We start from the raw sequence: 72,089 nt of genomic DNA on the forward strand, positions 1-72,089 counted from the left end.
TGGGAGCGGCCGTCTCTACGGCCAGGGCTTGGCGCCCTGCCGGAGTCAGCTGCCCCTCGGCAGGCTCAGTACCCACGGCATTATCTTTGCCGGCGGCCCCAGGGGGCTCGGCGGGAAAGTACTTGCCGGGGCCTGATTGCCTCCGCTTGTTCCGCTCCGTTGATGGTTCGACGGATGGTTGAGTTAGCCGAAGCACAAAGTACCTGGTTCCACGGGTAGTTTGAAGGCAGCGCGCTTTGACAGGTAATCAGCGTTGTCGTTCTCCGCTCAGGGAAAGTGCTCTGCTGTATACCGTCAAAGCGCTCTTCCAGCTTCCTCACCTCATCTACGTAGGCCTCCATCAACGGGCTCTGATAATCCTTGTTGACTTGCCTGACAACAAGCTGTGAATCACCCCTGACGATGAGCTTCTTAACCCCGAGGTCTGCTGCGATCCTGAGACCGGCAAGCAACCCCTCGTATTCGGTAGTGTTGTTTGTGGACACCTTGCTACCTCTTGAGCATTGCGTTGGTTTTCCCTTGAAGAGGAAAGGGTGATGCAGTAAAGTAGCGTAAGTATTTCCCTCAGTTTTTGAGAACCAAGTATCAATCCAGTAGGAGGCCACGCACGAGTCCCTCGCACCTACACAAACAAATAAATCCTCGCAACCAACGCAATAAAGGGGTTGTCAATCCCTTCACGGTCACGTACGAGAGCGAGAACTGATAGATATGATAAGATAATATTTTTGGTATTTTTATGATAAAGATGCAAAGTAAAATAAAAGCAAAATAAAAGGCAATGGAAATATCTTGTTGTTGGAAGATTAATATGATGGAAAATAGACCCGGGGGCCATAGGTTTCACTAGTGGCTTCTCTCATGAGCATAAGTATTACGGTGGGTGAACAAATTACTGTTGAGCAATTGACAGAATTGAGCATAGTTATGAGAATATCTAGGTATGATCATGTATATAGGCATCACGTCCGAGACAAGTAGACCGACTCCTGCCTGCATCTACTACTATTACTCCACACATCGACCGCTATCCAGCATGCATCTACAGTATTAAGTTCATAAGAACAGAGTAACGCTTTAAGCAAGATGACATGAGGTAGAGGGATAAACTCATGCAATATAATATAAACCCCATCTTGTTATCCTCGATGGCAACAATACAATACGTGCCTTGCTGCCCCTACTGTCACTGGGAAAGGACACCGCAAGATTGAACCCAAAGCTAAGCACTTCTCCCATTGCAAGAAAGATCAATCTAGTAGGCCAAACCAAACTGGTAATTCGAAGAGACTTGCAAAGATAACCAATCATACATAAAAGAATTCAGAGGAGATTCAAATATTGTTCATAGATAAACTTGATCAAAACCCACAATTCATCGGTCTCAACAAACACACCGCAAAAGAATATTACATCGAATAGATCTCCACAAGAGAGGGGGAGAACATTGTATTGAGATCCAAAAAGAGAGAAGAAGCCATCTAGCTAATAACTATGGACCCGAAGGTCTGAGGTAAACTACTCACACATCATCGGAGAGGCTAAGGTGTTTATGTACAAGCCCTCCGTGATCGATGCCCCCTCCGGCGGAGCTCCGGAAAAGGCCCCAAGATGGGATCTCACGGGTACAGAAGGTTGCGGCGGTGGAATTAGGTTTTTGGCTCCGTATCTGGTAGTTTGGGGGTACATAGGTATATATAGGAGGAACAAGTACGTCGGTGGAGCAACGTGGGGCCCACGAGGGTGGAGGGCGCGCCCCCTATCTCGTGCCCTCCTGGTTGATGTCTTGACATAGGGTCCAAGTCCTCTGGATCACGTTCGTTCCGAAAATCACGTTCCCGAACGTTTCATTCCGTTTGGACTCCGTTTGATATTCTTTTTCTGCGAAACTCTGAAATAGGCAAAAAACAGCAATTCTGGGTTGGGCCTCCGGTTAATAGGTTAGTCCCAAAAATAATATAAAAGTGTATAATAAAGCCCATTAATGTCCAAAACAGAATATAATATAGCATGGAACAATCAAAAATTATAGATACGTTGGAGATGTATCAAGCATCCCCAACCTTAATTCCTGCTCGTCCTCGAGTAGGTAAATGATAAAAACAGAATTTTTGATGTGGAATGCTACTTGGCATAATGTCAATATAATTCTTCTTAATTGTGGTATGAATATTCAGATCCGAAAGATTCAAGGTAAAAGTTCATATTGACATAAAAATAATAATACTTCAAGCATACTAATTAAGCAATTATGTCCTCTCAAAATAACATGGCCAAAGAAAGTTCATCCCTACAAAATCATATAATTTAGTCATGCTCCATTTTCGTCACACAAGAATGCTCTCATCATGCACAACCCCGATGACAAGCCAAGCAATTGTTTCATACTTTAGTAATCTCAAACTTTTTCAACCTTCACGCAATACATGAGCGTGAGCCATGGATATAGCACTATGGGTGGAATAGAATATAATGATGGGGGTTATGTGGAGAAGACAAGAAAGGAGAAAGTCTCACATCAACGAGGCTAATCAATGAGCTATGGAGATGCCCATCGATTGATGTTAATGCAAGGAGTAGGGATTGCCATGCAACGGATGCACTAGAGCTATAAATGCATGAAAGCTCAACAAAAGAAACTAAGTGGGTGTGCATCCAACTTGCTTGCTCACGAAGACCTAGAGCATTTGAGGAAGTCCATCATTGGAATATACAAGCCAAGTTCTATAATGAAAATTCCCACTAGTATATGAAAGTGACAAAACAAGAGAGACTCTCTATCATAAAGATTATGGTGCTACTTTGAAGCACAAGTGTGGAAAAAGGATAGTAACATTGTCCCTTGTCTCTTTTTCTCTTATTTTTTTGGGCCTTGTTCTCTTTTTTATGGCCTTTCTCTTCTTCTTTTTTTATTTTTTTCCTCACTTGGGACAATGCTCTAAAAATGATGATCATCACACTTCTATCTATTTACAACTCAATGATTACAACTCGATACTAGAACAAAGTATGACTCTATATGAATGCCTCCGGCGGTGTACCGGGATATGCAATGAATCAAGAGTGACATGTATGAAAAAGTATGAATGGTGGCTTTGCCACAAATACGATGTCAACTACATGATCTTGCAAAGCAATATGACAATGATGAGCGTGTCATGATAAACGGAATGGCGGAAAGTTGCATGGCAATATATCTCGGAATGGCTATGGAAATGCCATAATAGGTAGGTATGGTGGCTGTTTTGAGGAAGATATAAGGAGGTTTATGTGTGAAAGAGCGTATCATATCACGGGGTTTGGATGCACCGGCGAAGTTTGCACCAACTCTCAATGTGAGAAAGGGCAATGCACGGTACCGAAGAGGCTAGAAATGATGGAAGGGTAAGAGTGTGTATAATCCATGGACTCAACATTAGTCATAAAGAACTCACATACTTATTGCAAAAATCTACAAGTCATCAAAAACCAAGCACTACGCGCATGCTCCTAGGGGGATAGATTGGTAGGAAAATACCATCGCTCGTCCCCGACCGCCACTCATAAGGAGGACAATCAAAGAACACCTCATGTTTCAAATTTGTTACATAACGTTTACCATACGTGCATGCTACGGGACTTGCAAACTTCAAGACAAGTACTTCTCAAATTCACAACTACTCAACTAGCACAACTTTAATATCACTACCTCCATATCTCAAAACAATCATCAAGCATCAAACTTCTCTTAGTATTCAACACACTCATAAGAAAGTTTTACTAGTCTGGAATACCTAGCATATTAGGATTAAGTAAATTACCATGCTGTTTAAGACTCTCAAAATCATATAAGTGAAGCATGAGAGAACAATAGTTTCTATAAAACAAATCCACCATCGTGCTCTAAAAGATATAAGTGAAGCACTAGAGCAAAAACTATATAGCTCAAAAGATATAAGTGAAGCACATGGAGTATTATAATCAATTCCGAATCATGTGTGTCTCTCATCAAAAGGTGTGTCCAGCAAAGATGATTGTGGCAAACTAAAAAGCAAAGACTCAAATAATACAAGACGCTCCAAGCAAAACACATATCATGTGGTGAATAAAAATATAGCTCCAAGTAAGTTACCGATGGAAGTAGACGAAAGAGGGGATGCCTTCCGGGGCATCCCCAAGCTTTGGCTTTTTGGTGTCCTTAGATTATCTTGGGGGTGCCATGGGCATCCCCAAGCTTAGGCTCTTGCCACTCCTTGTTCCATAATCCATCAAATCTTTTACCCAAAACTTGAAAACTTCACAACACAAAACTTAACAGAAAATCTCGTGAGCTCCGTTAGCGAAAGAAAACAAAACACCACTTAAAGGTACTATAATGAACTCATTCTTTATTTATATTGGTGTTAAACCTACTGTATTCCAACTTCTCTATGGTTTATAAACTATTTTATTAGCCATAGATTCATCAAAATAAGCAAACAACACAAGAAAAACAGAATCTGTCAAAAACAGAACAGTCTGTAGTAATCTGTAACTAATGCAAACCTCTGGAACTCCAAAAATTCAGCCAAAATAGGACGACGTAGACAATTTGTTTATTGATCATCAGAAATTGGATTCAATATTTTATCACGTTCTGGTGATTTTTAACAATTATTTTTGTGAACAGAAAGTTTCTGGAATTTTCTGCAAGATCAAATAACTATCATCCAAGAAGATTCTATAGGTTTAACTTGGCACAAACACTAATTCAAACATAAAAACACATCTAACCAGAGGATAGAGCAAATATTTATTCCTAAACAGAAGCAAAAAGCAAAAAAAAACTAAAAATAAAATTGGGTTGCCTCCCAACAAACGCTATCGTTTAACGCCCCTAGCTAGGCATAAAAGCAAGGATAGATCTAGGTATTGCCATCTTTGGCTTTCAATTCTTTAGCGGAATCATGCTCGAATCTGGGAGGTTCTTTACGTTTCCCTTCATATTCGGAAATTTTTAGATCTAAAGAATCCAACCGCTTATTGCAATGGGTAATCAACATATTCATGCGGTGAAGATTTCCACTAACACCCTTAAGAGGTTCAAGAGATTTTTGTAAAATTTTCGTTACTTCGCAAATTTTCTCAAAAACTTGCATTTCTTCCTGGGTATGATGAGGCCCCTTTTGTTGAGGTAGTGTTCCCACTATACCTTCTATAACTTCATGCGCAATACTGGGATCAATTTCAATAAAATTGCCTTTGGCAACGCAATCCAAGAGTTGTCTATGAGACATATTCAGTCCAACATAAAAATTGCGAAGCAGAATTCTAAGGTTTACTTCAAAGGTACAATTGCGATAAGACTCCATCATTCTAAACCAAGCATCTTTTAAGTTTTCTCCTTGTCTTTGTTTGAAGTGAAAAACTTCAAACTCAGGAGACAGCGGAGTAGAAAGAGGACTAGCCATAACGACCAAGCGAGCGGTAAAGAGGCGAATGAAAAAGAGAGGGTGAATAAAATGGCAAGGGTGAAGTGGGGGAGAGGAAAACGAGAGGCAAATGGCAAATAATGTAATGCGGGAGATAAGGGTTTGTGATGGGTACTTGGTATGTTGACTTTTGCGTAGACTCCCCGGCAACGGCGCCCGAAATGGCTCATTGTCGGGAGTCCAAATCTTGACTTGACCTTGCGTAAGCCTCCCCGGCAACGGCGCCAGAAATCCTTCTTGCTACCTCTTGAGCACTGCGTTGGTTTTCCCTTGAAGAGGAAAGGGTGATGCAGTAAAGTAGCGTAAGAATTTCCCTCAGTTTTTGAGAACCAAGGTATCAATCCAGTAGGAGGCCACGCACGAGTCCCTCGCACCTACACAAACAAATAAATCCTCGCAACCAACGCAATAAAGGGGTTGTCAATCCCTTCAGTGAGATCTGATAGATATGATAAGATAATATTTTTGGTATTTTTTATGATAAAGATGCAAAGTAAAATAAAAGAAAAATAAAAGGCAATGGAAATAGCTTGTTGTTGGAAGATTAATATGATGGAAAATAGACCCGGGGCCATAGGTTTCACTAGTGGCTTCTCTCATGAGCATAAGTATTACGGTGGGTGAACAAATTACTGTTGAGCAATTGACAGAATTGAGCATAGTTATGAGAATATCTAGGTATGATCATGTATATAGGCATCACGTCCGAAACAAGTAGACCGACTCCTGCCTGCATCTACTACTATTACTCCACACATCGACCGCTATCCAGCATGCATCTAGAGTATTAAGTTCATAAGAACAGAGTAACGCTTTAAGCAAGATGACATGATGTAGAGGGATAAACTCATGCAATATGATATAAACCCCATCTTGTTATCCTCGATGGCAACAATACAATACGTGCCTTGATGCCCCTACTTTCACTGGGAAAGGACACTGCAAGATTGAACCCAAAGCTAAGCACTTCTCCCATTGCAAGAAAGATCAATCTGGTAGGCCAAACCAAACTGATAATTCGAAGAGACTTGCAAAGATAACCAATCATACATAAAAGAATTCAAAGGAGATTCAAATATTGTTCATAGATAAACTTGATCATAAACCCACAATTCATCGGTCTCAACAAACACACCGCAAAAGAAGATTACATCGAATAGATCTCCACAAGAGAGGGAGAGAACATTGTATTAACACCAAAAAGAGAGAAGAAACCATCTAGCTAATATCTATGGACCCGAAGGTCTGAGGTAAACTACTCACACATCATCGGAGAGGATATGGTGTTGATGTAGAAGCCCTCCGTGATCGATGCCCCCTCCGGCGGAGCTCCGGAAAAGGCCCCAAGATGGGATCTCACGGGTACAGAAGGTTGCGGCGGTGGAATTAGGTTTTTGGCTCCGTATCTGGTAGTTTGGGGGTACGTAGGTATATGTAGGAGGAAGAAGTACGTCGGTGGAACAACATGGGGCCCACGAGGGTGGAGGGCGCGCCCGGGGGGGTAGGCGCGCCCCCCTACCTCGTGCCCTCCTGGTTGATGTCTTGACGTAGGGTCCAAGTCCTCTGGATCACGTTCGTTCCGAAAATCACGTTCCCGAAGGTTTCATTCCGTTTGGACTCCGTTTGATATTCTTTTTCTGCGAAACTCTGAAATAGGCAAAAAACAGCAATTCTGGGCTGGGCCTCCGGTTAATAGGTTAGTCCCAAAAATAATGTAAAAGTGTATAATAAAGCCCATTAATGTCCAAAACAGAATATAATATAGCATGGAACAATCAAAAATTATAGATACGTTGGAGACGTATCACACCTCCCTGGGAAAGTGCATCTGGATCACATACTTGAGGTGCTCTCCGGTGGGTGCGACGAGCAGCACACCAGCACCGGCGCCTTGCAGCGAGAAAGCCCCGTCAAATTACATGATCCAGTTGCGACTTGCTTCCTTGCCGGGGAGAGTGGTCTCCTGGATCTCTTCGTCGGGCGTTGAAGTCCATTCCGCAACGAACTCCGCCAGGACTCTGCTCTGGATTGTCGAAGTACTTTCAAACTTCAAACCAAAGCTCGACATCTCCAAGGCTCACTCCACAATCCTCCCGGCTGCGTCTGGGTTACGCAATATCCGTTGCAACGGGAGGCGGGTGACGACAGTGATCTCGTGGGCTTGGAAGTAACGACGCAGCTTCCTCGAGGCCATAAGGAGGCCGAAGAGCAATTTCTGCACACCGGAGTACCTTGACCTAGCCCCCTGCTAGAGGGAGCTGACAAAGTAAACCGGGTGCTGCATCATCTTCTTCTTCTGCACCACTTCATTTGGCTGCGCGGGCCCTGTCCCGATGGCGTCAGACTCTGCCGGGGGCCTTGCCTTGCCGGTACCAGGCCCTGCCGGGGGAATCTCTGACTCGCCATCCGCCGGTCCTGCCATTGCCACTGCCTCTTCGTCGACCTCCCTCTACGCCACCAGCGCCGCACTGACCACTTGATTCGTTGCCGCCAGATACAGCAGCAACGGCTCTTGTGGTTTAGGCGCCACCAGTACTGGTGTAGAGGAGAGGTATTTCTTCAGATCCTACAGCATTGCTTCGGCCTCCGGGGTCCACTCCATTGGGCCCGCCTTTTTCAAGATCTTGGAAAAGGGAAGGGCGCGCTCGGCAGACTTGGAGATGAATCGGCTCATGGCGGCAGCACAGCCAGTGAGCCGACGCACATCCTTGATTCGCTTGGGCGCCTCAATCTGCTCGATAGCCTTGATCTTGTCTGGGTTCGCCTCGATCCCGCGCTGTGACACAAAGAACCCGAGAAGTTTGCCGGACGGAACTCCAAAGACACACTTCTCAGGGTTCAACTTGAGGTTGATCTTGTGTTAATTTGCAAACGTTTCCTCCAGATCTTGCACAAGTGTTGCCCTATCCTTTGTTTTGACCACTATGTCATCCATATATGCTTCCATATTTCTATGTAGCTGGGGCTCAAAACCAATTTGGATTGCTCTTGCAAATGTTGATCCAGCACTCTTCAACCCGAAAGGCATCCGTAAAAAGCAATACGTACCACATGGGGTGATGAATGCTGTCTTCTCTTCATCCTCTCTGGTCATGAAGATTTGGTGGTATCCTGAGTAGGCGTCAAGGAACGATAACAGATCACACCCGGCCGTGGAGTCAACAATCTGATCGATGCGCGGCAACGGGAAAGGGTCCTTGGGACAAGCCTTATTGATATTTGTGTAGTCAATACACAGCCTCCACTTCCCATTTGCCTTGCGCACCAGCACCGGATTGGCCAACCATGTCGGATGGAGTACTCCTCTCACCAAGCCTGCCGCTTCCAACTTCCTGCTTTCCTCTGTGATGAACTCTTGCCTTTCCAAAGCCTGCTTCCTGACCTTCTGCTTGACGGGCAGCGCATGAGGACAGACAACAAGGTGGTGCTCAATCACCTCCCTGGGAACGCCGGGGATGTCGGATGCTTGCCATGAAAACACATCGACATTCACCCGCTGGAAGGTGATGAGCGCGCCTTCCTATTTGCTGTCGAGGGTGGAGCTTATGGTGAAAGCCCCTCCCGTGCCATCCACCTTAACGGACACCTTCTTGGTCTCTGGCGGTGCAGCCCTGGATTTCTTGCTCTTGCCGGTGGAGCTCTCTGGCACGTCCTCGATGGTAGCGCAACATTCCGAAGAGGTGCGCTTGCCGGAGTGGGTGCGGGAGGTCCTGCCGGTCTTCTTCTTCTTCCCTCCTGGGGCTTCAGCGGCAGGAGCAAGTGCCTTGGCGGCAGCTGCTGCAACTGCTTCCCGGTAGAGTAGGTCGGCGCAGATCAGCGCGTCCTTTTTGTCACAGGGGACGGTGGTGATGGTCATCGGCCCAGGCATCTTCAGCGTGTTGTAGGCGTAGTGCGCCGCCGCCATGAACTTGGCAGTGCCGGGCGGCCGAGGATCCCATTGTAGGGCAAGGGGATCTCGGCTACCTCGAAGACAATCCTCTCCGTCCTGTAGTTCAACTCGCCTCCAAACGTCACAGGCAACATGACCTTCCCCTTCGGCTGGCTCCTTCCCGGGTTGACCCCTTGAAACGTGCCTGTCGGTGTCAAAACCGGCGGATCTCGGGTAGGGGGTCCCGAACTGTGCGTCTAAGGCGGATGGTAACAGGAGGCGGGGGACACGATGTTTACCCAGGTTCGGGCCCTCTCGATGGACGTAATACCCTACTTCCTGCTTGATTGATCTTGATGATATGAGTATTACAAGAGTTGATCTACCACGAGATCGTAGAGGCTAAACCCTAGAAGCTAGCCTATGGTATGATTGTTGTTGTCCTACGGACTAAACCCTCCGGTTTATATAGACACTGGAGGGGGCTAGGGTTACACGGAGTCGGTTACAAGGGAGGAGATCTACATATCCGTACTGCCAAGCTTGCCTTCCACGCCAAGGAGAGTCCCATCCGGACACGGGACGGAGTCTTCAATCTTGTGTCTTCATAGTCCAACAGTCCGGCTAAAGTATATAGTCCGGCTGTCCGAGGACCCCCTAATCCAGGACTCCCTCAGTAGCCCCTGAACTAGGCTTCAATGACGACGAGTCCAGCGCGCAGATCGTCTTCGGCATTGCAAGGCGGGTTCCTCCTCTGAATATTCCATAGAAGATTTTGAACACAAGGATAGTGTCCGGCTCTGCAAAACAAATTCCACATACCACCGTAGAGAGAATAATATTTCCACAAATCTAATCTGCTGACAGCTTTTCTTAACGTGACGTTCTGCCGTGATCTGGTCATGAAGAACCGTTTTTTCTGAGCCTGCCACTGCACGTGTTGCGAGGCGGCTTTGTTGGCACGTCTTGTCGAAGCAGAGATCGTGTCCCTCTTTTCATGGGATTCTCATCAATACGAGTGTGGGTAACCCAATCGCGCCCGCTGGTAAGACTCCTCGATTTTAGGCAAGTTCCAGATGATCGTGCGGAGGGCGCTTGATATTCACCCTCTTTATAAAGGGGTCAAGGCCTGTCCTTTTCTTCTTGCGCTCGATCTTTCCTTTCTCCCACCTCGAATCCCAGCACCCAAGGCGGAGGCCAAGCGCTTCGGACCTTCAATCATGTCCGGATCCAACCTTCAAGGCCGGTGGGTGGCCTCCTCCCTCACAGAGGAGGACATCAAGAAGCTAAGAGAAGCCAGGTATCTGACCGCCGAAATCTCACACAGGCTGCCTGCTCAAGGGCAGGTCATCCCCACACCCGAACCCAACGAGAGCGTCGTATTTGTTTCCCACTTCCTCCGAGGGCTAGGCTTTAGTCTTGATCCCTTTGTTAGAGGGCTTATGTTCTATTACGGGCTCGATTTCCATGATCTGGCTCCGGATTCCATCCTTCACATCTCGTCGTTTATCGTCGTGTGTGAGGCCTTCCTCCGCTTCGCCCCACACTTTGGCTTATGGCTCAAGACCTTCAATGTGAAGCCGAAGTTGATCGATGGGCAACACGCAGAGTGCGGAGGCGCCATAATAAGCAAAGGTGTCGATGCTCCATGGCCAAAGGGATCCTTCCCCGAGATGTCCAACTTATGGCAGCGGGAGTGGTTTTACATCACGGCTCCCCGAAGTACTAAGTGGGTAGATGCCCCTGCCTTCCATTCGGCCCCCCCGCCACAACTGGTGCCATGGGTCAACAAGGGGCTGGACTGGGGGCCGGCTAATGACGTGCCGACATTGCAGAGTCGCATCCGGGATTTCCTCAAGAGAGATGTCAGCCTTGTCAAAGTAATGCAAGTCATGCTAGTTCGTCGGGTCCTGCCATGCCAACGTCGATCTCTCCGTATGTGGGATTTCAACCGGGAAGGACCGCGAACCATTCAGCAATTCTTCGGCGTGACGCTCGAAGAGATGTACAGATTGTTCTTCGGATCACGAATAAAGTGTCCGGACACCACCGAGGATGCGGGCCTAAACTGCAATCGTCTAGACACCCAAGTAAGTAATTCTTCGGACGAACATACTGTCTCTTTATTTATCACAACATCATTCTGAAAAGTCGGTCTTTGTCCAGGACTGGATAAAAAAGGCGAAGATGATCAGGTGTTCGGCCCCCCTTCCCGAAGGCTCACCGGGTCCTGTTCTAGCCGGGATGCTTGAGCTTGCGCCTTATCAAGCGCCATTAGGGGAAGATAAAGGGAGGAACAAAGAAGCCGAAAGCGAGCCTCACTCATTATTCATCCAAACCGGGGGAATTAGTGCCTCCGCGAAGGAGCATAACCGGGGAGAAGAATCTAAAATTCCCTCTCCCCAAGGAAGGAAGAGGGCCGCCTCTGAAGACTTGGAAACAATGGTTTCCAAACGAGGGAAGAAACCTTTGTCAGGGGGCCCTACCCTAGAGGGCATCCTTACCGCACAGTGCCCGCAAGGGGACCAGCTCTCCACCGAGCTGTAAGTAAACAAAAGCACTTTATAGTAAATATATCTTACTTTATTTCCGAGGACAATAACCGAGACGTATGTCTTGTAGTTCGGATCATAGCCCTTCTCGACAGAGTTCGTCTTCAGGGGATCTTCTTCCGGAGATGATGGAGAGCGAAACGCCTCCCCATGCCTCCCCGCCTTATGAGGCGGACGACCCAGAGGTGTCGTCACGAAGGATTTCTCCTGATCCACCAAGGCCAGAAGGTAACCCTTCGGCCTCCCGAAGTCCGAAGTATTTGGCTCCTAAGGGGAGCAACAGAAAGAGTCCGGAACTGTCCGGTGCACGACCAGACGCACTGATGAATCTTCTGGAGCAAGCGATCTCAGAAGCACATCGTACGCTAATGGGTATGGTGGTTGAGAGGATTTCATCCGCCGAAAGCGGGCTGCATGAAGCTTTTATGAGCCTGCTGAGAGGCTTTGAGGTATGCAAAGTAATATGTATATTTTTTATGGTACCGCACACACTAGGTGTTCCCTATGCAGATAGTAGCCCCTGAGACTCTAGTTGCTGTCAAAAAAGGCGGCAAACAGAGGATCATAGTCCTAGGTAATAACCGTGCTGCTTTCATGTGCAGGCGGCTGAGGGTCCGGTGGCTAGCCGGACTGGTGATTTTGCCGAACTGAAGCGGCAACTTGATGCGGCGGATGCCGACATCGTGCTTGTAAACAGGCGGCTTGACGAGGCACAGGGTATGTATTCTCCGGTGGTCAATATATATTAAGAGGAGCATGATTGTAGTATCTATAATATGCTGTGACTGCAGATGGAGCTGCCGCCGTGGAGACCCTTCGGGCGGAACTTGCCCAAGCCAAGGAACAAGCCAGGAGGAGTGATGCGGCTGCCCTAAAGGCGGTTGAAGAGTTAAGAGCCAAACAAGCTGCGCATTGCCAGAGCAAAGAGAAAATGGCCAAGATGGCTATTGAGTTGAAAGATGCCACCGACCGTTATGAGCTTCTTGAAAGGGAAAGTCAAACAAAGACGGCGGACCTGGAAAAGGCCACGGTACCAGTCAAGGAAACCCGCTCTAAAATCAGTGCGGCGAAGGAGGAGCTACGTCAAGCCGGATATATCACGGCTGGGAAGCCCTTTTTGTTGCGGACGAAGTTCCGAGATCCTAAGTATGCCCTTCTGGATCAATTATGGAGTTCTGCGGACGCGTACTTGGATTTGGCAGCGATTGCTGCTGATGCGACCAAGTTTTTCGAAGATCAAAAGGATCACGAAGTGGAAAAGTTGTTCTGGTCGCGTTCAATGCTCCAGCGCGTCCGCTGCTGTTAAATGAGCAAATGGCCGAGTGGGCCGAGCTCCATAGGTTGTCCGGACTTAACATGAGGTCTGTCGTGGATCGTCTTTGGCCGGAAGGACCAAGGCCGAATAGTTATTTTGGTCTAGTGCAACGATTCCTTGGTGCTGTGCCGCATATCGACGCTATAAAGAGGTCGGTGTGCATAGAGGGTGCGCGGATGGCTCTTGCCTGTGTCAAGACATACTGGGCAAAGATGGAGGCCACCGCTATTGCAACCCAGAATCCGGCCGTAGGCCAGGTTTTGCCCGAGCATTATTTTGAAGAAGTCCTAGAAGGTGCTCGTTTAATAGAGGCTCAGTGCTCGAAGAGTGTCATGTTCGAGTGACATGTATCCCGATTGTAAGAACACTGCTATTTGAATTATAGAGGCTGTGTTTATACTTTTTCCTGAAAGTATTATTATGCCTCCTGTGTGGTCGTTTATGTATGTATGTATATATATATATAACCTGAAAGTTTGCAGTCGTCGGCTTCAGCCCCCACGCATATAATGCGGGGGTGTTTTATACGTCTCCAACGTATCTATAATTTTTGATTGCTCCATGCTATATTATCTACTGTTTTGGACATTATTGGGCTTTATTATTCACTTTTATATTATTTTTGGGACTAACCTATTAACCGAAAGCCCAGCCAAAAATTGCTGTTTTTTACCTATTTCAGGGTTTCGCAGAAAAGGAATATCAAACGGAGTCCAAACGGAATGAAACCTTCGGGAACGTGATTTTTAGGAAGAATATGATCCGGGAGACTTGGACCCTATGTCAAGAAACAAAGGAGGAGGCCACGAGGTAGGGGCGCGCCTACCCCCCAGGGCGCGCCCTCCACCCTCGTGGGCCCCCTGTTGCTCCACCGACGTACTCCTTCCTCCTATATATACCCGCGTACCCCCAAACGATCAGATACGGAGCCAAAAACCTAATTCCACCACCGCAACCTTCTGTACCCACGAGATCCCATCTTGGGGCCTGCTCCGGAGCTCCGCCGAAAGGGGCATCGATCACGGAGGGCTTCTACATCATCACCATAGCCCCTCCGATGAAGTGTGAGTAGTTTACCTCAGACCTTCGGGTCCATAGTTAGTAGCTAGATGGCTTCTTCTCTCTTTTTGGATCTCAATACAATGTTCTCCCCCTCTCTCGTGGAGATCTATTCGATGTAATCTTCTTTTGCGGTGTGTTTGTTGAGACCGATGAATTGTGGGTTTATGATCAAGATTATCTATGAACAATATTTGAATCTTCTCTGAATTCTTTTATGTATGATTGGTTATCTTTGCAAGTCTCTTCGAATTATCAGTTTTGTTTGGCCTACTAGATTGATCTTTCTTGCAATGGGAGAAGTGCTTAGCTTTGGGTTCAATCTTGCGGTGTCCTTTCCCAGTGACAGTAGGGGCAGCAAGGCACGTATTGTATTGTTGCCATCGAGGATAACAAGATGGGGTTTTTATCATATTGCATGAATTTATCCCTCTACATCATGTCATCTTATTAAGGCGTTACTCTGTTCTTATGAACTTAATACTCTAGATGCATGCTGGATAGCGGTCGATGTGTGGAGTAAGACTAGTAGATGCAGGCAGGAGTCGGTCTACTTGTCTCGGACGTGATGCCTATATACATGATCATACCTAGATATTCTCATAACTATGCTCAATTCTGTCAATTGCTCAACAATAATTTGTTCACCCACCATAAAATACTTATGCTCTCGAGAGAAGCCACTAGTGAAACCTATGCCCCCGGGGTCTATCTTCATCATATTAATCTTCCAACACTTAGTTATTTCCTTTGCCTTTTACTTTGCTTTTATTTTACTTTGCATCTTTATCAAAAAAATACCAAAAATATTATCCTATCATATCTATCAGATCTCACTCTTGTAAGTGACCGTGTAGGGATTGACAACCCCTTATCGCGTTGGTTGCGAGGATTTATTTGTTTTGTGTAGGTGCGAGGGACTCGCGCGTAGCCTCCTACTGGATTGATACCTTGGTTCTCAAAAACTGAGGGAAATACTTACGCTACTTTGTTGCATCACCCTTTCCTCTTCAAGGGAAAACCAACGCAGTGCTCAAGAGGTAGCAAGAAGGATTTCTGGCGCCGTTGCCGGGGAGGTCTACGCAAAAGTCAACATACCAAGTACCCATCACAAACCCTTATCTCCCGCATTACATTATTGCCATTTGCCTCTCGTTTTCCTCTCCCCCACTTCACCCTTGTCGTTTTATTCGCCCTCTCTTTTTCGTTTGCCTCTTTTTACCCGTCTCTTGTTTGCTCGTGTGTTGGATTGCTTGCTTGTCCCGATGGCTCAAGATAATACCAAATTATGTGACTTTACCAATACCAACAATAATGATTTCCTTAGCACTCCGATTGCTCCTCTTACCAATACTGAATCTTGTGAAATCAATGCTGCTTTGTTGAATCTTGTCATGAAAGATCAATTCGCCGGCCTTCCTAGTGAAGATGCCGCTACTCATCTAAATAGCTTCGTTGATTTGTGTGATATGCAAAATAAGAAAGATGTGTACAATGATATTGTTAAATTGAAGCTATTTCCTTTTTCGCTTAGAGATCGTGCTAAAGCTTGGTTTTCGTCTTTGCCTAAAAATAGTATTGATTCTTGGAACAAGTGCAAAGATGCTTTTATCTCTAAGTATTTTCCTCCCGCTAAGATCATCTCTCTTAGAAACGATATTATGAATTTTAAGCAACTTGATCATGAACATGTTGGACAAGCTTAGGAGAGGATGAAATTAATGATACGTAATTGCCCTACTCATGGTTTGAATTTGTGGATGATTATACAAAACTTTTATGCCGGCTTGAATTTTGCTTCTAGAAATCTTTTAGATTTGGCCGCGGGAGGCACTTTTATGGAAATAACTTTAGGAGAAGCTACTAAACTCCTAGATAATATTATGGTTAATTATTCTCAATGGCACACTGAAAGATCTACTAATAAAAAAGTGCATACGATAGAAGAAATTAATGTGTTGAGTGGAAAGATGGATGAACTTATGAAATTATTTGCTACTAAGAGTGTTTCTTCTGATCCTAATGATATGCCTTTGTCTACTTTGATTGAGAATAATAATGAATCTATGGATGTGAATCTTGTTGGTAGGAATAATTTTGGCAACAACGCGTATAGAGGAAACTTTAATCCTAGGCCTTATCCTAGCAATTCCTCTAATAATTATGGTAATTCCTACAACAATTCTTATGGAAATTTTAATAAGATGCCCTCTGAATTTGAGACTAGTGTTAAAGAGTTTATGAATTCACAAAAGAATTTCAATGCTTTGCTTGAAGAGAAATTGCTTAAAGTTGATGAATTGGCTAGGAACATTGATAGAATTTCTATTGATGTTGATTCTTTAAAACTTAGATCTATTCCTCCCAAGCATGATATCAATGAGTCTCTCAAAGCCATGAGAATTTCCATTGATGAGTACAAAGAAAGAACCGCTAGGATGCGTGCTAAGAAAGATTGCTTTATAAAAGCGTGTTCTTCAAATTTCTATGAAAATAAAGATGAAGATCTAAAAGTTATTGATGTGTCTCCTATTAAATCCTTGTTTTGAAATATGAATCTTGATAATGATGAGACTGAATATGATCCACCTCTACCTCGAAGGCGTTCCAAAAATTCGAAGTTTTTAGATCTTGATGCTAAAATTGATAAAAGTGGGATTGAAGAAATCAAAACCCTAGATGTTAATAAACCTACTATTTTGGATTTCAAGCAATTTAATTATGATAATTGCTCTTTGATAGATTGTATTTCCTTGTTGCAATCCATGCTAAATTCTCCTCATGCTTATAGTCAAAATAAAGCTTTTACCAAACATATCGTTGATGCCTTGATGCAATCTTATGAAGAAAAACTTGAGTTGGAAGTTTCTATCCCTAGAAAACTTTGTGATGAGTGGGAAACTACTATTAAAATTAAGATTAAGGATCATGAGTTCTATGCTTTATGTGATTTGGGTGCTAGTGTTTCCACTATTCCCAAAACTTTGTGCGATTTGCTAGATTTCCGTGATTTTGATGATTGCTCTCTAAACTTGCACCTTGCGGATTCCACTATTAAGAAACCTATGGGAAGAATTAATGATGTTCTTATTGTTGCAAATAGGAACTATGTGCCCATAGATTTTATTGTTCTTGATATAGATTGCAATCCTTCATGTCCTATTATTCTTGGTAGACCTTTCCTTAGAACGATTGGTGCAATTATTGATATGAAGGAAGGGAATATTAGATTCCAATTTCCATTAAAGAAAGGCATGGAACACTTACCTAGGAAGAAAATAAAATTATCATATGAATCTATCATGAGAGCCACTTATGGATTGCCTACCAAAGATGGCAATACCTAGATCTATCCTTGCTATTATGCCTAGCTAGGGGCGTTAAACGATAGCGCTTGTTGGGAGGCAACCCAATTTTATTTTTAGTTTTTTTTTGCTTTTTGCTTATGTTTAGGAATAAATATTTGGTCTAGCCTCTGGTTAGATGTGTTTTTATGTTTTAATTAGTGTTTGTGCCAAGTTAAACCTATAGGATATTCTTGGATGATAGTTATTTGATCTTGCTGTAATTTCCAGAAACTTTCTGTTCATGAAAAAAATTGTTAAAAATCACCAGAACGTGATAAAATACTGATTCCAATTGCTCCTGATGAATAAACAAATTTCCTAGGTCGTCCTATTTTGGCTGATTTTTTGGAGTTCCAGAAGTGTGCGTTAGTTACAGATTACTACACACTGTTCTGTTTTTGACAGATTCTGTTTTTCGTGTGTTGTTTGCTTATTTTGATGAATCTATGGCTAGTAAAATAGTTTATAAACCATAGAGAAGTTGTAATACAGTAGGTTTAACACCAATATAAATAAAGAATGAGTTCATTACAGTACCTTGAAGTGGTCTTTTGTTTTCTTTCGCTAACGGAGCTCACGAGATTTTCTGTTAAGTTTTGTGTTGTGAAGTTTTCAAGTTTTGGGTGAAAGATTAGATGGATTATGGAACAAGGAGTGGCAAGAGCCTAAGCTTGGGGATTCCCATGGAACCCCCAAGATAATCTAAGGACACCATAAATCCAAAGCTTGGGGATGCCCCGGAAGGCATCCCCTCTTTCGTCTACTTCCATCGGTAACTTATTTGGAGCTATATTTTTATTCACCACATGATACGTGTTTTGCTTGGAGCGTCTTGTATGATATGAGTCTTTGATTTTTAGTTTACCACAATCATCATTTCTGTACACACCTTTTGAGAGAGCCATACATGATTTGGAATTTGTTAGAATACTCTATGTGCTTCACTTGTATCTTTTGAGCTATATAGTTTTGCTCTAGTGCTTCACTTATATCTTTTAGAGCACGGTGGTGGATTTGTTTTATAGAAACTATTGATCTCTCATGCTTCACTTAGATTATTTTGAGAGTCTTAAATAGCATGGTAATTTTCTTAAATAATCCTAATATGCTAGGTATTCAAGATTAGTAAAAAATTTCTTATGAGTGTGTTGAATACTATGAGAAGTTTGATGCTTGATAATTGTTTTGAGATATGAAGATGGTGATATTAGAGTCATGCTAGTTGAGTAGTTGTGAATTTAAGAGATACTTATGTTAAAGTTTGTGATTCCCGTAGCATGCACGTATGGTGAACCGTTATGTGATGAAGTCGGAGCATAATTTGTTTATTGATTGTCTTCCTTATGAGTGGCGGTCGGGGACGAGCGATGGTGTTTTCCTACCAATCTATCCCCCTAGGAGTATGCGCGTAATACTTTGCTTTGATAACTTGTAGATTTTTGCAAGAAGTATATGAGTTCTTTATGACTAATGTTGAGTCCATGGATTATACGCACTCTTCTTCCTTCCACCATTGCTAGCCTCTCTAATACCGCGCACTTTTCGCCGGTATCATACACCCACCATAAACCTTCCTCAAAACAGCCACCATACCTACCTATCATGGCATTCCCATAGCCATTCCGAGATATATTGCCATGCAACTTTCCACCGTTCCGTTTATTATGACATGCTCCATCATTGTCATATTGCTTTGCATGATCATGTAGTTGACATCATATTTGTGGCAAAGCCACCGTTCATAATTCTTTCATACATGTCACTCTTGATTTTTTGCATATCCCGGTACACCGCCGGAGGCATTCATATAGAGTCATATTTTGTTCTAAGTATCGAGTTGTAATTGTTGAGTTGTAAGAAAATAAAAGTGTGATGATCATCATTTTTAGAGCATTGTCCCAAGTGAGGAAAAGGATGATGGAGACTATGATTCCCCCACAAGTCGGGATGAGACTCCGGACGAAAAAAAAGAAGCCATAAAAAAAGGCCCAAATAAAAAAAATGAGAGAAAAAGATAGAAGGGACAATGTTACTATCCTTTTACCACACTTGTGCTTCAAATTAGCACCATGATCTTCATGATAGAGAGTCTCTCATTTTGTCACTTTCATATACTAGTGGGAATTTTTCATTATAGAACTTGGCTTGTATATTCCAATGATGGGCTTCCTCAAAATGCCCTAGGTCTTCGTGAGCAAGCGAGTTGGATGCACACCCACTTAGTTTCTTTTGTTGAGCTTTCATATACTTATAGCTCTAGTGCATCCGTTGCATGGCAATCCCTACTCACTCACATTGATATCTATTGATGGGCATCTCCATAGCCCGTTTATATGCCTAGTTGATGTGAGACTATCTTCTCCCTTTTTGTCTTCTCCACAACCACCATTCTATTCCACATATAGTGCTATGTCCATGGCTCACGCTCATGTATTGCGTGAAGATTGAAAAAGTTTGAGAATGTCAAAAGTATGAAACAATTGCTTGGCTTGTCATCGGGGTTGTGCATGATTTAAATACTTTGTGTGGTGAAGATAGAGCATAGCCAGACTATATGATTTTGTAGGGATAACATTCTTTGGTCATGTTATTTTGAGAAGACATAATTGCTTAGTTAGTATGCTTGAAGTATTATTATTTTTATGTCAATATTAAACTTTTGTCTTGAATCTTTCGGATCTGAATATTCATACCACAATTAAGAAGAATTACATTGAAATTATGCCAAGTAGCACTCCGCATCAAAAATTCTGTTTTTATCATTTACCTACCCGAGGACGAGCAGGAATTAAGCTTGGGGATGCTTGATACGTCTCCAACGTATCTATAATTTTTGATTGCTCCATGCTATATTATCTACTGTTTTGGACATTATTGGGCTTTTTTATTCACTTTTATATTATTTTTGGGACTAACCTATTAACCGGAGGCCTAGCCCAAAATTGCTGTTTTTTTGCCTATTTCAGAGTTTCGTAGAAAAGGAATATCAAACGGAGTCCAAACGGAATGAAACCTTCGGGAACGTGATTTTTAGCAAGAATATGATCCGGGAGACTTGGACCCTACGTCAAGAAACAAAGGAGGAGGCCACGAGGTAGGGGGCACGCCTACCCCCAGGGCGCGCCCTCCACCCTCGTGGGCCCCCTGTTGCTCCACCGACGTACTCCTTCCTCCTATATATACCTACGTACCCCCAAACGATCAGATACGGAGCCAAAAACCTAATTCCACCGCCGCAACCTTCTGTACCCACGAGATCCCATCTTGGGGCCTGTTCCGGAGCTCCGCCGGAAGGGGCATCGATCATGGAGGGCTTCTACATCATCACCATAGCCCCTCCGATGAAGTGTGAGTAGTTTACCTCAGACCTTCGGGTCCATAGTTAGTAGCTAGATGGCTTCTTCTCTCTTTTTGGATCTCAATACAATGTTCTCCCCCTCTCTCGTGGAGATCTATTCGATGTAATCTTCTTTTGCGGTGTGTTTGTTGAGACCGATGAATTGTGGGTTTATGATCAAGATTATCTATGAACAATATTTGAATCTTCTCTGAATTCTTTTATGTATGATTGGTTATCTTTGCAAGTCTCTTCGAATTATCAGTTTGGTTTGGCCTACTAGATTGATCTTTCTTGCAATGGGAGAAGTGCTTAGCTTTGGGTTCAATCTTGCGGTGTCCTTTCCCAGTGACAGTAGGGGCAGCAAGGCATGTATTGTATTGTTGCCATCGAGGATAACAAGATGGGTTTTTTTTATCATATTGCATGAATTTATCCCTCTACATCATGTCATCTTATTAAGGCGTTACTCTGTTCTTATGAACTTAATACTCTAGATGCATGCTGGATAGCGGTCGATGTGTGGAGTAAGACTAGTAGATGCAGGCAGGAGTCGGTCTACTTGTCTCGGACGTGATGCCTATATACATGATCATACCTAGATATTCTCATAACTATGCTCAATTCTGTCAATTGCTCAACAATAATTTGTTCACCCACCATAAAATACTTATGCTCTCGAGAGAAGCCACTAGTGAAACCTATGCCCCTCGGGTCTATCTTCATCATATTAATCTTCCAACACTTAGTTATTTCCTTTGCCTTTTACTTTGCTTTTATTTTACTTTGCATCTTTATCAAAAAAATACCAAAAATATTATCCTATCATATCTATCAGATCTCACTCTCGTAAGTGACCGTATAGGGATTGACAACCCCTTATCGCGTTGGTTGCGAGGATTTATTTGTTTTGTGTAGGTGCGAGGGACTCGCGCGTAGCCTCCTACTGGATTGATACCTTGGTTCTAAAAAACCGAGGGAAATACTTAGGCTACTTTGCTGCATCACCCTTTCCTCTTCAAGGGAAAACCAACGCAGTGCTCAAGAGGTAGCAGTGTTCGCAAAAGCGCGTGTTCACACTTGATCCAACGTCTTGGTCCATTAAGGAGGTGGTAGCACGGCGAACGAGGCAATTAGACTATATTGCTTTAACACTTTCACTTAACCATAAGAGTTTAACAGTGGGGCTACTATATAGCCCCTGGTACTTCCGCGCTCATCCGAGTACGCGGCGCGTACGTACATGACCGGGAAAACCGGCCCTTTGTTAATGCGGAGGAATCCCGAAGATTCCGCTAATTCATCGAGTGGTTGACCAGTCTCGCGCTTTATCATGACAGTCAGTTTTCGGCTTTCTCTACTGAGGTGCTCATCCAGATGAACCAGGGCACAATCGCAGTAGTTCTCCCGGTGCCACCTTAGCCGATAGAGCGGAACGTAAGGTAGCAAAACGCGGGAGCCGGGCAAACCCAACATTTGACCAAAGACATGATTCGGAGCTGGTGCATATAAGGCCAAACTCGCGACGCCGAACACTCCCTAAGGTGTTCGGTCTTTACAACATGTACCGGGCTGAGTAACGCCCTTGATAATGGACCCTAAATTTCTAGGTACGTGCATTAGTCTGTCGTGGCGAAATGCCAACAACGCCAGCATCCCTCACGGTTGTGTTAGGTATCCGGGGGGTGTCAAGCAACAAGAGACAGTAAGAAAGGTTTACACAGGGTCTTAATATAAAAAGAAACCTTTGAGCGGGGCCCTGCTGCACGTCTGTGCCTGTGTCTCCGTTGTGCCGTATCCTGGAAGGGTGTAGCACGATTGTCATTTGTAAAAGAGAAAAATTTAGATGAAAGTCTTGGTGCGAAAAACTGATTATTCTCATTAAAATTCAATCTAAATGAGGTAAAACCGAACTGTAGTCCTTTTTACATGCGGGAAGCCCGTGGTACCGCATATGGGGGTATATCCATCAAACCAATATCAGGTTTATCTAAGCTGTTACAGCTAGTGGTGCACCGGACTCGTCTAGCCGTGTCCGCGGTCTTGACGACCGACCATTTATTCTGGTTGGAAAGGCCATTTAGTGTTCGGCTGCTAAAGCCGCCACACGTTCTTCCGCGCGTAAGGAACGCTCACTGTTTCCGCTAACTATGATGATGCCACGTGGACCGGGCATCTTAAGCTTAAGAGAAGCGTAATGCGGTACTGCATTAAAACGAGAGAAGGCCGTTCTTCCGAGTAGTGCTTGATAGCCGCTGCGGAATGGAGCGATGTCGAAGGTTAACTTTTCACTTCGGAAGTTGTCGGGAGAACCAAATACAACCTCTAGTACTAGAGAGCCCGTACAGCGGGCCTCTGGGCCTGGTATTACTCCTTTAAAGATAGTATTGCTTTGGCTGATTCTTGTCGGGTCTATCCCCATTTTGCGGACTGTGTCCTGATATATCAGATTAAGACTACTGCCGTCGTCCATGAGGACTTGGGTGAGATGGTATCCGTCGATTATTGGGTCTAGCACCAAGGCAGCCAATCCTCCGTGCCGGATACTAGTCGGGTGATCCCTACGATCAAAAGTGATCGGGCAGGCCGACCAAGGGTTGAACTTAGGGGTGACGGGCCCTACGGCGCATATGTCTCGGAGTGCATGTTTGCTCCTTCTTTTTGTTATGTGAATCATGTTCACTGTTTTGACCTCTGGTGGGAATTCTTTCTGTCCCCCAGTGTTTTGCTGGCGAGGCTCATCCTCGTCTTCACTTGGTGTCTCCCTCCCCTTGTGTTCGGCGTTTAGCTTGTCGGCCTGCTTGAAGACCCAGCATTCTCTCTGGGTGTGATTTGCAGGTTTATCGGAGGTGCCATAAATCTGACATAATTTGTCTAGAATCTTGTTTAGGCTGGACGGTCCATCTCTGCTGCCTTTGAAAGGCTTTTTCCGTTGACCGGGTCGAGAGCCCCTAAATCCGGCGTTTACCGCCGTGTTGTCGGGGCTGTCTTCATTATTTCGACGCTTGCTTTTACTGCGTCGTGGTTTTCCGTTACCATCCCTGACTTCAGATGTGCCTGGGTCGCTGGTGCTACTACAGGCCAGCCAGTTATCTTCGCCCGCGCAAAAGCGGGTCATAAGGCTTGTTAGGGCTGCCATTGTCCTCGGTTTTTCATGGCTGAGGTGTCTGGCGAGCCATTCGTCTCGGACGCTGTGTCTGAAAGCTGCTAAGGCTTCGGCGTCCGGGCAGTCAACGATTTGGTTCTTCTTAGTGAGAAATCTGTTCCAAAGCTTTCGGGCTGACTCTCCGGGCTGTTGAATTATATGACTTAAATCGTCTGCATCCGGAGGTCGGACATAGGTCCCTTGAAAGTTAGCCCTAAAAGCATCCTCAAGCTCCTCCCAACTTCCAATTGAATTTTCGGAGAGGCTCTTCAGCCAGTGCCGAGCTGGTCCTTTCAGCTTGAGGGGCAAGTATTTGATGGCGTGGAGATCGTCTCCGCGAGCCATATGGATATGGAGGATGAAGTCCTCAATCCAGACCCCAGGGTCTGTCGTTCCATCGTACGCCTCTATGTTCACGGGTTTGAATCCCTCTGGAAATTCGTGATCCAGCACCTCATCGGTGAAACATAGGGGGTGCGCGGCACCCCTGTATTTGGATGTGTCATGGCGTTCTGACGGTTGTAGTGTTTGGTTTTGATTCTGCGCTGGAGCGCGCTTCCTAGATCCGTAGATGGATCTAGTCACGCCGGCTTTTTGATGCAAGTCCTTGCGTGAATCGTGTGCTGACTTATGTGTGGCCTCGTTAGCCGCCCTATCGCAGCCACGAGGTGGTCGATCTGACCGGTCACCCGTTTTATTTTTCGGCTGTGTAGGCTCTAAGGCCTCATCATCGAATTCGGGCAAAAACTTGCGCTTTGGATAGCTCTTTGTGTGGTGACTGCCACCGTACTTTTCTTCAGTGTCGAGCACTTTGTTCCATCTACTGTTGAGCATATTCTGCGCGGCCTTAAGCCTTTCCTTCTGCTTCTTCAGACTCCTCGCGGTGGCAATAAGCCTTCTATGGAGGTTCTCTTGTTCCAAGTGCCTTTCCGGGATGATGTGTGCATCGTCGTCCGGACTGTTTTCCTCTCCGGAGAGAGGTTGATGAGCTTTATCCTCGGCGTCGCCGTGATCGGACAGCGGCTCCGTACTATGTTCGCCGTCCGCGGGTTCATCCTGCTCTGTCGCTGGGTCCGTGTGGTCGTTGTTTCCTTTGGGGTCGACCGGGGTATTATTTTTTCTTGCGCTGTTATCGCTGTTTTTGCCGAGGCGGGATTTGGGGCGGCGCCTACGCCGTCGCTTTGGTTGCTTCTCGAGGGAACTATCCCTCGCTGCATCCTTCCGTTCCTCGTCATTGTTTTCTTTGGGTGTATCCACCATATATATATTGTGTGATGAAGTGGCTGTCCAGCGCCCTGTGGGCGGTGGTTCCTGTTCTTCTCCTGCATCGTCGTCCATACCGTCGATGTCTTCGGAGCCGAAATCGAGCATGTCGGTTAAGTCATCGACAGTGTCTATTAAGTGGGTGGTGGGTGGGGAACGAATTTCTTCGTTGTCTGCCTCCCATTCGAGCCGGACATAGTTCGGCCAAGGGCCTCCTGACAAGGAGAGAGACCTTAATGAATTTAGCACATCGCCAGAAGGCAAGTGCTGAAAGATATCCGCGGAGGTAAACTCCATGATCGGCGCCCCATCATATTCGATAGGCATGGACGCAGGCGGTTCGGGGCCTGTGGCCGGGGACGAATCCGAGGATCCGGCGACACAGGTCTCATAGGAGGTGAAGTCAGTATTCGGCTCTATCGCCACTGAGTGTGTGGGCTCCGAGGCGGGGTCCATCCACCCATCCTCAGACGGCGCAATCGACTCCGGATCTAGGGCCGGAGTAGCCATAGGTGTGATCTCCCGAACACCGTCCGGCGGCAGAGCTAAGTCGTGCTCGTCGTGACTGTGCGGCGCACCTGACATGGGCTCGAATCCGTCAAAGATCAAGTCTCCGCGGATGTCGGCAGTGTAGTTTAAATTTCCAAACCTGACCTGACGGTCAGGGGCGTAGCTCTCGATCTGCTCCAGATGGCCAAGCGAGTTGGCCCGCAGTACGAAGCCGCCGGATACGAAGATCTGTCCGGGGAGGAAAACCTCACCCTGGATCGCATCGTTGGTGATGATCGAAGGAGCCATCAAGCCTTTATCGCGACGGCACAGTGGAACTCTCAATGAAAGCACCAATGTCGGTGTCAAAACCGGCGGATCTCGGGTAGGGGGTCCCGAACTACGCGTCTAAGGCGGATGGTAACAGGAGGCGGGGGACACGATGTTTACCCAGGTTCGGGCCCTCTCGATGGAGGTAATACCCTACTTCCTGCTTGATTGATCTTGATGATATGAGTATTACAAGAGTTGATCTACCACGAGATCGTAGAGGCTAAACCCTAGAAGCTAGCCTATGGTATGATTGTTGTTGTCCTACGGACTAAACCCTCCGGTTTATATAGACACCGGAGGGGGCTAGGGTTACACAGAGTCGGTTACAAGGGAGGAGATCTACATATCCGTATTGCCAAGCTTGCCTTCCACGCCAAGGAGAGTCCCATCCGGACACGGGACGAAGTCTTCAATCTTGTGTCTTCATAGTCCAACAGTCCGGCTAAAGTATATAGTCCGGCTGTCCGAGGACCCCCTAATCCAGGACTCCCTCAGTGCCCATCTCCTCGAGGTCTCAGTCAGGAATTTGCAGCCTTTTGATCACAACGGGTGAGATCAGGTTCAGACCGGCCCCGCCGTCAACCAGCATCTTGTTCACCTTGAGGTTGTGTATCGTTGGTGAAACCAACAACGGCAAACACCTGACCGCAGTTGTGCGATCAGGGTGATCCTCGGCGTCAAAGATGATGGGCGTGCTGGACCACTTCAGCGGCTTCTGAGCATCGAACAATGGCTCCGCTGCTGTGATCTCACGCGCCCACTGCTTGAGCTGGCAGTGAGAAGTGTGCAGCGAGGCGCCACCATCGACGCACATGGCCTCCGTAGCCTTCTGAAGCTCTTGCTCGCCGGACTCGTCGTCCTCGTCATGATCGTCGTCTTCCTGCTTCTTGTCGCGGCCCCGAGCAGGCCTCTCTTGCTGGTTATCATTGCCGCGGCGGCCTCCTTGGCCGCCACGCTTCTTGCCGGATCCTTCGGTACCATCCCGACCCTTCTCCTTGTCCCGCCTCTCATGCTTGGCTTTTTTCTTCTCAGCAAGCAGCTCGACTTGTTGGCAGTTCTGGAGGTCATGGCCCTTGGTGCGGTGGATCTTGCAGTACTGCTTGTCGGAGCCTCCTGGCTTGTCGGCAGCCGCCAAGGCCCGACAAGCGGCACACCCGGCAATCTCCTTGCCAGGATCGTCTGCCTTGGCCTTCTTGGCAGCGCCGGTGTCGTCGGATCCCTCGACGGCAAGCACGGCCTTGCCCTTGCGTTTCCTGTTGCGACGCCGACCCTTCTTCGTCAGGACGGCGGTGTCTTCATCCGTAGAGTCGGTTTCCGCGCTGGTGTCCTCGCCGGGGTACTTCCTCCCCTCTTCAGCTCGGGCGCACCTGTCGGCCAGAACATAAAGCTCGGCCACATCTTTAACCTTGTTCATCGCCAGCTCTTCACGCATCTTGCGATTGCGCACATTCTGATGGAACACGCTAATCACGGCGGCGGGATGAACATCTGGGATGTTGTACTGCACCCGGCTGAACCTCTGTATGTACTTGCGCAGCGTTTCCCCTTCCTTCTGGGGAATGATATGCAAATCACTGGCCTGGCCATGAGCTTGGTGGCCTCCAGTGAAGGCACCAACGAACTCATGGCACAGATCCTACCAAGAAGAAATGGAATCCGCCGGCAAGTGCATCAACCAAGACATGACGTTGGGTTTCAGTGCCAACGGGAAGTAATTGGCAAGCACCTTGTCGTCGCGAGCTCCAGCATCTTGCATCGCGATGGTGTAGATACTGAGGAACTCTGACGGGTGGGTCTTGCCGTAGTACTTCTCACCGACGTCGGGCTTGAACGTGCGGTGGGATGGCCACTGGAACTGCCGCGGCTCACGGGTAAAGGCTGGGCAACCCACCTCGTAAGGTAGGCCGCCGAAGCCTCCCGGTGCTGGGTGGTCCATAGCGGGCCCCGCCCGCTTATCTGACTGGTGGTGTGTGTCGCGCCGGCGCTTGATGGTGGTTCGAGCGTCTTCATGGGCTCGCTCCCGAAGAACTTGGCGCTGATTGCGGTGGGTCCGTGGATCGGACGACGCTATGGAAATGTTATCACAAGCGTCATCACGACGGACTGGCACCTGCGGCATCTGGCGCGGGGGAGGAGAGTGCACCGTGGCCGCAGCTCCTCTGGTCCTTCCACCGCGGGCATGTGGTGGCTCAACGGAGCGCCGGCCCGAGGGCCCCGCCGGTCGCGGTTCATCTTTGTTGGCGACAGCGACGAGGCTCCGGATGGTGGCTCTCCATTCGTCAAGCCTCTCCACGGCAGGAGGGAAGTCGAGGAGCAGCTGCACGCGCGCCAAAGCTTCTGCTGGCGTGGGTGGCAGCGAAAGCTGCGTGGACCGTGACGCGCTCCGACTTCTAACCACGTTAGAAGGAGCTCTATCACGGCCCGGCGGCTGCGCGCCATTTTTGCCAGCACTTTAGTGGGCATGCTGGCCTCCTCCGTCCCGCGAGTGATGCACTTGACTCTTCCCACGGCGGCGGCCGGGGTCACCAGCATGGTGACGCTGCTCATCGCGCACACGCTGGGAAGAGCACGTCATGGGCGCCGGTGTAGGCGTCTTGGAGGTTGCTGCGCCGCCCGTAGGTGGCACCGCGGCACCCCTGGAGGGCCCCGCGCCGCCTGCGGGGGGCCTAGCCCTGTCTTTGGATTTGGCGGTGTGCGGCCCGTCGTCTGGCGCACGAACGACGCCGCTCGCCAGGCTCTGGCTGCCAGAGCGATGTTGGTGCTCGCGGGCCGCGGCTCGGGTTCTGTCCGCGACCGGCCCGCTGCTCGCCCGCACTGGCACGGGCCGTTCGGCTCCCGACGAGCCGATCGCCGTGATCATCTTCTTCTTGGGAGCCATGACGATGAAGAACTGCTAGGCTAATTGCTAGACCAGATTCTCACAACTGCGCCCCCTACCTGGCGCGCCAAAGATGTCGGTGGGAACGACACCTATGGAATCACTGGGATCCCTTCTACGTTTGGCGGGCGCGAGGTTGTGCAAAGAGCGGGTCTGACAGGAAGCACACAGATCGTTTACCTAGATTCAGGCCGCGAAGATGCGTAATACCCTAGTCCTGCTTTGGTGGATGTATTTGAGTGTTCTTGTGTTCTTGAGCTAGCTACGGGGTGCAACTTTCCCAAAAGATCTGAATCCTTCTCCTGGTCGCCTCGGGCCTCCTTTTATAGGCAAAAGGGGTTGTCACAATGGCACACAGGAGGTGGAAAGGTCTACAGTCGATAAGCCTATCCTCTGGGACCGTCGGACAAACGCATTTAATGCGCTGCCGACGTGCCCCCCTTGCTTTATCGGGGACGGCAAGGAAGCACGTCCCAGCTGTCGCCGCCTCGCCTGGCTTTGACACGCGTCCGAGCTGACGAGGCGTCGGGGCGCCACGTTGGCTGGCTGCTGGGCTGGCGCGGTGGTGGAGCCTTCACGAAGACCTGCATGCTACCAGGCAGGTGCTTGCTGCGTCGGTCGTGGAGGCCGCTCGTTGCCACGCAGGTGCCTGCTTAGCTGGTTGAGCTGGCAGCTGCATGGGGACGGCGATGGAGCCTTGGTAGACGCGGGCCTGGCCGCGGCCCCGTAGGTGTCTTTGGCAAGGGCCTTGCCGGGGCCCCGACAAGGGTCTTGCCGCGGCACCGTGGTCGTCCCCGGCAAGGGTCTTGCCGGGGGTCTCGTGGATCTCCTCGGCAAGGATCTCGTCGAGGGTCGTCGTCTTCTGGTCCTCATCTGATCTTGTGTGTTCATGATCTTGACGAAGATCTGCATGCCACCACAGAGGTGCCTCCCGAGCCTTGGTTCCAATGTAGTTGGTTGGTGGTGTTGGAACCCGTGGGCCCAAGGGTGGCTTGCTCTGCTGGCATCGGGCAAGTTGCCCCGGCAAGGTTCTTGCCGGGGCTGCGGAGGCTGCTCCGGCAAGGGTCTTGCCGGGGGAGTCCACCTCGCCCTCTTGCTCTTTTGTGTTTCTTGGTCTTGGCGTTGCTTCTGGTCGCCTCGTGCTTCGGCTTCTCTCCGGCTTCCCTCCTCTGCCCTGCTAAGTGTGGTCGCGGCGCGCGGCTCTGACTGCCCGTGCACAAGTAAAGGGGTCAAAAGGAGAGCCCCTACTTTTGTACACCGACACATATCCAGCGCTGAATCACAACAGAGAGAGAGCGGCCAGTGCCTACTCTGCCAGGACTACTTCGAGTCCGCTGACTCACTCTTCAAACACAACCTATTCCGGCGCCGCTTCTGGATGGCTAGACATTTGTTCAATCGTATTTGGGAGGGGATGGTTCTTTGATAACTATTTTGAATGCAAGGAGGATGCCCTGGGAAATGTTGGCTTCTTCTCTTATCAGAAATGCGCTGCAACTATTCGGATGCTTGCATACGGAATACCCGATGATCTTACTGATGAGCATGTTCGCATGAGCGAGCCCGCGTGCCTATAATCCATGTATAGGTTCTACAAAGTTTTGGTAGCAGTGTTTGCCCTGGAGTACTTGAGAGAGTCAACTGCTGCAGATGCAATCCGGCTGTTAGTGATCAATGTCGATAGGGTTTTCCCCGGGATGCTTGGTAGCAACAATTGTATGCACTAGGGGTGGAAGAACTGCCCTTCTGCCTGGCAGGGGCAGTATAGGGGACATGTGAAAACTTGCACTGTCATACTTGAGGTCGTGGCTTCACAAGATCTCTGGATTTGACACTCTTTATTCGGCATGGCCGGCTCTCACAATGACATCAACATGCTTCAGCGCTCTCCGGTGTTCGCAAGGCTTGCAGAACTACCCAGAGGTCAATCTTGAGATCGATGGCCACCACTACAACAAAGGATACTACATAGCTGATGGTATCTATCCTCAGTAGACCATTCTTATCAAGACAATCCCCAACCCGATAGGAGAGAAGAGGCACAAATTTGCCTAAGCACAAGAGAGTGCTAGATGTATGTGAAGCTTGCTTTCGGTGTTCTTCAATCTCGATGGGGTATCGTTCGGTATCCTGCTACAATTTGGAGCACCAAGAAGTTGTGGAAGGTGATGATTGCTTGTGTGATCATGCACAACATAATCGTAGAGGATGAGCGTGAGGATGAAATCTGCGATCAGGGGTTTTCAATTTCACGTTGAAAATGTTGTGCCTGAGCATGAGAAGCGACAACGTTTTCACAGTTCACCAAATTTCATTATCAAATGCGTGATTGAGAAACCCACGTTCAATTGCGAAATGATTTGGTTGAGTATATATGAGCTCACCTTGGCAACCAATAGATATCTCGGCTATTTTTTTCTTTTAAATGTATTTGTGACAATTTAACTTTTATCTGGTTTATAAACTATGAGATATTATTTGGTTGGGAAACTATGAGACATTTGTATTTGGTTGAAATATGTGAACTTTGGGCAATTTTTTTTTATAAATACGCAAGAAACATAAAAGACCGCATACAGACCGCGTGGATGAAAATATGTCGGCTCGTTGGACGTACCGCTAATCCAAACACGAACGGTCAGATACGCTGATCTAAATGGACAAGAGGCCGGCAAAATGCGCGGGTCGGCGTTGGAGTTGCTCTTGTAATCCGATTGCCCATCACACCATTACGAATCACTCTACGAATACTCATCATCGGGCAAATCCATGGCCGTCCCGGTTCAAAAGTTACCACCGCCGGTCCGGCGCGTCCGACCGGGGCCCCGCAGCCTCGCCGCGCCGCGCGGAGACCAAGCGCCCACCATTCTCCAAAAACACGCAGCCCCCTCCGCGCTACCGTTCCAACTCCACACTTCTCCTCCTCTCCTCTCCTCTCCTCTCCTCCCTCTCCCCGCCTCGGATCCCCTTTCCTCCCGCCCCCGGCCGCGGCGCGCGACGCCTCCGCCCGGCCCCGGATGGGGTACCTCTCCTGCCGGGCGGACTCGTCCGCGGCGACGTGCCGCTCCATCACGGCCATCTCGCCGCTCCCCATCTCTCGCCGCGCGAGGGGCCCCGCCGCCGCCGCCGCGCCGCCGCCCGCCGCCCCGCCGGAGATCGAGCGCTTCGCGTACGACGACCTGGAGGCCGCCACGTCCCGCTTCGCCGACGCCGCGCTGCTCGGGCGGGGCAGCCACGGGGCCGTCTACAAGGCCGTGCTCCCCTCGGGCCGCGCCGTCGCCGTCAAGCGCCCCTCCCCGCGCCGCGCCGAGGTGGACAACGAGATCCGCATCCTCTCCTCCGTGCGCGGCCCGCGGCTCGTCAACCTCCTCGGCTACTCCGACCCCGGCCCCGGCCCCGACCCGCTCCGCCGCCCGCGCCTGCTCGTCGTCGAGTACATGCCCAACGGCACGCTCTACGACCTGCTCCACTCCAACCCGCGCCCGCCGGGATGGCCGCGCCGCGTCCGCCTCGCGCTGCAGACCGCCAGGGCGCTCCGCGCGCTCCACGACGCCGAGCCCGCCGTCATCCACCGCGACGTCAAGTCCGCCAACGTCCTGCTCGACGCCCACCTCGACGCGCACCTCGGCGACTTCGGCCTCGCCCTCCGCGTCCCCAAGAGGGACGGCGGCCCCGGCAATGCCGCCACGCCGGCGCCCGCGGGCACGCTCGGGTACCTCGACCCGGCCTACGTCACCCCGGAGAGCCTCAGCACCAAGACGGACGTCTTCAGCTTCGGGATCCTGCTGCTGGAGATCATGAGCGGACGCAAGGCCATCGACGTTCAGTACTCGCCGCCCTCCGTCGTCGAGTGGGCGGTTCCCCTGCTACGCAAGGGGAAGGTCGTCGCGCTCTTTGACCCACGGGTGGCGCCGCCCCGCGACCCAGTCACTCGGAGGGACCTGGCTTCGCTGGCTGCAAGCTGTGTGCGGTCCTGCCGGGAGCGACGGCCTTCCATGGCTGACATTGTTGAGCGGCTCGCCGTCATCAGCAAGGCGGTGTCTGCCAAGGTGTGGAACGGGATGGCGGTGGTAGGGAACCCTTGTGCCATTGTTGATGTTCAGAAGACCATCTCGAAGCGAGCTGCTGCATCGGAGAAGGAATCGACTTCAGCATTGGCATTTGATGATGATGAAAAGGAGGCAGATGCAACCTTGGAGGAGCTGGTGCCGCTGGTGGGTGCCAAGAAACCACCACGGCCACTGAAGAACGGAAAGGTGTTCTCTGAGGCAGGGGATGGTGAGAGGAGAAATCTCTTGGAGCTGATGGCTCGGATTGATGGTGTTGCTGGCCAAAGATTTGGCATTAGTCGAGCGAGAACAGTGCGCGGCACTAGTGATCTGATACAAAAGGATGCAGTCTTGATCCTGAGGAGGAACCAAACCGTAAGAGTGGTTGAATCGGATGTACTCGGTAAAGTTGAAAGGGTTTCACGTTCAGATGCAAGCATCAAGCATAAACCGGCAAAAGAATTTCAAGAGAAACCAGAGAAAATGCATGACAAGGCCGATGGAGTGCAAGAGAAAGCAGAGAAAATCCAAGATAAGGCGGATGAAATTCAAGAGAAAGCAGAGAAAATCCAAGATAAGGCGGATGGAGTGCAAGAGAAAGCAGAGAAAATTCAAGAGAAGGAAGGTAAAATCCAAGAAAAGCTAGGCGAAACCCTTGACAAAGCAGAGAAAATCCAAGAAAATCCAAGGAAAACTGAGAATATCCAAGAAAAGACTGGGCAAATCCTTGAGAAAGCTGAGAAAATCCAAGGCATGCCTGAGAAAGTCCAAGAAAATGAAAGAAAAATCCAAGAGCACACGGAGTTAGTCCAACACAATGTGGAGAAGATCCAAGACAAGGCTGAGAAAATCCAATGCAAGTTGAAAGAAAGTTAAAATTACACAATTATTCTTGAGGCCAGCTTGATGAATTATTGTTGGCAGTCGATCTCAAGGACAAAGCTCATGAAGTCATGAGGTACCACCAATCTTGCTCTTCTGGTGCTGGGATGGTAATATCTGATCTATCCAAATAGGATGGCCTGGCTGTGACTTGTGATGATTTACCAGTAAGACCTAGGAATTCAAATCCTAGCTAGGTGGTCCGTCATTTGCAGCATTACCACTGTGCCAGCAATGTTTATCAAGGTCACATGGTACTGGTACTGTGGAAACTCTGAAGTCTGAACGACAACACAGTCCAGCACGTCGTGAGATGATGATACAGCACTTCTGTTAATGCAATCCACACTCCGTGTAAGCAACTGATGTTCATTTTGCTGCTTCAGATCAAATCATGTGGAGCTTCAAAATGAACATCCGTTGAAGGCGGCATGCATAGTTGGAATAGATTGTTGTTGTAGCTTTTGTGCAGCTTCCTTGATTCTTTTTCCTGTGTCTGCGTACAAGAATCACCAAGTGCTCTCATTGATTTGTATGTAAACAGGACGGCAGATGAAGTGGATCTTAAGAGGGATTTTTTTTTTGACATTTCCATCTTATCTTGAGAAGGTACATAAAGAACTGCCACCCTGCAATGCTCTTACTCTTCCATGTGCTAGGCGTGCAGTGTGCTACAGTGTTATACTGCTAATGGCAGTGCTGTATTTTATTGCCTGTGTCGACCAATACCTCTTCCAAAAATGAGCAGCTGCAGCGTGTGATTTGTCGTTGCAATAGGCTGTGAGTAATCATACTGTTCAAATGAAGGCTCTACCAGGATTTCTGGTCAAATTGGGGAAGAAACAATTCAACCATTGTGTTCATTAATACTTCATTCTCCCTGTTGCTGCATTTGTGATAAGGCATGAGAGAGTAGACATTCTTTTCATTTTTTTAGTATTTACGAATGTACTCCCTCCGTCCCATAATTCTTGTCTTAGATTTGTCTAAATACGGATGTATCAAGTCACGTTTTAATATTAGATACATTCATATCTAGACGAATCTAAGACAAGAATTTTGGGACGGAAGGAGTATTAAACCTTTACAAGTGTCCTGTTTGGTTTGAAGATGGAACGCATGGCGGATGGTGGCTAGTCTTTTCTTGAGCATCCTTTAATAGGTTTTGATTGGGCGCGTCGTTCTTATCAATTTTGAATTGGGTTGGTGCTTTCATTGTCAATATATTCATCACATGAAATGTGTGGGACAAATGAGCATTGCCGTCCTTGCTTCCATATGAATGTTTTGCCCAGCTGTCCGTGTCATCATATGGACTCAATGCATTCTTTATTTTGACAATATGGGACATCTCTAGGATATAGAAATTATCTCAGAAATGGCCAGAAGTTTGGGGGTTTATTGGTTTGTTCATAGCAGGGTAGTACACGTGAACTTGTGAAGGAAAATAAATGCAGGATTGCTTTTGCCTGCCAGCAGAAGAGGTTATGAACACTACAGTCTTATTAGCTTGATCGAGATCTACCTTGTATGTTTGACGAATCAGCAATGTAATTCTGTGGAAGAAGTGCATGTATATGGGGGTGGGGTGGTACAAGAGTGGGTGAGAGTGAACATGGGAAGTAGGAACATGATGCATGATACTTTGTACCCTAACACTGTATGCATATTACATTTGTGTCGTGGAGGACAACTGAAGCCAGTGGTAGGCCTTGCAACCATTCCATAGTGTTGAACAAATTTTTCGACAAAGATAGTGTTGAACAAATATGAAAAGCCTTTGATTCATGGCATTTTAGAAAGCACAAACGAGAAAATTCTGCGATTACATTGTATGGACCTCTTGCGTCCAACATGATGGGATAGAAGTTGTTGGCACCTAACAGATCTCTTCCAGATTCTTATCTAGAAGCTAGAGCAAAAGTAGTTCAGCGGTGAAAATAAAACTGAAATCTTATTCTCTTCGTCCGGAAAAGCTTGTCCCTCAAATGGATGTATCTAGCACCTACATCCATTTGAGACAAATTTTTTCGGATGAAGGGAGTACAAATCAACCACCTCGGGTGTGGCTAGCTCTCCTCTAGACGATAATTAACCGAGTCTCGTCTAAGTGACACTACTAGCATGAAAAAGGAGATGTCTACTGTCCTCTCGTATTATCATCTAGAATGATTGTCGTCATCAAAAGATTACTGGGTGATTCGTGATCAATAACACAAGCATTTGCTGGAACAATCAGTCTCGGAAGGATTCGAAGATCACTGATTGTTTGTCTCCATGTCACATCACTTACTGTACGGAGATCAATCACTGATACACGAAGTAAACTTACATGCCCACTAATCTAACTGTTAGAATATAATTGTGTTAGTTAGAGATAAGGAAACAAAGGTAGAATAGGTATAAACCAAGTACAATTTGTCTTGCCCTTTCAGCCTCTCCTCAAATTAGAACAAGATGCTGCTCCGCTCCAGAGCGGAGAGAGTCTGAACAGGCTCTAAATCTCTCACGAGGATCAACTCAATACATTAAACAAATCAAATATGTTTTCTATCTTTGATAAATGCTGCATATAATTTAATTTATATCTTTCCACAAGTGTGATGAAAAACAATATGTAACCACTCAAGATTATGTGTTGGCTCAGTCTCTCGGAGGTGCTTATAGGGGTGGGGTGTGCGTGTGTGCGTGCATAGGGGTGAGTGTATTTACGTATGTATGAACGTCTACGTCTGTGCTGTGTTCAAAAGTAAATGCCATGTAAGTTTTTTTTTTGCATCCTTATTAGAAGTGTGCATAAATTTCAAAATATTTCTGGTTCAATGCCTCGTCACAGTGATTAGGCAAAATTGACCTCAGAGCGAAAGTATTTCACAAACTAAACTGTTTTTGAAAATATTTCACACCGTTGACCCTTTTGTGCAGAGCCTGACAGCTAGGCGCTGCATTCTACTGTGCAGCTCCTTATAGCTAGGCGCTGCACAGTGTAATGCAACGCTAGCAGTCGGGCGCTGCACAAGTGTGGCGTGTGAGTGTTAGGCGTTGCACAGTAGAGTGCAGCGCCTTGCTGCCAAGCGCTGCACAGTAGGGGTCAGCCGGGTGAAGTACTTTCAAAAACAGTTTAGTTAGTGAAATAGTTTTGCCCTGAGGTCAAATTTGTGTCCTTGTGTTGCTTTTATGCTTGATCATTTTCACACCTCATGTACAAAAAAGCTCCCCTTTTATGACAAGGTCTCTTTTATCGACTACCACAAACTGGAAAGTGAAAAATTCCATCATATGACACTTTAATAAACCTTATTAGTAGTGACCAAACGGCAAATACAAAGAGTGCACTTCACATTCTTGTCATGTCTGAAATTTTGTACCGTTGTAGCTGGCTCCATGCGTACGTGTACTTGATATTCTTGTCATGTCTGAAATTTTGTATCGTTGCAGCTGGTTGTGTGCGTACAATCAAGACGTGAGTGAGCCACTGAGTTGTCACTCGCCAGTGCGTTGGAGAAAGCTTTAGACGGGAATTATTGCCCCGTTTGGTACGTTAGAGTTAAGATGTCCTCGCAATTCTGTGATTTGATGGAACCGAGCCGTGATCCATGAGTCGCATCTTATTTTTGTCAAGCAGAGATCCCATCTCAGGAAGTAGTAGGTGATGATCGGCAGGCCTGCCTGGCGTGATGTGGAAAGATGATCCTGCTGGAACAAGGCACGATCAATGGCCGTTCTTCTTCTTCGTTACAGCTATTATTAACGTGGTGGTTTAGGGATAAGCCAGTATTATTCTGGTTGTTAGAAGAGCAGCTGGCGCTGTTGAGACGCATGTTTCTCTCATTTATACACTCTTATTCAGAGCACCGAGAGTTTTTTTAAGTCGGACACGTATATATATAGAAACGGCGCAATCAACCAGTTTGGTAGATATTTCATCGCCCCAAAAAAAAGTTTGGTAGATATGGATCCTTGATATTCACAGTAATCAAAACAATGCTGACAAAACAGTTTCATCATTTCAGGTTTGAGTAACTCAACAGCAACAGTAACTTCAAAATAATATTATGGCCTGGCACAACATCATTAGACAAGCGCGATACTGTTTGATTAACAAACTCCAGATAGGCACTACGTCTGGTTCATAAGATCTCACTCACTACAAGTACTCAACCGTTGGGACAAGCCAATCAAGATATCTCCGAGGGCTCCTCTTAAGGATGTCATTCAGGCAACCGGGAGAAGAATACGGGGAGCAACGTTTCGTTTATCACCACACCATGTTTGTTGCGGTAGACATCATTAACCATACTTTCCAGGTCTCCGACATCATTAGTAGACATGGCGATGTACTCATTCAGGTTATTGGTGTTTCCATCTGAAACAGGTTGGAAGTAAGAATGAGTAAATGTGTTCCAAACTATGAACTATAAAGATATCGTACGGCCATAAAAATTCAACATACTACAGAGATAATTTCCAATTTCTAGTAACTTCCCATTGTATGTCTAGAAATGTAAATTTCCTATGCACAACTGATTGTTCCGGGAACTAGTTGATGACTAGGAGAATATGATGGTGCAATGAATTTTCACAAGAAGATGGTTCAGGCATACAATCTGATACCTTCCGCAACAATTGGTTCATATTTTGGGGGTAACTCAATCCAATTCCCCATGGGGTCCTTCATGTGGCTTCTGTCTGATGCAAATGATCGAAGAAATAACGGACCATGAACTACACGGAAAAGTCTGTAAACAGTAGATGGTAGATAGTTAGTATTGATTTCCAACCCCCAAAACAAACTATCATTCATGCCCTCCTATATTTCAACACAGACATGTATCCCTATTGAGATTTACACGGAGATAGCGGAGCAGAATGGGTCTAACCAAGGATGAGAACATAAGTAGCAACATTATCTTGTGTCAGTGTAACTAACATGGGCTATCATGTCCTCCATCAGTCAATAAAAAAAATTGCAGAGAAAAAAGAGTAATTCCGAACCAATATGCATCAGGTTTCCCCTATATGAGGAGATTGACACATTGTTTAAGAGTAATCTTGCATGGACACCATCACAATTTTATCTCACCAATGTTACACCTAGAGCAACAGAACCTTACCTTCCATAGATGGAGTCGCCAAATGCTAGTGGTTGAATGGCATCAGCAATGTACTGGAGGAATGGACAAGGGAAAGGAAGACTGGAGTCCAAATCCCAAACAAGATCAAGAACATCTCCTTTGTTTCGCCTAGACTTTCATATGCACATCAATGATTAGGTACCACAAAATGCTATTCATACAAAATGCAATGCTTTTATATAAGCAATAAATCCAAATCTCAATGCATATATCAAAGCTGAGTACTAACAATGATGTATCAGAATGCCAAATCGATCACATAGTCTCCCTAATGTCCCTTTTCATCTTACAGACATGAAAACAAATTGTGGTAGACATCAATAAAGCATAAAGAAAAAGAACCCACCCATGAAAACAAAATCCAGATTCTCTACCATACTTACTCAGGATAAATTTCATTTGTCAAATCAGAAACAATACATGGTAAATGGGATGCTTGGTTGACTACCACAAATAGATTAGCCGATTAGGCAGCTCTTGGCTAGTAACCATGTCTGACACGTAAACCATGGTGTTAAGCAACTTTGGCATGCCAAACATGTTATGGTAAACCAAATCGTTGCCCAAATAGTCATACTAGCCTAAATTTGTGGAGCAAAGTGTGCAAAGATTCAAACATGCCCTTACTCCTAATTTATTTACCATAATTAAGGTTTCTTACTTCATCTTAAACCTCTCACAATTCATTAAAAAGTAATTAAATTCTTGTACAGCTCTATCATAATACCAAGCTATAGAGAAATGCGACACTTAATCCAATTTAGCCTTTACCTGGATGCAGATTACATGATAATCCCACAAGACAAATCCATCATTAGTACGACTTGCTTTCTGATACCAGAGAGGAATCTGAAAAAAATACATCACAACCCATAAAAATCGATGTAAAAAATAGGGATAAATGCACAACGAACTAAAAAAGGAGCTAACAAAAGCAAGTAATACACGCACTGACAGAGAAGAAGCATAGTACAGAATATAAGACAAAATCACCTTCTTTTCCTCGTTTGATACGAAAACAGCATAAAGGTCATTGCCCGCAGGATCAGCAAGTCCAGCTCTAATCAGTTCCTTACATAGCAAGTGCACATTTTCTTCACTACACAGTGAGAATTAAATGCAACCATTACCCAATAAATACAAATAGAAAAAATACTTGAATTTTGACCGTGGTATGTATAAGCTTGAGAGAAATACTCTAGAAGAGAGTGAAACAAGAGGACGAACATCAATAATTCAACACAAATGAAAGAAATAAGGAAATCTACTCATTACACATTATATATGATGGTTTAGGAGAAGTGGCATGCAATAGAGCAATAATAAGATAACCACTGTAGTTGGATAATCATCCTTATTGCGTACAAGCTTCTTCCAAAGGGTGACTTTTAAAGCAACGTTGAATCACTTAGTAAAGCTAATCCACAGTTAAATCAGTCTAATCTCCAATCGCGCACAAAATAAATTGCATATTTGGTAAAGAAGGTAAGACAAAGTATACCAAGAAATTCAATCAATTTAATATCCAGTAGGAAGTTATAACTTGTTGTTATCTGCCGAAGCTTCACATGTTGTAGGTACTAGCAATTAGCAACTAGAGTAGTTTACAGTTACAAGCTTCAGCATGATGTCGTTCCTAGCCAGTGCCTCGTTCGACTTCAAATATGATTTCACTCTAAGAGTCAAGGTTTTAAGCCTAGAACAAGAATATATGAACTGAACTCTATATCTCAACCCTAGTCTACATTCCAATTCAGCACATCATTCATCTTCAACAGAATCAGTAAAATCTTTATATAGGTAGATAACTGGGTAGGAAAGGTCTATCCTCATCATTAAGAAACCTTTCCACCTCCTGCCCAGAATCCCCTGTGGCCGAGCACGGCGGGAAGAATTAACAATATGTGGTGGAGCCATGGTTGTACCCAATCTGAGCAAGAACGGATCAGGGCGGAGAGATCGATTACCAGTAGTATGGGGTGTGGGTGAAGGATGCGGCATCGATGGGCGGGTTGTCCGGTGCCGCCGGATGGATAGGGGGAGAGGAAGGAGAGGGGTCTACGCCGGCGGCTGCTCCGTCGTCAGCCATGGAGAGGCGAGTGGTCGCCAGCAGCCAGGCAAGAAGAATAAGGGCTCGTCGCTCGTCGGCTGTGGCCTGTGGGGGTGTCAAGGCAACTATGGCCTTATTCGGGCCCAGCAACTGCTCTACTGGTTTTGGAAATCTTCCAGGCCGGTTTTCTTTTGGTTTTCTCGGTCTGTATTTCTTCATTTTTTTCTTTTTAAAAAAATAAACTTTTTCATGTTCGTAAACCTTTTTAAAATTTGCAAAAATAAATAAATCCATGAACATCTTCTTAAATCCATGATTTTTTAAAATTCACTTTTTTAATTTCATAGACTTTTCCACAAAAAACATGCACTTTTTTCAAATTCATGAGATTTTTTTAATTTTGTTTTTTTAATTCATGAGACCTTTTCCCAAAATCATGATCATTCTAAAAATTCATGATTTTTTTGTAATACTTAAAATTATTTCAAATTTGTGAAGTTTTCTAAAATCCCTAATCATTTCTAAAATCTATGAACTTTTTTCAAACCTGCAAACTTTTTTTCTTCAAATTTGTGAAATTTTTTAAAAAGTCAACGGTCGAGTCAACCGCTGATTGAGTGAAGTTTTCTCTTACTGGCCGCACAACTCACTTGTTGGGTCGGCCCAGGAGAGAAGGACGTGTGCACGCCGGGTTGGTAACTGGCGCGAAGGGTGACGATTAGGAGCTCTCATGCCTAAAAACACTGTTCCCTCTTACCTCTTCTTTTCACATAATAAGAGGTAAGAGTATATAAATAGATCTGAACCATTGATTTTATTTTAAAGTAGTGGGTCTAACTAACTCTTACCTTCTTACCTCTCATGTAAAAAGAGGGGGCAAGAGGGCTGTTTTTAATTTTGTTCCAATTCTAAAACTGGGATTGGCATGTTAACTTTGCCCTTCATTTAGACAAAGAGCCCCAGTTCGCCAAGACCTCTATGCGTTGTCATTCAACTCCACACAAGTCTGTCGTTGGGCTACTTGCGTCTTCGGCAGATACGAAGGAGAAGTGACAGGTCAGTGAAATATCCCTTTTTTGAGGAACATGGCTTTGATACTTTTTTGCGGGTTTGATACTCTTCTTTTCCTTTCGTCCCTTTGTGGGGAATACGTTGCTTAATACTTGGTGCACGACGAGGAGCGTAGCGGTGCAGAGGTGTGTGGTCGGCATCTTGCATAGGAGGTACTGGTGGATGGTGTTGTCCAAGAGTCGCCGACGTGGGAGGCAACGGTGCAGCAATGTGACTCGGCCAGGGGAGGTAGCGAGGCTCGGCTAGGTGAGCGACCATGTATGGAGGCGCTGAGCGTGGTGGCCTCCTGGTGGTCCCGACGCTGATTTTTGGCAGCATAGGTGCGATCTGGATCTGGGGCGCAGGGCTGACCTGGGTCTTGTTGCTGTCGATCTGGGGTTGAAGCCTTGAAGGGTTGTGGTTGTTGCACTATGGCCTGACTGGAGCTGGTGGGTTGGCTACGGCTGGCGGTGCGACGATCTTTGGCCATGTTGGTGGTGGAGGATGATCCAGAGCTACGTGTTCTTGGCCGGGTGGGAGAAGGATGAAGGGATGCGTGCCTTCGGCTGTGCGGGGTGTTCGTGTTCCGTAACATTATGATCACTTTGGCGAGGTGCTGCAGCGGCGGCGAAGTGACCCAACATGGACAGTGGCCCCAATCCGGTGGGCAAGGATGGAGGTGTGTGACCTTTACGGATGAAAATCATGCCCATCTTTGGTCGGTGTTGCGGCAACGACGCTTGCGTGTGTCGTTCCCCTCCTGGAAACGTCGCGGAGGTGTGTCCGCATCTCCCTATCTCGCTTGGGTTGTTGTCTCCACGCGAAAGCCTAGGTTTCTTCGGATCAACGATGGCGGCGTCTTGGCGGCATTACTTTGTTGTTTGTTGGGAGCATCGTGCGGGGAGACATGACTTGAAGGTTTCATGTTGTGGTTCTTCGGTGCTCGTCGCGGGTCCAGATAAATCTTTATCGGTGCAATGTATGCCATTGTCGGGGAGTCAAAGACGATGGCTTTCTCAAGACCATCCGAGCCCCACCCACTCGTCATCTCCTATTTAGGCCTTCAAGGGTGATTGGTGCATCCGCAAGGGAGGCCCGGTTTTAGTTGTTGCTCTTCTTGGTGAACAATGTTGGTCGAGACACATCTTTGTTGTTTTGCTTAGGGAAAGTTCATTGTGTTGTGTTGTATTGTGTGCGGTGGTTAATCTTTGGATTAGCCCTGGTGTGTTATTCACTTGCTGTTTCTGCCTTCTATATATATATATATAGAATATGAGTTATCATAACAGTCCTAGGTGCCTAGGTGTCCCAAACAATTTACCTATATATATATATATATATATATATATATATATACTCCTAATGTCTCAGTTGGTAGTCTCCGTTCCGGGTTTATTTTCGTCCCACCTACCATGGTTTTTTTTGGTACCTGCTCCCACCTAACGCTGAGCCGCGTAGAACCAAAAAAAATCTCCTGCCGAGTCCCCCACCCGCCCCCACGCACCTAACCTCCCGTCGCACCCAACACAAACGAAAGAAAAAATCTACGAAAATTAACCAGCGAAAAAAAGGCGAAAATTAACCAGTGAGAAAAAACCGCGACAAGATCGTGCGTGCGTACGAGCGAGGCCTCCTGCCCTCGAGCGCCTATTGACGCACGCCCTAGATCAGATCCCGCCGAGGACTGCCCCTCCTCAGCGTCCTCCCGCCGCCCTCTCCTTCGATCTGATCTCCTTCGCACCCCGCCGTCGCCGGCGACTTCTCGGCGCCTCGCCGTCGCCGGCGACTCCTCGGCGCCTCGCCGTCGCCGTCACATCAGACGCCGGCCACTCCTCCACGGCCTCACGCTGTCGTCCTCTCCTTCGCAAGGAACACCCGACCCTTCCTCCGCGGCCTTGTGACGCCGACCACTCCTTCGTGGCCTCACGCCGCCCTCCTCTCCCTCCTTCCTTCGTCCAAGGTGTGACGCCCGGGTAATCAAGCTACAGTAACCCTCTGGTATGATGCCACGTCACCACGATTACTGTTGCTAATCTCGTATTAGTTCAGAACCGATCCAAATTCAATTTGAATTAAAGTCAAACAATAAAAGTTTTCAATTCTCAAAACTAAAATGTTCTTATTGTGACAATTAAATCATCGATAGTATTGGTGGATAAACAACATTTTTATAAAATAATTAATTACTCTAAAGTGATTAGAACTGCAGCAAAACAATTAAGTGAATACCTTTTTCGATTAATAAAATTCTAAACTAATTTATTTCAGGGTAAAACATTTATGGCAGTGGGTGGTTCTCAAACATCAATTTAGGAGTTGTTATCATTTTTTTCTAAGCTAAAAACAATGTGTATCTAAAATAAAACAGAACAGAAAATAAAAATAAAAAGAAGAAAAGGAAACAAAAAAAGAAAGAAAGGAAAAGACCCCCCCCCCGCTGGGCCCCGGCCCAGCTGGCCTCAGGCCCAACAAGACCGGCCCATCCCGCACTTCCCCTGGCCTATATGGCCCTATCCTCTCCCCAAAACCCTAGCTACCTACCCGATCCACCACTTCCCCCCCCGTTCCCCACTCCCTCCCACGATCTGGATCGGGGGCACGACCCCATCGTGCTCGCCCCTCGCCCCCGACGCCCGCGTTGACCTCGCCGGAGAACCCCCCCCTTGCCCGACGACCCGTCCTCCTCCCCGGACCCCTCCCACTCGACTGGTTGTGGATCGGGGAGGGCTCGATCCCGCGCCTCCCATCGCCGTCGTGCTCCACCACCGACGCTGCCGCTCGGACCCCCCCCCATGCCGGACCGCCTCCTCGACCCCGTCGCTCGCCTCCCCGTCCTCACCCCCTTCCCGATCCATAACTGGATCAGGGCACGACCCCGACGCCGCCTCGCCACCCGGAGCCACCACGACGGCCTGCCTCCCCGCCGGAACGACGTCCCCGTCCTCCTCCTCGAGCTCGAGCACGCTGCCATTTCCCTACGAAAGCCGGTGAGGCTCCGGCCTCCCTCCCTCTCTTCCCTTGTTCTCTGTCGCCGGCGCCATCCATCACACGCCGACCACGCTCGGCCCTGCGCCTCGCCGCGGTCCCCCGCGCACCTCGTGCCGCTACCCCGTCTGCCGGCCTCCTCTTCCCCTACTCGCCGCACCCCCGCTGCCTAGCGCCCGCGCCCGCCAGAGTTGCCCTCCCGCATGCGCGCCCTCTTCCCCAGCGCCCGCGCAAGTCGCTTGGGGACGCGCCCCACCTTTGTCCCCGCGTTGCCACCGCTGTCCTCTGCCGCCCGCGCCTCTGGCGCCCGCGCGCTCCAGCCGGCCGGCCTCTCCACGGCCGCGCCCGTGGTCGGACTCGGGCACGGGCACCACACCCGTGCGCCCGCACGCCCGTCAACCCGATTCGCCCTTGGCCCTATGACAGCGAGGGCCCACGCCCCCTGAGAACGTTTATAAAAAAAGAATTAAAAAATATAAATAATAATAATAATAATTAATTAACTTAATTAATTTTGATTAATTAAACCAAACAACTAATTAAACTAATTAAACATTAGTTACCTAATTAACCTAATTAGCTAATTAAGTAGTCAATGACAGTGGGGCCCACCCCTAATTAATCTTGATTAGGTTAACTAATATGTTTAATAAAAATGTGTCACTGACCAGTGGGACCCACTGGTCAGGTTGACCAGTCAATCCCTGTTGACTGCTGACGTCAGCATGACATCATGCTGATGTCATAAATCCAGTTTCGAATTAAATTAATTCTGTTAATTCTAAAAATGATTTTAAACTTTGAAAATTAATATAAAATAAACCGTACCTCGGATGGAAATACTTTGTACATGATAGTTGCTCAGAACGACGAGACGAATCCGGATACGCAGCCCGTTCGTCTGCCACACATCCCTAGCATAGCAAACACGCAACTTTCCCCCTCCAGTTCATCTGTCCGAAAACGCGAAACACCGGGGATATTTTCCCGGATGTTTTCCCCCTTCACCGGTATCACCTCATACCGCGTTAGAACACGTCTAGCTTTGTCTGTTGTCCTGTTATGCACTTGCTTGCTATGTATTTACTGTTTCTTGCCCCTCTTCTCCTCGGTAGACCCTGACGATGTTGATGCCCCTGTGGTCGACTACGTCACCGACGACCCCTCCTTCTTGTCTGAGCAACCAGGAAAGCCCCCCCCCTTGATCACCAGATATCGCCTATTCTTCTCTATACTGCTTGCATTAGAGTAGTGTAGCATGTTACTGATTTTGGTTAATCCTATTCTGTTGCATAGCCTGTCATTGTTGCTACAGTTGTTACCCTTACCTGCTATCCTACTGCTTAGTATAGGATGCTAGTGTTCCATCAGTGGCCCTACACTCTTATCCGTTTGCCATGCTATACTACTGGGCCGTGATCACTTCGGGAGGTGATCACGGGTATATATTATATACTTTATATACATGACACATGTGGTGACTAAAGTCGGGTCGGCTCGTTGAGTACCCGCAAGTGATTCTGATGAGGGGGCTGAAAGGACAGGTGGCTCCATCCCGGTAGAGGTGGGCCTGGGTTCCTGACGGCCCCCGACTGTTACTTTGTGGCGGAGCGACAGGGCAGGTTGAGACCACCTAGGAGAGAGGTGGGCCTGGCCTTGGTCGGCGTTCACGGATACTTAACACGCTTAACGAGATCTTGGTATTTGATCTGAGTCTGGCCATTTGGTCTATACGCACTAACCAACTACGCGGGAACAGTTATGGGCACTCGACGTCGTGGTATCAGCCGAAGCCTTCGTGACGTCAGCGACTGAGTGGCGCGCGCCGGATTGGACTGGAACGCCTGCTAGGCCAGGTCTGCTTCCGGCCGCGTTCGCAACGTGCAGGTGTGCAATGGCCGATGGGCGCAGACCCCTGCACCATAGGATTTAAACCGGCGTGCTGACCTCTCTGTTGTGCCTAGGTGGGGCTGCGACGTGTTGATCTTCCACGGCCGGGCATGACCCGGAAAAGTGTGTCCGGCCAAATGGGATCGAGTGTGTTGGGTTATGTGGTGCACCCCTACAGGGAAGTTTATCTATTCGAATAGCCGTGTCCCTCGGTAAAAGGACGACCCGGAGTTGTACCTTGACCTTATGACAACTAGAACTGGATACTTAATAAAACACACCCTTCCAAGTGCCAGATATAACCCGGTGATCGCTCTCTAATAGGGCGACGAGGAGGGGATCGCCGGGTAGGTTTATGCTATGCAATGCTACTTGGTGAACTTACCATCTACTCTCTTCTACATGCTGCAAGATGGAGGTGGCCAGAAACGTAGTCTTCGACAGGATTAGTTATCCCCCTCTTATTCTGGCATTCTGCAGTTCAGTCCACCGATATGGCCCTTTACACATATACCCATGCATATGTAGTGTAGCTCCTTGCTTGCGAGTACTTTGGATGAGTACTCACGGTTGCTTTTCTCCCTCTTTTCCCCCTTTCCCTTCTACCTGGTTGTCGCAACCAGATGCTGGAGCCCAGGAGCTTGACGCCACCGTCGACGACGACTCCTACTACACTGGAGGTGCCTACTACTACGTACAGCCCGCTGACGACGACCAGGAGTAGTTAGGAGGATCCCAGGCAGGAGGTATGTCTGTACTCAGATATTGTTGCTTCCGCTGACTCGTCTATGATCGAGCACTTGTATTCGAGCCCTCGAGGCCCCTGGCTTGTATTATGATGCTTGTATGACTTATTTATGTTGTAGAGTTGTGTTGTGATATCTTCCCATGAGTCCCTGATCTTGATCGTACACATTTGCGTGCATGATTAGTGTACGATTAAATCGGGGGCGGCACACAAGGCCAGGACTTCCCCTCCCTGGCCCGATCTGACGGAGAGAGGGCCAAGCCTTGCCACTCCGGTGGTCACTTTGGACAAATCCGGTCGGGGAAGCCACCGTAGAGACTCAACGTCGGCGCAGCAGCAGCAGTCCTTGCGACGGTGGGTGCCGGAGCTCGTCAAGCAACTCACCGTCGGCGGCCACGACCACCTCATTCCCTGCTGTGCGTCTCCGTCAACTACTGTGGCATTGACGACAGTGAGCTAGGAGCCTACGAGGTAGACGCTCTGCTGACTGTGTCATCAAGGCCTCCACATGGCTCCTCTTGCGGCAGACTGCTGGTTGTTTGTCATGTCCTTGATCACCCTAATTTAATCCAAGTCAGGGTAGTCTCTTGCATTAAGCCATCTGGCTATGCTCTGCAATTTCTCGAGAGAACATTGTGGAGAACCTCACTCATGGATGGTTGGTTCAGTTTTTGGGATGAATTGATGACAAGGAGAGCACGTTGGAAATAGTGGAAGTGGAGACGGGAGAGGATGAATTTTTTCAAGGGACAATTGCATTTTTACCCCTAGTTGGTTCCTACCCACGGGTTTTGCCCTTAGTTTTCGAGCTTGCTCAGTTTTGCCCTTACTTTTTCCGTCGAGGTCCCTCGAATGCCCTTTGACCGTTTGACCAAAACTTTGAAAATTCATAACTAATTCATATGAACTCAGAAAAATGCAAATAAGATATCAAAATGTTCAGATAAACATTACCTTTATGTGCACATCATTTGCATTCAGGACAAAAGCACCCTTTAAACTACTTGAGGTAATTAATGTTATTAACATTATTAAAAATAAAAGGTATAAACAATATTTTTTCATGAATAAAAATTACATGCAAATGTAGGTGATGTTTTCTGAACATCCAGATATCTTATTTGCATTTTTCTGAGTTCGTATCATCTTGTTAAGAATGTTCTAACGACTTTGACCATTATTTGGAAACTTCATAACAAGTTGATACGAACTCAGAAAAATGCAAATAAGATATCAGGATGTTCAGAAAACATCACCTACATTTGCATGTAATTTTTATTCATGAAAAAAATATTGTTTATACCTTTTTATTTTTAATAATGTTAATATCATTAATTACCTCAGGTAGTTTAAAGGCTGCTTTTGTCCTGAGTGCAAATGATATGCACATAAAGGTAATGTTTATCTGAACACTTTGATATCTTATTAGCATTTTTCTAAGTTCATATGAATTAGTTATGAATTTTCAAAGTTTTGGTCAAATGGTCAAAGGGCATTCGAGGGACCATGACGAAAAAAGTAAGGGCAAAACTGAGCAAGCTCGGAAAGTAAGGGCAAAACCCGTGGGTAGGAACCAACTAGGGGTAAAAATGCAATTGTCCCTTTTTTCAATGATGTATTTTTTTCAGTTTAGTGAACCTAGAGTGCCATTCGCAACATGTTTCAGGTGACCCAGAAGTTCCCTTTCACCAGCAGTTACAGAGCATTCAGAGTTCCGAGCTCTGTCGACGTCGCCAGCCTTGTGAAATGCCAACTCGTCGCTTCTTTCAGTGGTAATTCTCGATTCTTTGCACCCTTACATGCAGATTCAGAGATGAGTGTCAAATTCTTCAGACAAGTTCTGAGACAGAGTAAGATCCTTACATACTGCTTGTGTGCAGCTGACGGGAAACACGTAGATGTTACTGGACTACAATTACCCGGCGTGCTGGATGACATGTTTGCATACACAGGACCGCTCGGTGCGGTTTTCAGCAAGGACTCTGTGAGCCTGCACCTTTGGGCTCCTACAACACAGGTTTGGCTTCTAACGACGACATATTTTACCATCTCAAGTGTCGCCTCCGGTTCTGTACTATTCCCGCTTATATGTAAAATGTCCCCAATATATCTTGCAAGATGTGAGTGTGTGGTTCTTGGATGGTTCGCCGGCCCTGCTCTAGAGACGGTGCAACAAAGGAGTCAAATGGTGTTTGGAGTCTTACTTGACCAAGAGAGTGGGAAAACCGATACTATTTATATGAAGTTGACGTGTATCATCCAACTAAGGCACAAATTCTGAAATGTTTAGCTGGTGACCTTTATGCTAGAGGGTATGTGGCTGTGCGTATTTCAGTTATGTAGTTCAGGGAGAGGAACTTTCCGCAGAAGAAAAAAGTTCAGGGAGAGGAAGAAACTAGCTTGTTGTTTATTTGATCAGCCTTTCTGCAAATGGAGCGCGGACCTGGTTGGTTGACATTAACAATGAAACATTGAAGCCAGCTTCCTGGGATGAATTGGCCGATGAGAAGCCAAAACTTGATTCCTGCTCTGACATAACCATCTACGAATTGCACATTCGTGATTTTAGGTAAATTGTGCTGCTTGATTTACACAACTAAAAATCTGGCGGGGTTTATGCATAATCATCTTTGGAACTTACCTATCTATTTCCTGTGCTTTTCAATTACAGTGCCCATGATGGCACAGTGGACATTGACTCTCGTGGAGGATTTCGTGCATTTGCATACTAGGTCTTCAGAGTTGATTTACTAGATGTATTGCATTGCCTTTTTTCAACAGTATCTCATGCTGATTGCATTTTGGAACCTGTGGTACAGGCCTCAGCAGGAATGTTTGACTCATGTGCATTTGTTGCCAAGCTTTCATTTTGCTGGCGTTGACGACATTAAGGGCAACTGGAAATTTTTCGGTAAGGAAATATTTGTCTTTATAAAAGGTGGTAAGGCACTTTTGAGCTTTTGCTAGATGTCTATCATTTTGTTGTTGGATAGCAATGAGTGACAACTACTTATAAGTACTTGGTTTAAACTGCACCTCTTCATTTTCGTCTCATTTACTTCAGATTGACTTATTTGGTTATACAGAACTTCATTTACTCTGGCAGATGAGTGTGAACTAGCAACATTCCCTCCAGGATCAGATATGCAACAAGCAGCAGTAGTAGCTATTCAGGAAGAGGACCCTTTTAATTGGGGGGTATTCATTTCACACTTCTTTTTCCCTCAAACATTCCAGATACTAATGTATCATGGTGGTGTTAATATCGGAAAGTTAATTATGTTCTTGCGAGTAAAATATTCTTACATATGGTCATATTTATGCTAAAGGTATGACTCTGTGCTTTGGAAGGTTCCAAAAGGAAGCTATGCAAGTGATTTCATCAGGAAAGAGATGGAGACGAGTGGAAGAGAGCCTCCCCCAAGCTATGTCTAGGCGATGCACGGGCGACGGCCACCCTTCCTGTTATTGCCTCCATGGCTGACTGCTCATCCCCAGTAACCTCCCCCCCCTCACGTGCGCCACACTCTGGGATTAAGGTCTGCTCCTTGGCTAGCATTTGCGCTGACCGATTCTCTGATTTCTCTCCACCGAAGAATCAAAGAAACAAGCAAGCTGATGTCTAACATATTTGTTTCGTAATAGTTGGAACTGGAAGAGGAAGCTCCAGTACAATTCAGATCTCTGCTCAAACTCTCAATATCTCATGCATACATAACTGCTTATTGTGTGAATATTAGACGTTACTTGTGCATCATCTTCACCCTTTCCTAATTCAATATCTGTAAAAGTAGGCAAAGCTTCCTGTTATTATGTGCTATAATATTTTTGAATTGCTGTCTAGAAAATACTTGGTCAGTTCTTCCGTAAGAAAGCTGAAGTTGGATATTAGGTGCTTTAACAAAGCTACTCCCTCCGTTCACTTTTATAAGTCATTTCAGACAACTCAAAATAAACTACTTTGCACATTGTCTGAAATGTCTTCAAGGCCTTATAAAAGTGAACAGAGTGAGTGATTCTTTTAAGCAATTACATTACCATTGTTAGATATATTATTCAGAGCTCACTAAAGTAGAAAGGTTCTGATGCTTTGACGGTACAGTTTCCTGAGCATGCTTCAATATCATTTGTTTCTGCATATCGTTAAGGCTTTTCATGATTTTTTTTTCTGTTTTTAAAGATTGTCAAAGTACATGCTGCAAGATACTGTTGAGTTAATTAATTTCCTCGAGTCAAACAAAAATATGGAAACAGTCAAGGAGATGTCGAATGATGAATATATTCAGATACTAAGAGAGGTTCTAAAATGTGTTTTGGCAGGTTAGTCCTGATCGTGCTTATTTTTAAACCCGAAACATTCTTTATCATTGGAGGGTTCTCTATAATCCCATAATTGTGAAGTCAATTGCTTAATTTGATTGAGAGTACTTAAGTTAATGCACATGTTTATTTTTCTAGATTGTATCTTAACTGCTTGGACTCTTCATGTACACTAAATGTGAAACTCATTATGATTTGGAAGTGCCTGATAGCTTGTGACATAATTGACGTAGTTTATCAATCATGCAATTTGTTGTTAGCAACATGTACCAGATTTTGGTAATTTCCATTTCAATATTGTTTTTTGTTTTCATATATCCTAGATCATACTAAGATACTAAGAGATTCCTTACTGCATTAACATTGGCATCCATGGTTACTTCTCTGTATATATGAAAAATGTAGATAAAATGTACATCCTCTAGCTCTCATGCGTTTTAGTCTCTCTTTTCTCTTTATGCTGTATCACCAATGGTGCGCGCGCGAGAGAGAGGGAGGGAGGGAGCGATGGAGAGGGAGAGGGAGAGGGGTCTAAATGATTGTATCCGTACCAGTTTCATGTTTCCATGCATGTCACATAGAAAACAGTATCTTCATGTGGCAAGTATCTAATGCATATACATGAGTAATATTATTTATCGTATTCACATACTAATATATTCATGATTTTTTTTTTTGCATTGTAGAGTGCTAGCACGCTACATTGGAGAGAAAGCGTTGAGAGAATGCTTTGTTGGGATGATAGACATGAATAATCAATCCTGAATCCTCATTCCAAGGTTAGATTTGTACTTCCTGCCCAGTTCTTTTTCACAAAGGACCAAGCCTCTTACTTTATCCATTTCTTAATTTTGTTCCTTCACAGAAAAACATTTTCTCATTTCAATCTTTCTCCATTTGGTATGAGTATGACACACGCTCTGAATTTTTTGATTATTCTTGGTTGATTAATGGTTGGTGTATTGCCTTCCACTTTGGATTATTCTAAATCTTCTTGCTTAGGCTATGTGTACCATTCTGTCATGTGCCACCATTGATCTGAGCAAAAATCAGTGTAGATGAACCGAGCTATTTTATTATAAGCTGTGTACAGAACTTCCTGGAAAGATAACCATGTAGTTATTGTTTTATGCCGTATATATTCAGATAGGTGAATTATCGCAAGTTAGTCCCGGTATGTTAATAGGATTGTGCCAACCTAGAGCCTTTTCAGATCGTGCCAACTCTGTTTGGGGTTTCCTTCTACCTAATCAAGGCTTAGCCCAGTTTGTCTTGTCCTTATCTCCTTTTCTGTCATAAATTCTTCATCTATTCAAGAAGCTCATTTTTGTTAGTTGGAACAACTGAAAAAATCATACTCCCCCCGTTCCTGCATATAAAGTCTAATTGTTTTTTCAAAAGTCAAACGAGTGCATGTTTGACCAAGTTTTTAGAAAATATATTGATATCCACTATACCAAATTTATATCATTCGATCCGTCATGAAAAGTAGTTTTATATTTTATCTACTAGGTTTTTCAGATGTTGATATTTTATTCTATAATCTTGGTCAAACATTCGAATGGTTGACTTGGAGGATATCAATACACCTTATTTTCTGGAATGGATGGAGTATCATTCTTGGTGTGACGGACAAACATAAAGAAAGGTCCGCAAAGAGTGCACTCACAAAAGCCATGTACTGTAGGCCATGAGTGATTACCTTGAAAGCTTTCTCATTGAGGCCATAGTTCCAAACTATACCATCCTTTAAGAAACATTCAATCAGAATTGGAGGAAATGCCATCCATTGGGGTTCTGAAGTTCTGAACTTTGATCTCTCTATTTGAATCGTTGTTATTATTTTGTCTGTAGGCCATGAGCAAATAATCTGGAGAGTGCCTAATGTTCCTCAACTTTTCTTATGTTCCAAATTCACTATTAGTGTTGATCATCTTCAAAGAACAGAAAACGTATGACAGGATTAAGATTGTAATTTGTGCTCATATTTTTTTTCCAAAATTCACTGCTTGATTAATTTTGTTGTAGAAGCTTGAGAGAAAAAGATAGTAAATACATAGTAACTTTATGTTGATTTAAGAGTAATAGCAACACACCTGCTTTTAACTATATATAAATATCTCTATATTGTTCTATACTGTCCGTCAGCAAGCGAGCGTTTGAATTGCTGTTGATGTGCATTGTACATGGGCTTGGCCACTTGGATCGTGAGACGAGATCGATCGACTAGATGCTTGTTTATCTGTGTTGTCTTAATTTAACTTTGTGGAAGGTTGCGAGCCGAATGCGTCATCGACGAGGAGGTGAGTTTGGATTTGGACGGTGAAGATGAGAAGATAGTTGGGGAGGAAGAAGGTATAAAATCAACAATATCGTCTGGTGTGCGTGAGGATCCTAATGGTACATGTTTGACGTGATCGTTGCTAACCTAATAAGATATGCGGTGGCGCGAGGTGGTGGCATAAATGGGGCGGTTGTGTTGCATGTCCAAGGCTGCACTAGGGAGGCGCGAGCGGTGCCTCCCGCAAGATTCCATTGGGGCGACGCATGGGCGGCAGCCACCCCCAAGACCCTGTTAGCACAATTTCATAATAATATATTTATACTGATCGTTGTGCAAAATAGAACGCTATTGTTTGTAGTTATATTAGTTTACTTCCTCTATATACAATGACACGTCTTATTGTGTGTCCAAGAGGAAGAAAAAATATATGTTTCTAGGTGTTATGTGACTTACCTTTAAAAGGAATAACTCTAATAAGAAGTCCTGTTTTAGATGCCGAGTTGATGAAATTTGTTACCTAAGATATATGCGGTAATTTGATATGAACCCAAATATCTTGTTTTCCTTCAAATAAATTATCCCTGGAAATATTTGTTTTGAGTAAATATTTCTTTATTGTAGGCATGTTGTAACCACTAACAAGTCCAGTCACCATCACATGTTTACTGCGTGGATTCCATATTTGTCACAATATTGGCATAATCGACATGTGTGAGTCATCTATAATCTACGAGATGGCCAAATGGATAAGATTATTTAACATGTTTACTGCGTGGATTCCACAAGTGTCATAATATTGTTTGTACATGTGAAATTTAACATGTAACTCTTGCAACTATTTCAAGAGCCCGTGGCAACGCACGGGCACTCTACTAGTCTCTACTCTTAATGGACGACTTGGTGAATAGTCTACGTGGTTTAATTTCGCTGGTTTTTTTCGTCATCCTTCCACCTCCGGTTTTTTTCGTCATCCTCCACCTGCGTTAACTCGCAATCCTCCCGTGAAAAAAAAACATGCCAAAAAAAACCCTACGATCGATGCCTCCTGCCCACAGCAGATCATTCTCCGCCGCCCTCCCAGCGATCTGCGGCCGATCCCTGCGGAGCTTCCCTCCCCAATACGATCTGACGGAGAGAGTGCCAGATCCGGCCGGGGGAGCCGCCGTAGAGCCTCCACGTCGGTGGAGCAGCACCTCATGCCACGGGCGCCGCCGCCACCTCCTGCCTCACGACCCTTTGCCGCGACTCCGCCCCCAAGCGCCGCTCCCGCACGCAATCCGAACCCTATCCCGCCATGCTTTGCTGCCTCGCCGCTTGAGCCGCGCTGATGGAGCCCGAGCAGGCGGTGGCCGACCCCGTCGCCGCCGCCGAGCCTGTGGACGAGGAGAAGGAGAAGGAGGAGGAGACAGAGGCGGCCGAGGACGAGGAGGACACGCTGCTGGACCGCGCGCAGCCTGATCTCACGGGTCCCTTTGCACACGTGCAGGTACAAACCATCCTCATCCAAAATCGTGTTTTCCGCTCTGATTTGCCATGCTAATGTGGTTTCAGACTTGCCCAATATGTGATACTGTGTTTTGCAGTTCGTCAATGGACCAATGCCTAATCTCCCCAAGGTACTAACTACTAATTTCTTCCACCCTCTTGGTTCTAACTATGTGCTCTGTCAAACTGTTTCCACCCTTGGCCTTCGGTACAACTCAAACATGAGATGTAGTCTTAACCCTCCACCTAACTTTTGTGTGTTTTCTGAATAATAAAAGTATCAAGCATTTGGTTTACTGGTTGTAATTGCTGTTTTAGGTTGATGTTTCACTGGACCCGGTGAAGGAGTTGAGCAGAGTAATATCTGAGCGAAAAAATTGAGGGGCGTGCTTTGGTTGTGCTCTCAGGTATTTTCCACACATAAAACTTGAAGTGTATTTCGCATATTCCCCATTTTCTTCTTGATGCTTGAGAAAATCAAAAGATGCCTACAAATACACAGAGTTTTGCATCTCATAGTTAGTCCATCTCATGCACCCGTGCTTCTGGTACACGGAGAAACACTTTTAGCAGGTTATCTAACGTTTTAATTAGGATGTGTGTCGCCGTGGGTACCTGATACTCTAATATCCTTTCAGCCAGGTTATTTTACGAGGGTTGTGTGCACTGAACCCCATTTCTCTGGACCAAGGTATTCTTCTGGCCCTTTTCCAGCAACGGACATGCGACATAGCCAACTACACATTTTTCCTAACATTGATGTAATGTACTGCTAGAAATTGATTATATTTTTTTCAGTCAGTACATCGGATGTAATGTACTGCTAGAGATACGAATTAGTTTCAAGCACTATGATTTTACATCAAGATGATGTTTCTTTGTAACAGGGACGATGAACAAGATGGGAATGAGGAGGATGCTACTAATCCGGAGTAGTAATATTGGATTACAGGTCATGGGTTAGTAGTTAACTGCAGAAATCAGAATATTGGATAGCAGTAACTAAGGCCATTGGCAATTTTTATCATATATCATAATTTATTTGTGTGATTCCTTTACCAACTACATGTTTCTATTTGTTTCCTATATTTTGTTTGTTCCTGAATATTTTATGAATTGTGTATTTCTATTTTAATACATAAGACTCTTTTTCATGCAATTTACTCAATGGCCTATATGAGAAGCCCTAAATAAAGCTATTCCTCATTTGTACGCTTTCTTACTTATATAGATCAAAATATGGAATTCTCTGCAGGTTAACTAATACATGCATCAGCTTTGTATCATAAAGATTTCACCATCCCAAGGTAATGGAAATAAGTTCACAAGATTCTCATGTTGAGGTCTGTACAAAGAGATACAAGGCAATGTCTGTGTGCTGGAAGGAGAAACTCACTGCCAAAGCTATAATCCCTGATGCTAAAGCCTGCATGTTCAGATCTGCAGAGTTTACTCATATTACTGTATGGTATATTATTAACTTTCTTTTTATACTTCATATTTGCAACATATATCATCCATTTTAGTATGATTTTACTTTTCAGACATTTATTAAAAAAACTGCAGTTAGGTTCTTCACAGCTAGGAGCTCTTAATCAATTGTAGTTATACTGAAAGATTAAGATGGAGGGGGTCATTAAAAATCAGCAATTGTTCCAGCCAACCGGTAGTAGTGGGTGCAGCATTTGAAGACACCAAAAAGAGCCTTGGACTCTGATGGATGTAATGCCTGCCATTTATATATGTTGATTTAGTTCTACTAAACATATAAATGAAAAAAAAGTTTGTATTTGCTGACATATATCATGTATTTTAGCATGATTTTACTTTTCAGACATTTACTACAAAACTGCAGTTAGGTGCTTCAGAGCAAGGAACTCATAATTTTGTTTTTTCTGCAGAATGATTAATACAGAGGGAGCCCTTTTGTCAGGTCATTTAATCATTAAATCATACGTACATTATCTCAGGTAACTTACTACTACCTTTGTTCGAAAATAAGTGCCGTTAACTTAGTACACCTTTGCACTAAAATTGTACTAAATCCGTGACACTTATTTTGGGACAGAGGGAGTATTTCATTTTCTACCTGAACCAAGTTGTTATTTCATTTCTAAGAGGCAAAGAGTTCCTCATGGTTAGTTTGCCACATTTTATATGTCTATCTATGTGCATTACTAATTCACTATATGCACCTTTAGTTCCCAGTTTTGGCTCACTTTCTTGATGCATCTCGGATGAGAGGAAAGGAATGGATAATCTGACAAGCAATGTTTGAGCATACCCTTATATTTACGTCTGATGAAATGCTGCGGGTGCAAACTAATTTAGACTGCTGCCATGAGCAAAAGAGCAGACATTACTTATGAGAAAACAATAAAAGAATCTTCCGTGACTACATACCACGACGAGTCAAAGACGATGAAAGCACTACTCCATTGGTGGTGTTAGCAAGTGGAGTCTGGAGGGAGAACAACACAAAGTAGGAAATTGATTCCCTCGCCCTTGCTTGCTTCAACGACCCCGTCCGTCTTGGTGGGGTCGATTCCCCCATCGCCCGACTCATCTCCGACGAGTATGGCGTCAGTGGGTACGCCCCGCCGTTCGTATGCTTGGCGGTCCCAGAACACCCGTGACGTGTATGAGCTTGACTAGGGCGAGCGGCTCGTGCTCGTGCTTGAGCTCGACAAGACGCACTTCGATCTCGTCACCAACTACGAGCTGGACTGTGAGACTCCAGAGCAGGCGGGGGCGACGAAGACGAAAGTGGGGGCAGTTCGAGCTTGTCGCCGCCGGAGACCCTGGAGAGGTGCGCGAAGAGACCTGGTTAGATTTGTTGGCCACCACTGGTAGATGCTCCATGTCTCCTCCTCTGGTTCCTTGTGCATTATTGGGTTGTCTCAATTTTCAGTTTGGAACACTTAGCTATGAATATTTTTTTGATTAATATTGATGTCGTTGTTACATATTGGTACTGGGAAGATTTTATGTGTTATTGCTGAGCTCTCATGAGCAGGCCTAATTTTACAGATGTTTAGTGCACCGGTTCCTGTTCATTTACAACACAGCCCTGTGATCTAATTGATGTTTCTCTGAATTTATGACAGGTAAACTGCACTAATAACAAATCGGATGTCATCTCTCATGTTGCCGATTCAACCCTGGACGATGTTGCGCGGCCATGGACGATGTGCTGTTGGACAACGACGCGAGGCCGAGGCAGCCAATGTGAATGACCACTGGGTATGTAATGCCCCCCCCCCCCCCCCCCCCCCCCCCAAAATATGTATTAACTTTTTTGAGTCCTCTGTAGTGTTGTTCTATTCGTTATGCGTTTTTTCTTAAAAAATGTACATCTCCCTTTCATTCATTCATAATTCATACAATAAAAGCGTGTTTTACTGCCTGGTTTGTCTGGGGCTTAAAACCGATAGCTTTATGCAGGAGGGCAGGAGGCTGTATGTTGGTTTTGGAAATACCTGTTTGTCCATAAAAAACTACAGAATGCATGTGCGCTTAGAATTCTGATATAGTCACATTTGGCAATATCCAAGATTATTGTTATCTAATAGATTTTTCATGTTTCTTTCTTTTTGCAGAAATCATTTACCTTTCAATCTTGGAAGGCCCTAAGCTGAAGGAGAGCATCAATTGTCATGAGAGATAAGCAATATCTATTAGACACGCATACTATCAGGCTAACGCAAACCACTCGGGAATGAAGTATACTTACCGTAACTTTCTATGTGTTGACTTGAGTTTTCCTGTTAGTAAAAGAAACATGCCATTTTTTTGCGGTTCATGGATTCATGCTCAATGTTGAATTATTATCTGATCTGCAAAAGCATGCCTTACTGCTGCTCATGGTCACATGATTTATAATTTATAACTACAATTATTTAAATCAGTATCTTGCATGAAGTCTTGACATCTAGCTTGATCAAAGATTCCACTGTGTGCTTATTTCTCCATCATATTGCACAATGAATAATATCAGTAGATAAATATCTCCTTTTTATGCAATGAATTTCATGAAATAAAACAGCGTCGATCACTGTCTCCGACGTAATCTTAAGTGCACAGGCATGGCTTACTGTCACTGCTTTCTTGTAGTATTAGTGTCGTCTTTGGCTGTTTCCTTTCTTGAATTTTCCAATGACAGCGTACATGCCTAAACATATTCAAAGTTGTTGATTATTTTGTTGCAAATATAGTATTTAGTAATTTGACGTGAACCCTTGAAGGTCCAATTAAGGCTATTTGACTAGGAAGCTAGGTGATATGTGCTCAAAAGAACCTACCCCTGTTATGCACCAGTTTTTTGCCTTAGCGTTGTTTCTGCTGTTATGCTATATATCTTGTATTAATTGAATTTTGAAGATAACGATTAAGGAATTCATCTACAATAGGAACTTACTTCCCAACAAGGAAAGTCCAGTGATTGGGCAACAACATGTGGAAGGATAATTACTGGATACTTTTTTTAGCGAACAACTGTGGAGCGATTTGCTGTCTCAAAACATGTAAGTTGTGATGCCCTCTCTGGAATCGAATGACTAATTCGTAAAACAGGATCGGGTTCTACAATTTTATCAAAATTAATTTGGCACTACAAAAACATTTGTCATTTCATCTAGGAATATTTTTAAATAGTTAATAAATCATACAGACTTGATATTTTCTTGGTCTCATGCAACTTTGTGTTGTTTCTTATTTTACTCAACAATCATTTGTGGCAATTATGAGTTGTTTTTCGCCATTCGTACACTATCCCTTAATTTTACTACGAATATATGAAAGTACACACCTAGGGGTTTGCAAAAATTAAAAAAACTAGGACATAAGCACGAGTCACCTTATGAGGTGATGATGTAGGAGACACAATGAGGTGAAAGAGATGTGATGGACATAGAAGAGTAAACCCATGAGGACAAAGAGATGTGATGCACATAGAAGGAGGAAGCAAGGACCTCGATCCACATTATTGAAGACATAGATAAGAACAAGAGTATCACACTTCACACATCAACCAATCAATGACACATGTTGGTATTGGGGCATATCGCCCTCCCTTGCATTATACCTGTTAATATTAAGATGAAACACTTAGTTGGATGCATTTCTCTTATATTGTTCTATGGCAACACCCGAGCATTCTGCTAGAGAAGATGCTCAGGTGTAGACAGAATCATATATTATATTATTATCATTAGTATCAACATATTTGTAAATGTTTTCATACTCAATCTATGAGGTTAGATTCAACACGAGATCTAAAGTTTTGCGTGAAGCCAAATATGCAGTGTCAGCAATACTGTTTGATAGCTTGGGGGTATGATAATGCGACAAACGGCCAACGACTGGCTAGCTGTGTGGGAGACACAAGTAGAAAAAGGGGCTTTCGTTCGGGCTTGGCCAGCCCATTAGTCCCGGTTCTGCCACAAATCGGGACCAATGGAGGCATTTGTCCCGGTTCGTGAGCCCAGGGGGCCGGCCGGGGCCTCGTGGGCATTGGTCCCGGTTCGTCTGGGCCCATTTGTCCCGGTTCTTGGCACGAACCGCGACCAATGGGCCTCGCTCCTGGCCCACAACCATTGGTCTCGGTTCGTGGCAGGAACCGGGACAGAAGGATGCCCTTTAGTCCCGGTTCCAGCCACGAACCGGGACCAATGAGTTGCCTATATATGCCCCATCGCCGACGAGCAGAGCACTCCACAGTGCTCTGTTTTTTGCTGGCCGACGAGGGGGAGGGCATTGGGTGCTCTAGCTCACCTCCTAGCACTAAGATGGGGAGGCGGTTGCCGCCCATGTCCCTTGTTGTTGGCCTGCCACGACGACGTCGATCGCTGGCTCAATTAGACCACAAATTAGTGGATTTTGTGATAAGAGTGAGGGTTGAGAATGACCGGAATAAGGGTTGGAGTTGGTTTGTTTAGTTATGGTGTGATGGAGAGAGGGTGCCATGACGAAGATGGGCGTCATCTGATTTTAAAGGAGAGGGCTTCAGCGAGAAATGCCATGCTATGGCGGAAAACCGAGTAGAAAGGAGACGGTTCGGCAGGGAAAGGGAAGGGTGCGTTGCGGGGTGGTTTTTTGTGTGTGTTGGGATATACCAGGAAACCACATTTCACCCCCACATGAGCTAGATTTGAGAAAGCCTTGACTATCTAGACGGTTGAATTTTGGGGAGCCCACTGGGCGCCCATTTGATGTTTGAACCTGCCCAAACATACAAAAGAGAAATGAGTTTCGACCATGAAGACGACCTTAATCATTTGTTTAAGTCATTTATATGTATTGTAGCTCGTGCTACGGGCATTCTACTATGCTATTTAATCATGGGTGGTATATATCAAGTTATAAGTTCTTGGATGGTGAGTGATTTGACATGTTAAGAAGATAGGGAGATTGCCGAGAAGGAAAAATGTGAAAGAGTATGATGAAAATAGGAAGACACAATGCTTAATGTGTATATCTCAATTAAAATAATAATTTGATCTATGTGTCCATATTTTTATATTCCATGGCAAAATATAGGTATTCGGTTTTTGCCCGTAGCAACGCACGGGCATTCTACTAGTATATATATATAGAGTAGCACTACTTTGATCATGGGATAAAATAGTTATTCGACTAGCCACAGTGGGAGTAACTTCGGTAGTAACATCGAGTCCAACTCAGCAATTTTGCTTATGTGGCAATAAGTTAATGAGGAGAGATGTAGTACTAGTAACTTAGCTAGTTACTGTAACATCACATGTCCCAAGGCGATATGAGTCTATAACGTAATAAATGAAGCTTTGCATGTTACCACACTTATGTTACTACCCACTATTAGGTAGTAATATAGTCTAGGGAAATGGGTATGTTACTACTCCCATAGTCTTCTGATCACACCTCGCCCTGTGTAGGGACGACCAGGTCCTCCGGAACTCCCGAAAACACAGAAAACTGGCCCATCCCCTCCCGCGCCACCTCTGTCGACCACCTCCGTCTGGCGGCCACCGCCCCCAGCGCGCCCCACGCCGCCGACAGACCCTCCCCCCGGCCCGATGCGCCGCCGGACCCCCCGTACCACCGCGAGCTGCCGGATCCTCGGAATCCCGTGCGCCGCCGCTGCCCACGGCTCCGCGCCTGGAACCAATCCCGCCATCACGCACCGGTGCGCGGCCCGTCGGATCTCGTAGACGCCGCTGCTACTCCACCACCGCCCCGCCAACCTTGTCCTCATCCCGTCGCCGTGTTCCTCGACGAGGTCGCCGCCCCGAGGTCCACCAGCGGAGATCCACTCCCGAGATCCCTGCCGGCACCCCCAACCTCGACCTTCTTCCTGCATAGGCGCAAACCCGCACCACAACGCCCCTGCTCGCTGGCGTCGCCATGGCGCCGACCTCAAGTGCGAGCTCGCGCACTTCCTCAGCTCTGCCCTCCACTACTTCCACTTGCCCATGCCCGGAGGCTCTCCCGACCATGGATCCTCGAGGTTTCGTGCTCCCCCATGGCCATGGTTATTACGTTAGGTGAACTTGGCTGGCTCTTCTGTTTGACTACAGAAAAAAAAAGTAATAGCTCTGCTCTCCCTTCGGTTACGCCTCCCATCCAAGTCTGCTCCCACCGACCGGCCAGCTCCACCCATCTGAACTTCCTGCGGCAACGACTACATTTGCTTCCCCGCAGCAGTGGAGACGAGGAGACAAAAGTTCTTCTCCTGCTAGCCTTGGTTAGTGTTTGATTTGTCTGATGGCCGAAGTGGAGACGAGGAGAGGCGGTCAATGCCACCTGGATTGCGAAGTGGTGAGGTGCAGTAGCACATGGGACAACAGCAGCTTCCTGTTGAAAGAAGGTGCGACACCACCCATGGAAAGAGTGGAGGAAAAGGTTCAGACAAAACTAGCAGGCTAACTTGTTCAGCGTTGCTTCCAAAAAGCAATTTGTTCAGTGATGCGTTCTTGCATGTTCGTTGCATTAAAATGTTAACCTTTAAATCTAGATGCTGGTAGTTCATTCTTTAATTCTCAGGGCGCCACTGATGGCCGGTCCCTATTATCTTGATGTACTATAATCTTTTGACCATTACATTTGACAAATTCGATGGAAAACTTACTGTTTCATATAGAAAAAATGTGGTACTAGTTTAAGTACATATATTTACCACAGTGCGTTGACAAAAAGAAACACACTTAAAAAATGCAAAGATTGTCGTGCATATTTAATAGGGGCATTTGTATTAAAAGATATTTGCACGAACTTTCCTTTCACATTCCTGTGTTTCAGAAACAAAAACGAGGAAGTCCAAATTAAAATAAACAAGCATTTCAATGTTTCGATGTTTATATACAAAGAAGAAGAAAACAAGTGTCACATAGAATTTCTTTAATTCTCGAAGTTCAAATTTGATTAATTGGAGAGTTCGAAGAAAATTTTATTGGTATATGAACAATATTCCCATGAATTTTTCCGTCATTGAAAATTGATAACCAAAAAGTTCAAATTAAAATAATAGAGCCTTTCAAAATTTGTAAAATAAAATATTGTTTTAAAATAACCCCAAGAAGGTCAAATTGAAATAACAGAACAACTAAAAAATATAGTTTATACGTAATCGTTCCTAAAATATGGAATTGCCCATTTCTAAAAAAGTAGAACTTCGAAAATAAATAACAGAAAGGTTCGATATTTATTAGAAAATTAGGATTTTCCCCATTACAAAAGAATAAACCAAGATGCTCAAATTAAAAAAATAGAGCAGTACAAAAATGACAGAGCACTTTGAAGCAGATATTTCACCGTTTCTAATTCAATAAATAGAAGTTCAATTTTAAAAAATGGAGCAGTTGAAAATTCCTAAGAAATAGGATTTTCATTGTTTCTAAATAAAAATATGAGAAGTTGAAATTTAAATAAAGTACCGGTTCATTACTTATTACAAAACTAGGATTTTTCTGTTACTAAAAGAATAAACCAAGAAGTCCAAATTACAAAAATAGAGCAGTTCGACAAGTATAAAAAAACTCAGAATTTCATTATTGATAAATAAATAAAATCAGGAAGTTCAAATTAAAAAAACAGAGTAGTTCAATGTATATGGAAAACTCAAATTCTTTCTGTTCCTAAAAAAATAAAAGTATGAAGTTCAACTTTAAGGAAATTGTTTGATGCTTATTCAAAAAAACCGCTTTCGAAAAAACAAAACACCTTGGGTGTCCATGAAAAATACGAGTTGACAAGTGAACCTTGTGAATCGAGGATTTTATAAAAATGTTCCATTGTAAAACATCATGTAACTAAAGTGAAATAGTAAAAAAAATGAGAAAAGGCTAAATTGAATACTTGTTTGAAAAAAATAGAATGTTCAAATTAAAAAAGCACCTCAAACAATTTCATATAAAAAGGGATTATCTCTGCTTAAAAAACATAGAAGTTTATTTTTAAAATACGGAATAGGTCGATGTTTATTCAGAAACTAGGATTTTTTTCCGTTACTAAAAGAAATAGCACCTAGTTCAAATTGAAAAAACCAAGAAGTTCAAATTTTAAAATAGAATAGTTTAATGCATATGAAAAACCCAGATTTTCCTCGTTAGTAAATAATAGACCAAGAAGTTCAATTTCAAAAAAGTGGAGCGGTTTGATATTTATTACAAAAACTCGAATTTTTTCCATTACTAACAAAAAGATTCTCCTCCCCGTAGTTGTTATGCATCTACTACAGAAAAAATACATCGACCGTACAAGTTCACATATAGCTGGGATGGAACAACTATAGCTCTCTCTGTTCACATGTTGTGTTTGGAGAGGCATGGTTTTGATTTTGATTTTGGGCTTGGATGTATAAGGTGTATGATGAAGGTGAGACAACTAAGTGAAGTCCATTTGGACATGTGAAATTCAGTGAGCCGTATGAAAAGGGAATAAGATCGTTTGTTTATTTGGCCCCCATTTGTACATCGGGTTATCTAATTTCTTGTTTTCTATTGTTTCATGAAGTTCAATAGTATGCATTGATGCAAAAAAATGTGCTTTTAGTATGTTTAATGTAAAAAACTATAAAAGAAAGGTGAAGCCCCGAAAAAGTTCAAAAACTATGACACAGAGACGTCCAAAACAGCAAGAAGTTCAACTACTACACGAAATGCGTTTCAAATGAGAATAAGAAAGTTAGAGCGGTTCGATGTCTATAAAAACTCAGATTTTTTACGTTACTAAAGAGAAGCGGAGAGAGGTTCAAATTGATAAGAGCCGGAAGTTCACGTACTACACGGTGTGCATTCCGTATTAAAAAAAGAATGAAAAAGAAAATGCTAAAAATTTTGTTGCTAGAAGTTCAAGTGCTCTACCCGGGAAAGTTCAAAAATTCTTGTGAGAGAGGTTGAACAAAAATACGTGACAGAAGTTCAAGGTAAAAACAGCGGGAAGTTCAACTACTTCACGGAATACGTTTCAGAAGAGAATAAAAGAATACAAAACTGAAAGCCTAAAAGGTTTGTTGCAAGAAGTTCACGTGCTCCACCCTGCACGGTTGAAAAATTATATTTACGAGACGTCCGTCGTTCATTTACAAGTTATTTTAATAGGCAAAAAACAACGTTGTTTTGCCATTTTAAAAACTGTTCTCAAACGGCAACGAATTTGTAACACGTGCCTACATGAAAAACTTGCTGCTATTCATAAGCTTTCCACCGGGTATATTATGTGCCACATTTCGGTGAACAGTTTAAAATTTTCATGTATACCATTTAAAACACGTTTTTATGTATTTTAAAAAAATTATCTATTGAAATAGGTTCATAGTGAAAACAACGAGAAGTTCAAGTACTGCAAGGAATGCATTCAGGTGAGAATAAAAATATAAAAAAAATCTTAAAAGGTTTGTTGAAAGAAGTTCAAGTGCTCTGTCCGGAGAAGTTCAAAAAATCTTGCGAGAGAGGTTCACCTTGTATTTCCATGTTCGATTTTTTCCGTATAAAAATCGAATACAATTCTTTACTCAAAATATAAAAAGGTGAAGTTCAAATTGAAATAACAGAGAAGTTTGGAGTTTATTAAAACCTAGCATTTACCTGTTCAAAAAATAAAAAACACGACGCCATTTTTTGCACTTTTAAAAACAACTCATAAACGAAAAAAATGGTTGCTAGAAGTTCAAGTGCTCAGCGAGGAAAAGTTCAAAAAATTCTTGTGAGAGATGTTCACCGTGTATTTAGATGTCCAAAAATACATAAAAATAAGTTGTTTTTGTGTTTTAAAATAATTCGCTCAAATCAGAGAGAAGTTCAAAGTGATAACAACCGGAAGTACACGTACTACATGGTCTGCATTTCATATAAGAAAAATACAATAAAGTGAAACAGAGTGAAGTTCAAACATACATGCCCCAGAAGTTGAACTACTTTACGCAGTGCAAAAAACAGCACGTCAACAAATAGCACGTCAAAAAACAGTACGCCAAAAAATAGCACGTCAAAAATAGAGTGAAGTTCAAACAGACATGCCCCAGAAGTTCAATTACTTCACGCAGTGCATTTCCGTTCGCGATGAACGCAGAAATCATGATGTCGCCATTTTATGAGAGAGGTAATCGGCACGGTATATCATTTGTGCAACTCCGATGAACGGCAGAGAAATTACAAACAAAAAATACGTGGTAGAAGTTCAAAATGAAAACAACGGGAAGTTCAACTACTACACGGAATGCATTTTAGATGAGAATAAAACGAATAAACAACTAAAAGCCTAAAAGGTTTGTTGCAAGAAGTTCACGTGCTCCTCCAGGTGCAGTTCACGATCTCTAGTGCGAGACGTTCGACCTTCAATTACATGTTAAAAACAAGCAAAAAACGATGTTTTTTTCATTTTTGATACTGCTCTAAAAAAGAAACGAATTTGTAATGATTGTCTAGATGAAAAAGCTGCTCATATTCATAAGCTTTCCAATGGTATGTTATATGCTACATTCCGATAAATGGTTCCAAAGTTTGATGTATACCGTTAAAAACACATTTTTACGCATTCAAAAAAAATATTTTGAACCGTCGCGAGCATGAAACCTGATGAACATGGGAAAGTTGTGTGTTTTCAACAACTTTCCATCGTTATGTCATTTGCTTAATTTTGGTAAGTTGTTTGGGACTTACGAACAAAAAACGGCACATCAAAAACATAGTGAAGTTCAAACAGACATGCTCGAGAAGTTCAACTACTTCACGGAGTGCATTTTCATTCGCGATGAACGCAGAAATCATGATCTCGCCATTTTATAATTTATTTCAAAACGACAGGATACATCATTTGTGTAAGTTCAAGTCCTCGGTCGGAGAAAGTTAAAAAATTTATTGTGAGAGAGGTTTGTACAAAAAGAATATCATTTGTGTAACACTAACGAATGGATGAGAAAATTACAAACAAAAATACGTCACAGAAGTTCAACGTGAAAATAGCAGGAAGTTCAACTACTACGCTGAATAAATTTCAGATGAAAAACTTTTAAAATCGTCGCGAGTATGAAAAAATGATCAACACGGGAAAGTTGCATGTTTACATCAGCTTTCCATCGGTATATCACTTGCTCAATTTCGGTGAGTGGATGGAGAGCTACGAGCAAAAAAAGCACGTGAAAAACAGAGTGAAGTTCAAGTAGACATGCCGAGAAGTTCACGTTCTTCACGTGGTGCATTTTTGAAGAATCTGTTTCGCGATAAATGCAGAATGAATGATCTCGCCATTTTCAAAATTACTTGAAAATGGATAGGAATCACAGAAAACTATCAACATGAAAACGTTTCGCATTTTCCTTAGCTTTTAAACGGTATATTATTTGCCCCATTCCGATAAAGTTTGTAGAAATTATGGTGAAAATATGTTTTTAGCCATTTTCAAAATTTACATAAAACAGTAAGGAATTGGGAGAAACAATATATACCAAAAAGTTTTGCATTTCCTCAAGCTTTCCAACGCCATATCATTTGCTGCATTCGGACATAGGGTTAAAAAAATAGATCGAAAATACTAACTCGGTGGAACTTGTACCGTTTTCTAAATTATTCTTAAACCGTTCAAAATTAGAAAAACCTTTCTACATGAAAAAGTAGAGCATTTTCATAAGCTTTCCAATGCCATATCATTTGCCTCAATTGGATTAGCCGTTTAGAAATGACATCGAAAATACGAACTCGGCTGTTCGGTTTGCGAAATTTTATGATTTTCCAAATTACTCTTTAACCGTAGGGAATTAGAGAAAACTTTCAACATGTGGAAGGAGCGGTTTTGCAGCAGCTTTCCAACGCCATATTGTTTGCCTCATTCCGATAAACAGTTTAGAAATGCGATCGAAAATACGATTCAAGTTTTTTGTATGAAGAAAAAACGGTTTTCAAAACTGCTCTTAAACCGCTTACATTTTGCCAAAAATATAACTTGGGTCATGATACTGGTATCCATAGCTTTCAAATGGTATATCGCAAGCCCCATTTGGGCAATGTTGGCGGAAGTTCAACCTAGCACTGGGAGAAGTTCAGGTCGAACAACTCAGGCAGTAAAATTGCAAAAAATGCAATTTCATCACGACCCGAGAGCAAAATCCGCCAACGAGCGAGATTCCTATTTGAAACGGGTATTTAGTTGCTAAAAAATGTTTCTAGATTACACTAACATCATATAGAACACGACTAACAAGAATAATTCGCGGGGGAAGCCACGGTTGCGAAGATAGCCCGAAGGTCGTGTTCGTACAGAGGGAAGTTCAGGCGCGTTACTCAGGCAGTTCAGGTTGTGATCAGAATAGTGTTTATGTGTGTGTGTCTATATATATATATATATATATATATATATATATATATATATATATATATATATATGATACGACATGGTCAACAGAGGAGCTGGGCCCCAGCCCCAGGCAATGACCTTGGGCGTGAGGAATTTCCCAGCCTAGCTATATCTAAAATTCACTTAAGATCAAGCTATATATTTTTTTTGAGAAGAAAGAAAAAGCTATATCTTTTTAGAGAAGAAAGAAAAAGCTACTATATCTTTTTGTTTTGAGGGATAGAAAAAGCTATATCTAAACCTAAATACTCAATCATGTAGCTGCGCCATATGGGCGTCGCGAGCGCACGCGTGTGAGTCGTCCGATGCATGCATGTGCTGATGCTTTGACTATTTAACACTACAGTTGGTGCTAGTGTGTGGGGACTGCCAGCGTGCATGTGGATAGCCACCGCCGAATGCACATGCATGTGTAACGTCACCAATTTATTCCGTTACATTTTTTTCAAAAAGCTACAACTTTTGAAGCGGGTGTCAGAACGAAGAACCGTTTTCACCTTGGGTTCCTCGCGACGAGCTCTTCAAAACTAGATTCCATATGAATATGTTTTGCTAAACTTTTTCAAAAGCAACTTTGATGCTATATGAGGCAAATTTAGTGCTAAAAATCAGCAACTTTGATGCTACAGGAATTGCATCGTGTGTATAAGTGAATTTGCCTAGTAGCCTCCTAATTAGCTGTGTGCACTAGTGTAATAGTTGATTACCATGGTTCATAAACTAAGTTTTTGATTGTTTAGTTGCCTACCATACTGTGAAAGTTGCTTACCATAGAGTGGAAACTTCTTCAACATGGCTTCAGAAACCAAGTTGCCTACGACGCTACGAAGTTGGCTATGAGTGACCCTCAATTTCCTACAATACTTTGGAAGTTGTCCATAATGGACCTAAGTTGCCTACGATGTTAAAAGGTTTTTATGGGATCTAAGTCATCTATCATGATTTCAAATTTCGAAACTATGTGGGGATGGATGGTACATGATGTATGTGCTTTCCTTTTCTAGGGGGGAGTCTGCCCGACAACACTACTAAGCGCGTGAGTATTGGCTACCCAGGTCGCGATGAGCTCTTCAAAACTAAACCCCACATGGATATGTACTGATGTTTTCTTAAAAAAGCAACTTTAATACCAGATGAGGCAACTTTAGTGCTAAACAGAAGCAACTTCACTCCATTCAAAATAACTAATTACCAACAATAAGCAACGAAATAGTAATAGAGAACAACTTCAAAACAGACGTAGATAACATCACATCACCTTCATAAGCAACTTTCTTTTTACTAGAGGCAACTTTAGTGCTAAAAATAGGCAACTTATCTACATTTTGTGTCCTAGTTAATTTTGTATGACATTCTCCTAACTTCCCCACCGGTACTTCTAAGTTATTTATTGTTCATGCTCGTAAGTCACTGTTTCTAAATTGCCTATAATATTACAATGTCATCTACCATTGATACTCATTTTTTGTCTGCTATTGCTAGTTATGGTAGGAAACTTGGTGGTGAATCGAGGCAACTTCAAAGTATTTGTAGGCAACTTAGAAAAATAATGATAAACCACTTCACAATATTCTAGGCAACTATTTCTACAAAGTTAGGCAACTGGGCAAATAAGCAACTAATTACCAATATCAGGTAACTGGGCATCAATGATAGGAAATTTATAGTATTTATAGGCAACTGAACATCAACCGTACGCAACTAACCATCAAACAATAGACAACTGAGTAGCCGTGATAGGAAAGTTGGGATAATGTTAACAAAATTCACAGATACACATAGTCCAGCGAAGTTGTTTTGTATATAGCACTAAACGGGTCCGATGTTTTGTGTTTTTTCTCATTTTATACAAACCAACCTAACAAACAGTCTACTAGGATAAAAAGAAGTTGCTTTCGTATAGCACTATAGTTGCCTCCATGGCACCCAAAGTTGCCCAAAAAAAAGTTTGACGAAACCAACCCATATGGGATCTAGTTTTGAAGAACTCGTCGTGAGAAACTCAATGGTCACTAGTAGAAAAAGGGTCAAATGTGAAGCACATTAGTGCCGGTTTGAATTTGAGCCGGCACTAATGTGTCCATTAGTGCCGGTTCCAACGGCTAGCCGGGCCGCTCTCATTAGTATCGGTTCATGGCGAACCTTTAGCACCGGTTCGTGCCACGAACCAGTACTAATGAGAGTGGTGGCAGGATGTTTTCAGTTTGGGGCCCTCCAGCACCTTTAGTACCGGTTCATGTCACGAACCGGTACTAAAGGTCGTCCTACATAAACCCTTCGTCCACCTGAGCTCGCTCTGTTCTTCCCCTTTCCCCTCTCCTCTCTGTTCTTCCCCTCTTCCTCTCGAGCTC

At 44.8% G+C, this 72,089-nt stretch overlaps 2 protein-coding genes and 1 long non-coding RNA gene across 3 annotated transcripts; 2 read left to right on the plus strand and 1 right to left on the minus strand.

The window, feature by feature from the left end:
* The first annotated feature begins 31,734 nt into the window (after window positions 1-31,734).
* LOC109777711 (serine/threonine-protein kinase-like protein At1g28390) lies at window positions 31,735-34,617 on the plus strand. Its single transcript, XM_020336287.4, has one exon. The coding sequence runs from the start codon at window positions 32,054-32,056 to the stop codon at window positions 33,959-33,961; it is 1,908 nt and encodes a 635-aa protein (XP_020191876.1). The 5' UTR covers window positions 31,735-32,053; the 3' UTR covers window positions 33,962-34,617.
* A 3,292-nt stretch (window positions 34,618-37,909) lies between these two features.
* Window positions 37,910-41,273, minus strand: LOC109777710 (protein N-terminal glutamine amidohydrolase). The gene is made up of 6 exons (XM_020336286.4): window positions 41,070-41,273; window positions 40,096-40,201; window positions 39,874-39,951; window positions 39,082-39,215; window positions 38,582-38,706; window positions 37,910-38,333 (listed from the first exon to the last, which is right to left on the minus strand). The coding sequence occupies exons 1-6, from the start codon at window positions 41,189-41,191 to the stop codon at window positions 38,179-38,181; spliced, it is 720 nt and encodes a 239-aa protein (XP_020191875.1). The 5' UTR covers window positions 41,192-41,273; the 3' UTR covers window positions 37,910-38,178.
* Window positions 41,274-51,372: 10,099 nt separating this feature from the next.
* On the plus strand, window positions 51,373-54,578 carry LOC120962607 (uncharacterized). The gene is made up of 3 exons (XR_005753334.3): window positions 51,373-52,145; window positions 52,832-52,924; window positions 54,418-54,578. It is a non-coding gene; the product is annotated as an uncharacterized lncRNA (long non-coding RNA).
* Window positions 54,579-72,089: the final 17,511 nt, after the last annotated feature.

Source organism: Aegilops tauschii, chromosome 1 (genome assembly GCF_002575655.3).
Source record: "Aegilops tauschii subsp. strangulata cultivar AL8/78 chromosome 1, Aet v6.0, whole genome shotgun sequence".
NCBI classification, from domain to species: Eukaryota; Viridiplantae; Streptophyta; class Magnoliopsida; order Poales; family Poaceae; genus Aegilops; species Aegilops tauschii.

Excerpts from the sequence above, each read along its gene's own strand:
- LOC109777711 (XM_020336287.4), top strand. The coding sequence starts at position 32,054 with ATGGGGTACCTCTCCTGCCGGGCGGACTCGTCCGCGGCGACGTGCCGC.
- LOC109777710 (XM_020336286.4), bottom strand. The coding sequence starts at position 41,191 with ATGGCTGACGACGGAGCAGCCGCCGGCGTAGACCCCTCTCCTTCCTCT. Across the intron at positions 40,202-41,069 it reads ACCCACACCCCATACTACTG|TGAAGAAAATGTGCACTTGC; the intron begins GTAATCGATCTC and ends CTCACTGTGTAG. Across the intron at positions 38,334-38,581 it reads TGAACCAATTGTTGCGGAAG|ATGGAAACACCAATAACCTG; the intron begins GTATCAGATTGT and ends AACCTGTTTCAG.